This window comes from Ixodes scapularis, unplaced genomic scaffold, assembly GCF_016920785.2.
Source record: "Ixodes scapularis isolate PalLabHiFi unplaced genomic scaffold, ASM1692078v2 PGA_scaffold5__190_contigs__length_132052651, whole genome shotgun sequence".
NCBI classification, from domain to species: domain Eukaryota; kingdom Metazoa; phylum Arthropoda; class Arachnida; order Ixodida; family Ixodidae; genus Ixodes; species Ixodes scapularis.
This window is the reverse complement of record NW_024609880.1, coordinates 72446509-72517790: the sequence shown is the minus strand read 5'-3', so window position 1 is coordinate 72517790 and position 71282 is coordinate 72446509. Positions and strand designations below refer to the sequence as shown.

Here is a 71282-nt window from a genome sequence, read left to right as displayed (position 1 = left end):
TGATGACGTCATCAGTGACGTCACTAATGACGTCATCGCCATCTGCATCGTCATCGTCATCATCACTGACGACGTCGTCGTCACGTGACCCCCCCCCCCCCCTTCCCTAGGTCCTCCCGAAGGAACCCGAGGTCCTATAGGCAACCTGCGATGCAGTTTGGCGCTACACGTTGCGCCATCTAGCGGCTGCGAAATAATGAAACTGGGTAGGCCAGGGCTACGCGAGGCTGCGGGCGGGCGCATCCAGAAACCACGCGAGAACGTTGCATTTCGGATCGGCGTGAGCTTTTTTGGAATCGTTTTTCGTAAAGTAAGTCCCAACTTCACGTCTCTATAACCTCACAGGGTTCCTGTGACATCTCGCCTACTCCTAGAGTTCCCCCAAAAAATAAACGTTGCGACTGCTGCACGAAAGACGGCCACAGTCGCGAAGATGACTCAAGCGTCGAACATCACCGCTTCCCACCGGGATCTTGGGAAGCGACACGGCGACAGAAGTGGATTACTGCAGTGTGACGCAACAAGTAAGTAAATTTTACAGAAACTGTTGGGGGGAAGTAAACGAAAATCTATGTGCAGGCTTGGAAAGTGGTGGAACGAACACATTTTGCAGACTACTCGGCAAAATAACATTTATACAAGTTGTATTACGAGTCGCTTTGACAGCCACATTAGGGAAATAGGATAGGAACAATCGAGCCGATTGTTGCTTCGCTGTGATGTCGAGAATCGGACGATCTGGTCTTTAAGCGAAAGGTTCGTCGGCCCGTTCCGGCACTCCTATGCCGTTCGGCACGCGTGGTCGCAACCAACACCTTTCAAACCTCTGAGTTTTTAAAAAGTGGATTTTCGTAGTACAAAGGTTTTGTTTCAGCAACCAAATTTAATGCTGAGTCTCGTGCGAAGCGTAAATATCCTTCTTGCACGTAGTACGTGCACTTCGTTGCCTGTCGCCATTTTACATCAGGCTTTGCAATGTGCGTACGGTTCTGTAGCATGCAGAGTTTGGTTCTAATTACCCAAATTTTATTCTAGTGTGTGTGGGTGTCGGGAGGAGAGGACGGCCGAGCGAGGCGCGAGCGGGGTCAGCCGGCGAGGAAAGAGGAAGAGCGCGCTGCACGAGGCTGGGGCCGGGCAGGAACGATAGAGCCGTTCTGGCTTGTCCGGCCCATGGCGATTCCCGGGAGCATTCCACCAGCGAAGTTCGGATCAGGACCGGCGGAAGCGGCGAACCCTGACCATACTGGCCTAGTCCATGACGATCCCGGAGTGGTTCGGCAGCGAGACTCTGGCTGTGATAGCCCGGAACAGATAGCCTACGCAGCACTGGCGTGGGAAGGGCGATCCGCGAGCCTGGACATGGGCTCCGACTATAATCTCTGAACGAAGGGCGACAAATAGGGCCAGCGGGTCCGGACTGCCGGCTTTCGAAGCCGGGCAACCGGGATGTACAATAAACCCATGCGCTGCCTTCTCGTTGTGTTGTGTCACTTCCTGGGAGGCGAGCGAAGCACAGACCGATCGGGCGGCCACAAGTAGTGAAGACAACTCACACTGGTGTCCAAATGACGACTCTAGAGTATTCTCTCAGCACTTGGACCTATCAAGGCTCCCAATGGTCTTAAAGAAACGCATAAAAGAACCAGGGACATGGCACGCAGGTGCATGGGACTGCTGGAATCGGGGTCGCCGCCGCTCGCAACGGCCCGACGGGTAAACTGGCCGCCCCAGTAACAGAGACGCCTCCGCTTGTGGCGCTGAATGCAGTACTCTCGTGGCGCCGCCTGGCCATTGCCGGCTGCCTATCGAGGTCCTCCCGAAGGAGACCGAGGTCCTCCCACCCCGACGTCCTCCCGAGGTCCTCCCGAAGGAACCTGAGGTCCTCCCGAGGTCCTCCCGAAGGAACCCGAGGTCCTTCGGGAGGACCTCGGGTTCCTTCGGGAAAATTTACCCATAATGCACCGCGCGGTTACGCCGACGGCGACGGCGACGGCGATAGCGACGGCGACGCCGACGCCGCTCAAGCCGGAAACGGGCGCCTAAGAGCTGCGCTCTAAAAACTGAAGGTTGGTTATGGTGGCTCTTACGCACAGACGCACACCAGCCTGAAAGTGTCTATCCAGCTTGTCCGTAACGTCATTAGCGGCCATGCCGGTATTTTATGTGCCGTGAGTGTTCAGTGCAACGTGTTAGTTACACACCGCTGAAGTAGGAGCCCAAGGGAACCAGTAAATAGAAATAATTGTGTTTACACAGCAATGGCGACAACTGCAAGCTATGTATATAAAGTATTGACTGAGTGCTAAATTGGAGCACAGCGCATCCCGGGGGAGGGGGGAGGAGGGTGCTTGACCTGGCAGAGGATTCCGTATGCTCAGATCAAGCTCCTACCTAAGCCGAAACATATGTTTCGGCATCGTCATTCGCTGAGCTGCTTCCGTAAGTTGCGGTGATTGGCTCTCCAAGTGTTGTGTGGGAAAGTAGACGCACGGGAGTTTTTTTAGAGTGCTATCATCTGCTAAGAACGGTGGTTTTGGTGGTGTGCAATGCACGTTGCATAAGCACTGTGCATTTATTCGCAAAGTTTCGCACTTCCGTTCAAGTCAGAGTTGTCTATACATTTGCTCAATACTTACGTGAGTGGCGCTGGGGCAGGAGCGCGCTGTAGGAAGGCTCTTTAGGTGGAGAGACTCCGCTCTCCGCCGCGACCAGATAATGACACCCCGCGCGCTTGGCTTCATGGAGCCGGCCCTAGATGGCGCCGTAAGTTTCAGGCCATCCGGCAGCGCGCCGGGCCGCGTATAAGCAAACCATATCCCGTACAGCACCTGCCACGCCCCCTTGTCACGTGACATGACGTCACTTCCGCCAAGGCAATTTGTCATGTCACGTGACCTGACGTCACTTCCGCTCCAAACCGAAACCAGTTGTTTTATTGGTTAGCGAATTGTCACGTGACATGACGTCACTCGCGCCGCTGTGGCAAGGTAAACATGGCGCCCGCCGCCGCCTGAAGCACGAATCGTACGCGGTCGATCATCGGTGCAGTCGCGGCTGAAGCCAGAAACGCTTGAGACGGGAAGCCTACGTGATCGACGCAGTCGCGGCTGAGACGCTGTGAACGCGGTGACGCGAGGGACTCAACACTTGGTGACGCAACTACGCGACGCCCGCAGTATGCGACGTCTCGCATCGTGCTTCTGCACAGGAGTGCGTAAAAGCAGGGACGGCGCCAAGGGGATGCGAGGGGTGGCGGGCGCCTCCCCTAAAATTTCTTCTGCCACCCCAAGATGAAGCAGCTTTGTACACAAATAATTGCCTACGACGTCGGCTTGAAGACCCAGTGCAACGAGTGTCCAGACTTTAGAGCCGTTCATGCGTTTTATTTTTTTTTCTATTAACTTCCAGCCACTGGAAGTCGTACCGCGGGTAGCCTGCCTTCATGTCTCCCTAACCGCGGGCGAGTAAGCTATCAAGCGCTTTAGAAAAAGCAGCTTCCCTTTGTGACGCCTGCTGGCTTTTCTCCGTATTCCGCTCTGTGGTGCTTATCTTCAGCGGAGACCGGAGACGTGAACGAAGGGGAGCTTAGTTAAAGTCGAGGTCATGGGAATTCCGGACTGTCTCAGAAAGGGAAGCAAAACCAGGTTGTGATACTGAGCACAGGGGCAGAGGTCCCTGCTGTGATACCCCTCCCCCCCCCCCCCCCCCCCCCCCGTCTTCCTCCTCGTGTCTCCGCATTTCCCTTTTCAATGAGCTCACCGCATAAGCTATCTTGCATAAGCCCGTGGGCGACAGCACCTCAAAGCAACCGCCCCTCCCCCTCCCCCCCCCTTCCCCCCCAATTTGGTTCGCCTCCCCACTGCCCCCCCATTATGAAGATCCTGGCGCCGTCCCTGCGTAAAAGGCGCAAGTACTTCTCTTAGCGTTCTCAACTCGTCGCTTGATAAGAGCGAAGCAAGGTTACTACCAACGCCTACCGCTGGTTTCCGAAGTCGAGCCTTCGGTTTCCAACGTCGGGTCTCGATGTCGCCGCTATTCTTGCCGCGCAGGTTCGTCGCCGACGCGGCGGATGTGAACCATGTCATGCATGAACGCTTGCCTTTTTCGATACGAAAATATGCTCTGTCGTCACGAACGCTTACGCCGACCCACAAGCTGAATTTGAAGTATTGTCAGCATTTTTATTTCGCCTGTACGTTGTCATCGCATCACCGTTACTCGCGGCGACGCAGGTCTTCGTGCTTGCCTTCTAGCGGTGCCGCGGCTCTCCCGACCCAAAATAAAAAAAGCTGCTCTACGCTCGAACCGCAAATTGGGGAAGTGGTAAAGAAATTAGCTTAGTACCGTCAGAAACACTCGTATGACGATAGGCATGCCCAGTGGAACTATGAAGAGAAAAAACAAGAGTGCATACTTTGAACTCGAAAAGTTTTTATTTCACCACATTAAATATATTGTTGCAATGCAGTGCTGGTTTCAAAGAATGCTATTTCCTCAGTCCCTTGCAAAATGGCAAGTTCACACTGAAAAGCAACAGTTTACGTGTACAAAAAGAAGTTCACAAATGGTAATAATAGTTTCTCTCGAGACCTAGGGTAAAGCAAACGGGCATGTCGCCTCAAACGCACATGAAAGCTGTAACTTTGGAAGCTACTACAGCTTATTCATGTAAAAGCAGCTTCACACACTTGCAACAGCTTATGACCACTGGCTGACCAGCCAGTCACAAGAGGCTTAAATCGGTATGAAGTCATTCCCTTCGTAAGCAGTTTGCAGGTGAGTGAAATAGCCTTAAAGTGTGACACCTTTTGCTGTAAACACCAATTGTAAACAATGAATAAACCTCTTCTGTTCTTACTTAATTTGCACCATGTCGGAATTTTACATCACACTTGTGTGCCTGTGAAATTGTGTGTGCATGTGACAAAATGTGAAATTGAGCCCAAAACTGACACGGCTGCAAAATAATCAGTTTTAAGAACTCGTGTCGGATTCAAAATGGCACCCAAAAATCCTGGACACGGAGCAGACGTTTGATTGTATCTGTTCGGATGAGCAGCTGTGTTTTTCCTTTCATTAATCCAGACAGTTCGAATGGATGTAACCTCTGCTTTTGTACATTACATGTGGATATGAGCATAAACAACAGGGGAGGCACCCAGCATTAGCACCAGAAGAATGAAAACAGGTTAGAGAGCAGCTGGACTTAATTCTACTTGTTGGCTGATGAGTTCGTGGACGACATGAAGCGTGGAGTCTTCTGCCGCGCATGTCAACCCTCTGTGTACGCCCCTCTTTCAATCTCTTTTTTTTTTTTTTTTGTCTCCGCTTTTGAGGAGATTTGGGGCTAAGGACGTTGGCAACAGGTCACCGGTTCACACTCGACAAGTGCTTCCGGGGAGTCTGAGCCCAACTACATTGCCGTGCTGCGTCGTGTCGCTCAGCACTGCGAGTAGACATAATTTTCGTACAAGTTTTTTGACCGGTTAGTTTGTTGGGTGTGTGAGGAAGCCATTTAGCGACACCTTCTCGCCACACCAGATCTCGCTTTTGCTAGGGCTCAACAACTTGTGATTGCTGTGGAGTGTACCACAAACGGAAAACCCCACATTTCCGGACTCCAGAGATGGCAGAGGTTCGCCACATGGACAAACACCACCTACACAAGGCATGAAACGGTTCATCAATGCCAAGCCACAGCACTGGCGCACGGAAGACATCTCCGAGTACAGCTAGAAAATGTTGCGCACGGTGCAAGTAGCTATAATTCTGAACACGCCATTTCTGTGGTGGAAAGGGACACATCATACATGCATGCCGTCAGTAGTTGGCCGAATCCCAGCACCAAGCTCCGGAAGTGGAATCCAGTCATCATCTGGATCATTGAACCAAGGCAGAAATCTTCGAAGTTCAAGTAAATGAAATCTTCATCTGCATAGATGGTGAGGCTTGGTCAACAATTGTTCTAAAGAGATAGTGTCGGCTTGGAACGGCAGCACAGACTTAAACCTAAACAGCTCTCCGGACGTATTCACAATGTAAGTTGGTGGTTCTGGGAAATATCAATTTTTCCATGCGGTTCAAGGGAAAGGAGCGTGAGCCATTGTTGCTGACCGTGAAAAGATGTGGAGCAAGCCTGCTTGAAAGAAACCGGTTTGAAGTATTCGATAAGCTACGTGATGCGTGAGCAACAGACCTTTCCAGAAACATGTGGTACCCCCAGCGTCTACTTTATGCACTGCGACGTCCAGATGTATGGCACGAGGAATTGTCCCAGAAGCGAAGACGGAGTTGATGTCTGTTTAACAGTTTGTGATTTCAGAACACGGAGGGGGCAGAGGGAGAGCAAAACAGAGGGTGTGATAACTTTTTTTTTACCACTCACTCAATTTTTAGCATTTTCTGAGCTCCTAATGATAAGAAAGACTGAATCGTGCTACTTCTACGATATACAAAGTGTTCGAGCCGGCACGAGCGTACATCCGAAGAGCCCCACAATTCCCCCGGTTGCAAGGTCTCTTGGGATTTTCCGGAAAGGTCTATTGCGCATTCAGAAAGGGAGAGAGGGGAGGGGTCCAAGAAGATGACAAATTAAAACACTCTTTGTCGAGGCTTGAGAAAGGATGGTCTTGCTCTTGTCTACCGCCTAACACAACACAAAGCACTACTATTTAAGGTGTCCTTCAATTAGCCGAGCCACTCCCACAGACTCAAGGACTGCCAAAAGAATTTCCAAGGGTCTTCGAGTAAGGACTTGGCGGACCCACATACATTCACACTAAATCTAAACTTCAAACCCAAGTACCACAAGCCTCGACTTGTTCCTTTGGCCCATGAGTCAAAGGAGTAGTACACCATCACGCAACTCGTGCAACAAGGAATTTTGCCTTGGTGCGGAAATCTGCATGGGCTACGCCAGTTGTACCTGTGGGGAAGTCAAACGGCGTGATATGGCTATGTGAATGTTATAAACGCATCATTAATCCAGTCTTGAAACAGAAGTCGTACCCACTGCCAACAGCACAGCAAATGTTGACTCAACTAGTAGCATAGTCCTTTATTACGCTTTTGGTCACAAAACTTCTCTGCAACGCTATAGAAGGGCTTGGTATGCGACTACGTGTGACACTGGGGTTGACAAGGAGCCTGAAAGATGCAAATCTAGCCAGCACCACTGGGAACTGGGCTATTGTAGTTCCGAACCCACTCTGAATGAGCCACCTTTAGATCACGGTGATGCATCAATGCACTGAGAGCATTTCTGACAAGTCTAAGTGTCTTTGGCTCTGTACGCTGAGTCAACTGATCAAACTTTAAAACCTTGATTGCAGGTGCTATTTGTAAACAGTGTGATAGCCGCGTCCCACTAGAGCGACAAACAGCAACAAACGACAGCGACACACGACAACGAACGACAGACTACACCGACAGACAGCCTGTTTGTCGGAGTCCGCCGTCCCACCTGGGCGGACACGACGCAGAACACGGGGGCAAGGAAACTTGTTTCCTAGTGGGACTGGAGTTGTCAACAAAACACTTCAAAATACAAAGACAAACAAAGTCTGGTGATGCGGTTTTCGTGTTTTGCTCTTTGAGCATAAAACGCGCCGACAAACACGGTGCAAGGCGCGACGATTACTTTATTTCTTGATTAAATCTTCAGCTTCTCATCGTTTGCTGTTGGCGACTTTCCGTAAACAGTGCTGACAATCGACACCAAACTTTTTCCAAACTAGAAATACCTGAATCGTTCCTTTTGTGGGCCGTTCGAGGCATTCTAGGTGAGCGCCACGGAGTTTCACGCTGATTTTGAGGATGTTTATAACTTTATATTCGAATGATCGAGGGAAAGCGCTCCTTTGTGGACAATACGGCATCCCGATTATCACAGAACGTGATGACAAGTCTCTTGTCTGCCGGAGTGGCTTGCCGCGGAACGTCGTGTCCTACTTCGTGGTAAGCGGTCTTACTTTGGTCGGTCCTCGCACATGGGTGTATCCATCCTGATGCAAGGGCGTAGACTTCGGCGTCTTGAAGCACCACCTTGCACACCAAGTTTTCACGAGCAAAACCAGCCAGAGCAAATTCGCTTTTGCAACACGACCGCCCGGCACCAGCCAGCAAGCCTCGCCCGTGACTACTACATGCAACCGAGGGACCGGAACTGCGGGGCCGGGAACGAGGAGTGGCAGTGGCCACCAAGGGCTTCTCGTTCCGGGAGGAAGGGTAGAAGGGTGGGAAGGGAGAAAACAAAAGGCATAAACGGGCGAGGAGGATAGGTTTGTCTCCGAGAGATGTTCCTCAGTGGGACTGCTTGCTGCACTTCAAGTCCAACGACAGACAAGAACTCGTCCGTCGTCAATCGTTTGTCGGCGATTGTCGGCGACACAGAACTTTGTGGTGTCGTCGGACAAAAACCGGTGTTTGTCGCTCTAGTGGGACGAGGCTATGAATGTTATATTTGGCGGCAACACTTATAAGAACACCGTGCAGAGTCCAAGTAACGTCGCTCTCACGGTCCCCCTCGCTCGGATCAAGTATTGTCAGCGCCAGGAAGCCACGAACATAGATCAGACTCTCTCAACAAACGTCGCAGCATCCTGTTCATTGCACCGTCCTTTTAACAAAAATTCATCAATAAAACGCATTTGATCGCAGTATGCGTTCAATTAACGACGGGGAAGTTTCTGGACCCCCGAGGATGGACGACTCGGCTCATCACGGATGAATTATAAAGCTTTCTCCTGGTAAAAACTGAAGTTAGTAGTTGGAATGCCTCGAATCCTACTTCGAGGCTAAGAACATCACAAGCTCCGCAAAGTAGCAAGCCGTCTTCCTGGCGTTCTGCATGAATAAACCTATGACACCGTACAAGCCCTGCTTGCACCGAAAAAGCTTTCAGATCGAGGTTGAGTTTGAGATCATCAAGCGCCTCAATGAACACCACGACCCCAAGCCAGCGAAAGTGCAGAGTTGGTTCAAATTCCATCAACGGAACAAATCAAACTACGACGGGCTCCGTTCTCGAGTACGTGGCCGCACTTCCTCCGCGATTATCAACTTTTCAAGGTTAGCATCATCAAAGGTCGCGGCGAGCTGTCGACACAAAAGACGGTTTGCCACGGTGCTGACGGCGAGTGTAGCAGTGAAGGGGGACAGGTTTTGTTCACTTCCGCATATCACGCATCAGTTCCGTTAGCCACCACGGCAACTGCAGATTGGCAAATATTTTCTTTTCTTTGCGACTACGCACCGGAATAGCGGTTTTTCGAGGCAAAGTGATACGTTTTTGGTCACTTGAGCTTGGGTAAAAAATATAAAAAATACAAACTGCCAATTCTTTCAACACTAAAATCGTTGCACCACCCCTTTGACGTGCATCACGCAGTAGTGATACATGACTGCGTGCCACTATGATGTTCATCCACATTGAAGCAAGGAGGGAAGGCGATTGAACCTCGAATTCCTGGATTCTGCAGTCCAAGCTTCCTGCTTCATGTGCTCCGAGCTGTGGTGCACTAACACGCTCGGCCACCGATCCCCTCAGCAGTGCCATCGAAGGGTTATGCGCCTCGGTCCAGCCCCACGAGCTGACCGCTCGACCAATGTCAGCAACCTTAGTGTAGCTGCATCAGTGTTGGCAACCGTTCTTCGTAAAGCAGTCCTTGTTAAGGAGATGAACAGCTTCACTCTGGTTAGTCTAAAACGTTGAAACGTGCCACCTGTGAGAAGACTGTGGGTTTCCACGGTAAGGTTTTCCTAGTGTGCCACTGCGAAAAGCCCTCTTTGTGTCGCGACTTGGCTCAGGTTGCCTTTCCGGTTGAACCTTTTTGGTGTATGTTACTTGTACCCTAAGATTTCTTAGCTGACGCGGGAGTCTGCTAGCCTCCCATGCATTATGCACTTATTATAAAGTCGCATTCACTTAAGACCTGACTGCTTCTTCCAACACATTTCAAATCAGAGACTTGGGTTGCCAAAGGCATGGTAGCGCTTTTTTGGACGAGGACAAAAGAAAGAAAGACGAGACAGACACGAGCGCTGACTGCAACTATTTAATCAGCATGGAAATGAGGCATATATACATGCTTCGATCCTATCGATCAACCAACCCCAGGCCTAGCCGCCACTTGCATGAACTGCACCTCCTTATCGAAAAGGTCGATAGATGCAACGCTGACACACCCCAGCCCTGCCCTTTTTATTTTGTCTGCTTCGATAATCTCCCTAACAGTTCTATTTTTATGTTTAGCGAGTATGGAGCATGAGTCAAACAAAGGTTTGCACCCGCAGTCATGGCAATGCATTGAAAGGTGGCCATCCCGATAGTTTTTGATGTTTAGACTATGTTCTCGGAGCCTATCGTTCAGGCATCTCCCAGTCTGACCTACATATTTCTTACCGCATGTTAAGGGAATCTGATATACCACACCCTCAACACAAACGACAAACGACAAATCCGTTTGTCGTTTGTGTTGAGGGTGTGGTATATCAGATTTCCTTAACATGCGGTAAGAAATATGTAGGTCAGACTGGGAGATGCCTGAACGATAGGCTCCGAGAAGATAGTCTAAACATCAAAAACTATCGGGATGGCCACCTTTCAATGCATTGCCATGACTGCGAGTGCAAACCTTTGTTTGACTCACGCTCCGTACTCGCTAAACATAAAAATAGAACTGTTAGGGAGATTATCGAAGCAGACGAAATAAAAAGGGCAGGGCTGGGGTGTGTCAGCGTTGCATCTATCGACCTTTTCGATAAGGAGGTGCAGTTCATGCAAGTGGCGGCTAGGCCTGGGGTTGGTTGATCAATAGGATCGAAGCATGTATATATGCCTCATTTCCATGTTGATTAAATAGTTGCAGTCAGCGCTCGTGTCTATCTTGTCTTTCTTTCTTTTGTCCTCATCCAAAAAAGCGCTACCATGCCTTTGGCAACCCAAGACCAATACCAACTAGCGCAACATACAGCTTTGACAAATCAGAGACATGTGAAAGAGGGTTGTCCACTTACGCACACTAAGGTTAAATGAGTTTCGCTTGAAAGGACGGTGAAGCGAACTGGAATCTGCGACGTTCGTTGAGAAAGTCTGATCTATTTCCAAAGGTCATCCATCCACCAGGAGCGTGACAATAATCCACGACGGGTCCCCTTCACCGACGCTGCTCATTGCAGAGGTCTCCATGCTTCTCGCCTTTACCGTCAACCGACGGGTACGACTTGACGAGCATTCCTTTGACTTTTCGTTGAACTCTTTGCTTGAAACACGCTCTTCCAAGTGTCCCTTGTGGAAAAATTTGCATGCATCTTTAGCGAGCTTGCATTTATCAGGTGAACGCATACCTGCGCAAAGGATACAGGATTTCTTTGATGATCTCGCCCCCTTACTTGTGGTTGCAGTGGAACTGGGCACATTACCTTGTTTCCGCATCTGGAATTGCTGGCTGGCGGCCGACTCTGTTTTCAATGCGAGAGTGTTGGCGCAGTCTAAAGTGATGTTCCGTTCCACTAGCAAACGTTGAAGGTGGGAATCCTTGATGCCACAAATTAATCGGTCCCTCATCATCACTTCGAGCGGTAGCACAGCGGAGAATTCTCTCGCTGGGGCTTGCGGGACCTGTCGAGTCTTTTGTGGTGAACTGGCATTTGACACAAGCATGGCTGTGGTGGCCGTTGCCAGAGAGGGTGTGGTCGTTGTGGCCGTCACTGTACCGAAGTTGCAGTCGGCAGTGATTTTTTGCAGTGCGACCACATCCTCGGAGACGGAGCCCATCGTAGTTTGATTCGTACCGTTGATGGAATTCGAACCGACTGAGCACTTTCGCTGGCTTGGGGTCGTGGTGCTCATTGAGGCGCTTGATGATCTCAAGCTCGACCTCCGAAGCTTTTTGTGCGCGGGCAGGGCTCGTACGGTGTCGTAGGATTATTCATGCAGAACGCCAGGAAGACGGCTTGCATCTTTGCGGAGCTTGTGATGTTCTTAGCCTTGAAGTAGGATTCGAGGCATTCCAACTACAAACTTCAGTTTTCACCAGGAGAAAGCTTTATAATTCATCCGTGATGAGCGGAGCCGTCCATCCTCAGGGGTCCAGAAACTTCCTCGTCGTTAATTGAACGCAAACTGGGGTTAAATGCGTTTCATTGATGAATTTTGGTTAAAAGGACGGTACTATCAGAGCACTGATGCATCACTGTGATCTAAAGGTGGCTCATTCAGAGTGGGTTCGGAACTACAATAGCACGTCCTGGATGCCCAGTTCCCAGTGGTGCTGGCTAGATTGACAGCTTTCAGGCTCCTTGTCAATTCCAGTGCCACACGTAGTCGCACACCAAGCCCTCCTATAGCGTTACGGAGAAGGTTTGTGACCAGAAGCGTAATAAAGGACTATGCTACAAGTTAACATTTGCTGTGCTGTTGGCAGTGGGTACGACTTCTGTTTCAAGACTGGATTAATGATGCGTTTATGACATGCACATAGCCATATCACGCCGTGTGACTTCCCCACGGGTACAACCGGAGTAGTCCATGTAGATTTCCGCACCGGGGGCAAAATTCCTTGTTGCACGAGTTGCGTGATGGTGTACTACACCTTTGGCTCATGGGCCAAAGGAACAAGTCGACGCTTGTGGTACTTGGGTTTAAGTTTAGATTTAGTGTGAAAGTATGTGGGTCTGCCAAGTCCTTACTCGAAGACCCTTGGAAATTATTTTGGCAGTCCTTGAGTCTGTGGGAGTGGCTCGGCTAATTGAAGGACACCTTAAATAGTAGTGCTTTGTGTTGTGTTAGGCGGTAGACAAGAGCAAGACCGTCCTTTCTCAAGCCTCGACAAAGAGTGTTTCAATTTGTCATCTTCTTGGACCCCCCCTCTCTCTCTCTCTCTCCCCTTCTGAATGCGCAATAGACCTTTCCGCAAAAGACCTTGCAAAGAAGGGAATTGTGGGGCTCTTCGGATGTATGCTCGTGCCGGCTCGAATGCTTTGTATATCGTAGTAGTAGCACGATTCTCTCTTTCTTATCATTAGGAGCTCAGAACATGCTAAAAATTGAGTGAGTGGTAAAAAAAGTGGTCATAACACCCTCTGTTTTGCTCTCCCTCTGCCACGTCTTCGCTTCTTGGACAATTCCTCGTACCATACATCTGGACGTCGCAGTGCATAAAGTAGACGCTGGGGGCATCACATATTTCCAGAAAGGTCTGTTGCCCACGCATCACGTAGCTTATCGAATACTTCAAACCGGTTTCCTTCAAGCAGGCTTGCTCCACGTCTTTTCATGGTCAGCAATGGTGGCTCACGCTCCTCTCCCTTGAACCGCGTGGAAAAATTGACACTTCCCAGAACCACCAACTTACATTGTGGATACGTTCGGAGAGCAGTTTAGGTTTAAGTCTCTGCTGCCGTTCCAAGCCGACACTATCTCTTTAGAACAATTGTTGACCAAGCCTCACCATCTATGCAGATAAAAATTTCATTTACTTGAACTTCGACGATTTCTACCTTGGTTCAAAGATCCCAGATGATGAATGGATTCCACTACCGGAGCGTGGTGCTTGGATTTGGCCAACTACTGACGGCACGCATGTATGATGAGTCTCTTTCCACCACAGAAATGGCGTGTTTAAAATTATAGCTACTTGCATTGTGCGCAACATTTTCTAGCTATACTCAAAGATGTCTTCCCTCCGCCAGGGCTGCGGCTTGGCATTGATGAACCGTTTCATGCCTTGTGTAGGTGGTGTTTGTCCATGTGGCGAACCTCTGCCGTCTCTGGAGCCCGGAAATGTGGGGTTTTCCGTTTGTCGCACACTCCGCAGCAATCGCAAGTTGTTGAGCTCAACAACTTGCGATTGCTGCGGAGTGTGCGACAAACGGAAAACCCCACATTTCCCTAGCGAAAGCGAGATCTGGTGTAGCGAGAAGGTGTCGCTAAATCGCTTCTTCACACACCCAACAAACTAACCGGTCAAAAAACTTGTACGAAAACTATGTCTACTCACAGTGCTGAGCGACACGACGCAGCACAGCAATGTAGTTGGGCACAGACTCGCCAGAAGCACTTGTCGAGTGTGAACCGGTGACCTGTTGCCAACGTCCTTAGCCCCAAATCTCCTCAAAAGCGGAGACAAAAAAAAAAAAAAAAGAGATTGAAAGAGGGGCGTACACAGAGGGTTGACATGCGCGGCAGAAGACTCCACGCTTCATGTCGTCCACGAGCTCATCAGCCAACAAGTAGAATTAAGTCCAGCTGCTCTCTAACCTGTTTTCATTCTTCTGATGCTAATGCTGGGTGCCTCCCCTGTTGTTTATGCTCATATCCACATGTAATGTACAAAAGCAGAGGTTACATCCATTCGAACTGTCTGGATTAATGAAAGGAAAAACACAGCTGCTCATCCGAACAGATACAATCAAACGTCTGCTCCGTGTCCAGGATTTTTGGGTGCAATTTTGAATCCGACACGAGTTCTTAAAACTGATTATTTTGCAGCCGTGTCAGTTTCGGGCTCAATTTCACATTTTGTCACATGCACACACAATTTCACAGGCACACAAGTGTGATGTAAAATTCCGACATGGTACAACTTAAGTAAGAACAGAAGAGGTTTATTTATTGTTTACAATTGGTGTTTACAGCGAAAGGTGTCACACTTTAAGGCTGTTTCACTCACCTGCAAACTGCTTACGAAGGGAATGACATCAAACCGATTTTAGCCTCTTGTGACTGACTGGTCAGCCACAGGTCATAAGCTGTTGCAAGTGTGTGAAGCTGCTTTTACATGAAAAAGCTGTAGTAGCTTCCAAAGTTACAGCTTTCATGTGCGTTTGAGGCGACATGCCCGTTTGCTTTACCCTAGGTCTCGAGAGAAACTATTATTACCATTTGTGAACTTCTTTTTGTACACGTAAACTGTTGCTTTTCAGTGTGAACTTGCCATTTTGCAAGGGACTGAGGAAATAGCATTCTTTGAAACCAGCACTGCATTGCAACAATATATTTAATGTGGTGAAATAAAAACTTTTCGAGTTCAAAGTATGCACTCTTGTTTTTTCTCTTCATAGTTCCACTGGGCATGCCTATCGTCATACGAGTGTTTCTGACGGTACTAAGCTAATTTCTTTACCACTTCCCCAATTTGCGGTTCGAGCGTAGAGCAGCTTTTTTTATTTTGGGTCGGGAGAGCCGCGGCACCGCTAGAAGGCAAGCACGAAGACCTGCGTCGCCGCGAGTAACGGTGATGCGATGACAACGTACAGGCGAAATAAAAATGCTGACAATACTTCAAATTCAGCTTGTGGGTCGGCGTAAGCGTTCGTGACGACAGAGCATATTTTCGTATCGAAAAAGGCAAGCGTTCATGCATGACATGGTTCACATCCGCCGCGTCGGCGACGAACCTGCGCGGCAAGAATAGCGGCGACATCGAGACCCGACGTTGGAAACCGAAGGCTCGACTTCGGAAACCAGCGGTAGGCGTTGGTAGTAACCTTGCTTCGCTCTTATCAAGCGACGAGTTGAGAACGCTAAGAGAAGTACTTGCGCCTTTTACGCACTCCTGTGCAGAAGCACGATGCGAGACGTCGCATACTGCGGGCGTCGCGTAGTTGCGTCACCAAGTGTTGAGTCCCTCGCGTCACCGCGTTCACAGCGTCTCAGCCGCGACTGCGTCGATCACGTAGGCTTCCCGTCTCAAGCGTTTCTGGCTTCAGCCGCGACTGCACCGATGATCGACCGCGTACGATTCGTGCTTCAGGCGGCGGCGGGCGCCATGTTTACCTTGCCACAGCGGCGCGAGTGACGTCATGTCACGTGACAATTCGCTAACCAATAAAACAACTGGTTTCGGTTTGGAGCGGAAGTGACGTCAGGTCACGTGACATGACAAATTGCCTTGGCGGAAGTGACGTCATGTCACGTGACAAGGGGGCGTGGCCAGGTGCTGTACGGGATATGGTTTGCTTATACGCCGCCGGGCCGCCTGTGCTAGCTGCCTGCTCGGCGTGCAGCTTGCTTTCCGGTGGCTACGGGTTCGCGTACGATGTGGTATGTAAGTGGGGCCATTCAACTATCATCTCTCTCAGCACACTGAAGTTTTCAGAACCCATAAAATGGCAGACGGACAAACAAGAGTAACTCCCTAATACCAGCCGACGCGGCGGTCTACGAGTGAACAAAAAATATATATCCCTCTGCTGTAGATAATTTCTAACCTAGCTTACATTTCGTCGTTTGTTTTCTCCGTAGCGCAGTACTAACGTCGGTCAGCGTCTGTAAAATGAATAAATTCTGATTGTAGCGCAGGTAAACAATAACTTGAGTGCGACCGAAAAAAAAAAAAAAGAATGCAAAAAAAATAAAGAATGATTAACACAAACCTTGTTAACGGATAATAAGGAACTGAATTGTTTTGAGCTCCGTTCACATGACTTTTCTAAAATATATATATATATTGGGTTCGCAAATTACCGTTGATTCGTCTGGACTAATACATTTTTTTTTCAACAAGTGGGGCAGCTAACGTGATTATTCTTTTACATATTAAGGCAGCCTTTGAGTCCTGCTAAATTGAACTGCTGGCCGAATTGGCACGAAGTTACACATTTTGCACGGAGAGGTTAATGAAAGCAGCATTCTTTGAAAGGTTCACTTTGTTAGTACACTTACATTTGCATGTAGCAGATTGCAGCCAAAGTTTACAGTAAACACACTCGTCAAGGAAAGCAAATCGGTTTTATTAATGGCACTTCTGATATAAGTATAATAATATTATCATCACAAACTTCAAAAGAAACAAAAAAAATATCGCTGTAACAAAAAGACGCTGTTCAAACATTGTTTAGTGTATGACACACTCTATAGCTGCTTTTGGAGTTACACATTACGAGTCGCGCAGTCGGGACTCTTTCTTCTTTTCTCGAGACTGCTTTTTGAATCTCGCTTGTTTCCTTTGCAGTCCTGTCGCATTCTTATGCGATTCGAACCCTTTTGCACGTTCGACCGAAACCGGAGAAGCGTCTGCCTTCCACGGAGGCGTCTGCATTCCACGAGAACGCCAGACAAAATTCGACCCTGAACAGATGGGCAGTCTGTTGTGTCTGCGTCTACCGCATGCAAGACAATCCTCTACGGGGCTCCTTCAATTCGGAGAAGTACAACGACCGAGCATGTGACTGATGCATTCGGCAGACGTCTTTATCCTGATCGTCTCTTTTACTAATATTTTCATGTCGTTGTTTTCCCTTTCTAAAATGTTTACGTTTCCCCAGGCTGGAGAGCAGTCGGCGCGTTCATTCAAATGTTTGGCTATTTCCGAATTCGGGTCTTTGGTTTTTACATTTTTAGAGAATGGGTGACTTAGCCCTCGTTCGGCGGAGGGCCGGCGACCGGACGGCCTGAACGTTTTGGCGCCCTCTAGGGCCAGGCGGAGAAAACATAGGAAAGGAGGGGACGTGATGTGTTCGCCGTTCCGACGGGGCGAGGAGAGGAGTCTCCACACCTAAAGAGCCTTCCTACACCGTAGGCAGGAGGCATTCAACGTTAGAATTACGTGTACCTCCCAACTACCAGATGATGCATTATAGACGACAAGAGCGCAAAAGACACGGACAACTAGAAGAACAGGACAGGACAGGACAAAGCGCTTCCTGTCCTGTCCTGTTTCTCTACTTGTCCGTGTCTTTTGCGCTCTTGCCCTCTATAATGCATTACCAACAAGCCCAGCAGTCAATTCTGATACCGGGTGAAATTGAAAAATCGTTTTATTCGGTTTAAAATTAGTTTTCGTGCGTTTACGAGCGGAAAACTGATGTTTCTAAGATGCGGATTCAACGTTGTTTCTGGCTAAACAAAGAAATAATAACTAAGGTCTTGTTTCCGTTCCCCTTTTAGATCGAGTCCCACTGCTTATACATCGTACAAAATGCAATCTGCAAGTAGGTTCCAACGCGAGTCACCGCGAGATCCGTGCTTCGAATGCTCTACGGCAACAAGTCACTTGGCACGTGGCATTCAAACCACATATATTGCGATGACTCGTGTTTTCAGACTGTTTTTTCTATGATGTATGAGCAGTGTGACCTCGGCATTAGGGAGAACAGGGTGAAGCTTCCCTGCACTTCAAGACCACAAACAGCCCTTTCGCCGTCCACGTGTCAGCTAACAAGAAGTCACCTTAGAATGTCGGAGTTACCGACTGCTAGAAGCATGCCGCGTCTGCTTTATTTCTTGCGAATGAAGTCAATGACGAGGCATGCATAGCCAGACCGCAACGTTAATCTATATACAAAACCCGAAGCGGGACGCGAGTACGGACACAGGTCTTTTTTTTCCCAGGAATTTTAAGCGGGTCGAAGGACATCATTAGAAACCTTTACTACAAACCGCGACACCTTGTGTTTCCGCACGTGTACTGCCGCTGCCAAATCGGTAAAAACCTAATTCAGGCACGTGCGTCAGTAACCCACTCATACTTTTATGGGTAAAACGAGTGATCGCTAATCGACTTATATTTGCGCCAGCACTGTTGTATTCTTGTTTAAACTTATTGATGTGACACCAGAATAATATTATTGAACACAGTTGCGGGTTACTACAAATAAGATTTCCGTGCGTAATGTTTTGTTTGCTCTTTAGGTTGTTATACCTTATACAACTGGAAACCCGGCGCCACAAAAGTATTGTCAATATTAATTTTCTCTCTTTGCAAAAAAGATACTTAGTATCGAATTTCACCTATAAATTTTGCGTTATTTGCTTTAGTAAGGTGTTCGGTTCGGGTCTTCTTAATGTCACTTTCCTTTTATACGTCTAAAGTTACCAGTACGCTCTAATTGGTTTTACACAGGAATGTTCTAGTGTCTCATTTTTAGAGTTCCTTGGAAAGTACTTATACCTGTTGTTAGCTAACCACATCCCTGTAATAATATTGAGAAAAATTAGAGAACAGCCGTCAATTTCTTTTCAATTACGCTTTCAAGTCAGTGCGCAATTGGGCATTCGATTGTTTGCCTCATTTTAGTTCGCGTCTTTTGCCGCTTGCTCGCTTTCTCTTGTAAGCATCGGTGAACAAAATTGGCCGGTAAGCAAAGTGAGCTTGCCTCTCAAATTTAGTTGTTTAAAAAAAATAAACCTCATATTCAAGTTTTTTTTTTTTTTTTTTTTTTTTTGTCGGCAGTTAGGGAAAAAAATTGTAGCTACTAGATTAGAGACTTATCGTAGAACGTTAGCTGCGGATTGCGGGTCGTGTGGGCGCGAACTCAGTCCGCCCTCAACGTGACGGCTCCACCAAGCAACGCAAAACACTTGCGTGTGATCTACAAAAATTTCCTATTAACGTGACAAGTACATTCTAAAAAACTCCGCTCTTAAAACGTTCTTTGACGATCCAAGAACTCTTTCAGCTCGTGAAGAACGGTTTCGCCTAAAGCACTATGCCCCCTGCGCGCTAGAACGGCATGGGATCTTCGGCTTGTACATGTTTTTGCACCCTACAAAGGTCCTTCTAAGCACCCCTTAAAGCGTTCCTCTTGAAACCTTAAAGAGGTTATCTTTAAGCTCCTTCTTTGATGCGAAAGAGTTCTTCGGCGCCCAGTTGCGCGCTAGGGGTCGATAGTGATTGGCGCGAAACCGTTTTTCATGAGCTGATAGAGTTCATAGGGCGTCAAAGAACGTTTCAAGAACGGATTTTTTTTCTGAGAGTGTAAACGTAGCTGCACTACTGATTCATGCAACACGATAGAAAAAAACAATAATTGATCCTGTCCTCCACACAGTGCGCGATACGTGCTTCTGGCGACCTTTCTAGAACTACCTCCCAGGAACCGAATATTACTCTTCGGGAGACACCTCTACCTTTCTGTGTGATACGATGCTGTGGCATTTGACTACACAACAATAACTAGTGGCTTGCCCTTTCGAGTTTGGTACGTTTCTTTACGAAGCGGGAGGCCAGCCCGACAAGCGCACCAGCCTCCCGCGTCGTCCGCTCCTCGTACTGCTATCTGCTATAGCAAGTATGGGCGCGCCTCACCAAGGGGACGAGTGGCGCTGCGTATGTGCGACGAAACTTCAGCCCCACAGCCCTGGGGCCCTAAATTCGTCAAACACAAAGTTTGAGCCGAAAGTTCGCGGCGCGCCGATCGGACGTCGGCGAAAAAAGCGCTAAGTCATCGTTGTGGTAGCCCAATCGGTGCGCTCCATGAAATTGGGCCTCGACTATTGCGTTTGATGAGTTTGCTCCGTCCTCCGCTAAGGCGCGCTACGAACCGCAGGAGCCAGCGCTAAAAGTGCATCGTCATGGTGCTCCTGATTTTTTTTTGTTGCGTTTCATATCACCAACAAAAACATCACGAAAAAAAAATTTAAAAAAAACTGGTCGGTGCATAGGTGTACGATGCGGTATAAATTTCCGTAGAACTACGCGTGGGTGGCACAAGTAATGAATGCCCGTGGCGCAGAGGACGCGAGCTCGGCCGCTCGGTCGCTGTCCAGAGCGGCGAGCGAAGATTCTGGAATCACGGCTGCCACAAAGCCGTTTATTGAGAGAGTTTGTCCATACATTGGTTTGAATAGGCGAGCATCTCGGGGCCAACCACAGGCCGCGAAACAGCCCCTAGCGGTGGTCGTGTGCTCTAAATATGTGACACGACTAATTTGAGCCGTTTTAGCGTCGCTAGAGTGAAAAGGTTTAGCTCTCGGTGACTGAAAACTTCGTGCATGTGAGGTTTTAGTCATGCCAATATTCAAGTGCAGAATAAACGAACGTGCGCTCCAATTGAGGGCCGACTAGCTAAAAACAGCGCCTCTCAGCTGAGACGGGGAAAGAAAGCACTGCAAAAGCCAGCGCGCACGAGCCGAGCGGGACTCCGTGTCTCAAGACGCTCGCGCCCCACCCTTTGCACTGTTTTCTTTCAGCCAGTCTCAGGACGCTGCTCTAGCAGTGCAGACAAAGGCATGGGCACGAGCGCGTGGCTTTGGGAAGTGCCTCATATGCACGAGTTCCCGTACAAACAAAAGCGTTTTGCTGAGCTAGGCTCACGCGCCTGTACCTTTGTCTTCACTGCAGACATTTGTGAGATGGAGTCGAGAGGCCGAGATTGAACGCTTCTATTTCACGCTTTAAACGTCGTTTGCAATATTGTGACGTCGCGCTCTCCTGATTGGTCGACGCTGTGTCACAAATTTAGTTTACGCTCTAAGCGTGGGGGGAATATTCGGCGCTGGCGGCTGCCTTTGCTCCGCCTATTGGCCAAACTCTCCCAATACACGGCTCTGGGCTGCCGGAGACAGGAGCGCGTGGCGTTGAAGCGGGCAAACGAGAAACCCAGCAGATAAGAAATTGCTTCAGATACCACTATTGGCCTCAAGATCGATCTAGAGGTAGCGCTACTTTCGCGCTCTCATCATCATCATCAAAGCGGGAATAGAAGCATTGTCGCCCCGTGGGCTCTCCACGTTCGCGCGCGAGACGGTGTTGAATCTCGCGTTTATTTTGTCGCACAGTATCGCTGGGAAAGCAATTTGAGCGGAAAGAATGTTGTACCATTCGGTGCGTCAGTAAAGATTGAATTATTTTACCAACGTGCGGCCTAAGTTTAAATACCCACTCGTGTAGATGCGTCGTCTGTCCAAGGCAGACGTTGGGAAGCATGGATCACCATGACGGATGCCTGACTCCGGGTTAACTGGACTATTTATATCAAATATTTCTTTCTTTTAAAAACGTTCTATCGGTTCACCAGCGTGGGGATTCAACAAATAGTGAATTGCAACCCTGATAACATAATACGGGTACGGTGGGCTGTGAAATCGCAGGTTCTATGCATCTTTATTTTTCCGACATTTAACTTTTTCAGTAATATACATATTTAGCATGAAGAGAAGCTAGTGCTGTATTAGAAATTACCGTGCTATTGAGTTCCGCGGCAGCCACTGTTTCCCTTTACTGTGGCATGGTGTGGGTAAGTTTTTCGGAATCGGAACAATTTTACTATGTTGCGATGAGGAGAGTTACGATCCGGAAACTGATAGTTGGCAGGACAACTGAAACAAGTGAAACAAATTATTTTAATATATCTGTTGTGTGTGAGCTAGTGTGAGGGCTAGCGACTCTCACAAAACTTTGCGATCACGTCCTCCGCCCTCACCTAACGCATATCGAGACTGGGCGGTTCATCGATTAACCTTGATATTATTCGAGTGATGCTTTAATTGCGATTTTGTTTTTACCGTTTAATTGGAATCTTGTGCTGAAGAAAGTCATGAAAAAGTAAAAAAAAATGCCTACTTTATATTTTTTCACGTTTTTATATTTTTTATGACACAGGCTTGCACGGTAAACCCCTTCAGCATGCTTGTGATTGTCATCGAAAGTGATTATACTGTTTAAATAATAACTTAAAAATTATTTCACTTTAAAAGGCAAGCTTCCCGTGTTTATATTTCTGTAGGCGTCACAATGTGAAGATTAAAATGAGAATTACATACTAAAATTAATAAAAAAAAGTGGAGTTTTATCATCGTCCATGCAATATGACTGATGAATTATCAATTAACGAATTTATCAATTGATTAGTCAATTGAAGAATAGCGATCAGTCCGATTATTTTGTTAATCAAACCACACCTCAAACCAACATTCAATGTTTTATGAAAGCTATGGTTTGTGCGAGATAACAAACATATATTGGACCAGCGGTTGTATACAAACCACAACACTAAGATCAGGGATGGGCAAAATACATGCAAATATGTATCAAAATACAAATACAAAATACTTCGTCAAAAATGTATTTAATTACAAATCTAAATACAATTCCAAAAAAAGCATTTAAGTACAACAAACAAATACAACCAAATGTATTTGGTCTCCTCCAAATACTTTTCCAAATACATTCCTCAAAATTTGCGTCAGCGACTTCAGGGCACCTGCAACGGGTTTCTGGGTATCTCATTTGAATTTTGCATCGCACACTCGGGAGTTAGTGTGCGAGGCTCTAGTGACGTAATAGATATATATTCACAAAAAAAATGTAATCAGCTTGGACGTAATAGGTGAAAAAAGTACAGAGATTCAGCAGCTTTTTTTTTTTTTGTCGATTACATTTTGGTATAGACCAACGAAGAACCGAGACGACCAAGACGCGCAGCAATAGCCAGAGAATTTTTTATTGTTGCAGCTCGCACCAGTTACGAAAATATGGACGACCCGCACATTTGGAATGTTCCAGGCAAAAATATGGATGGAAATCAGGCTGGAAAGCATCACAAGTTGCCACAGGCACTTATTTAGCCAGTCCTGTGAACGTTTTAGTATTTAAATACACACGTCAAATACATTACCCAATTTGTAATTAAATACAAATGCAAAATACAAAAAGTATTTAAAATACGTATTTCAAATACTTGTATTTGAAATACTACTCATCCCTGACTAAGATTTTGGAAGCATCCGACTTAATAATAATCGCTTTGCTGAATTTTCGCGTATGTGAAACGATACGCTATAACTAGAATTCTGCGTTTTCGGTGTTTTTTTTTTTTTCCCCTCGAAATGGGGGGTATTTTTTCTTTTCGGGGTTTAGTTTCCTCCTGCAGATTCAGTGTTTTTTGTGAAAATGTGTGAAGTCATAACCAATTTACACAAAAACACAGAATCTGCAGGAAAACATTTAACTCTGAAAATAAAAATATCCTCAATTTAGAGGGAAAAAAATAAACGCCGAAAACGCGGAACCCAACCATGACCGTTAGTAGGAAGAAACGGCAGCAAAAACAACAAGCGTTTAATGAGGAGGGATCAGCTCAGCCGGAAACGGACTTGCGTCGTCAAGGTTCATGCTTCAGAACGTGAGCCTGTAGCAGACGACGCACGGCGGTATCCCCGCTTTCGCATGCTTCCGATTTCGGCCGCACGGAGGCGACACGGTTCAATCTCGAGGCGCATTGTTCGTTGTCTATAAATTGCGATAGCATTCGTATAGGACAACCTCAAGGACGACGTCTAAGACGACGTTGAGGAGGACGTCTAGAGCGATTTCTAGTGCGATCTTAAGGACGACCTTTAGAACGACCTTAAGGACGATATCGAGGATGGCGTCCTAGGACGACGTCAGACGACGTCCTCAAAGACAATGTTTAGGACGACCTTTAGGACGAACTCAAGGGTGGCGTCGAGGATTGACGTCAAGGTCGTCAGGTCATTCGAGGAGGGTGAGAATATGACGGAGTGTGAGAATGTGAGCTGAAATATTGTACTCCGGATACCTACTGCGTATTAGGAGGCCAGAATGTCCAAGGAATCCAGGGGAAGGGTAGTTAAACAGTGCTCACGCATTAAAAGGACGCGCCTGCGCACTGCGAGGTTCTCGGCGGCAGGCGCGGCGCGCCGTCAGGGAGCGCGGCGATGCAAATCGGTCGGCGCACCGGTGTTATCTCCGTGACGTCACTTCCGTGACAAAGTTTTTGTGACATCGATCTCCCAGCTTTGCACCCTCTTCCAAGCACGGAGAAATACGTAGTTCTTGGTAAAAAAGAGCAGGATCACGCCACATTTACAGCGCACGACGGGTTTAGCCGGTCACAGCAAGCGCACAAGTACAACGAGCGTCATCACGATGCACTTTTTGCGTTACTTGATTGGCACCTTAGGATCGTAGCATGCACTTGCAAGGAATATAAACATTCTCACAGCTGAATAATAAAACTATATAAATATTTAAAAAAAGCATATTGAAGCTTTCTTTTTTAGAGCGCAGCTCTTAAGGCTGAACTCAATAATAATAATAATTGGGTTGTGGGGATATTTATACAGCGTGTAGTTGGTCAGCCATTAAAGGGGTACTCCGCCGATTTCTTCATGGTCCCCGATTTGCTTGAAATTTTGCTAAACTCGCCAAACAACATCGCCAAAATAGTATCCCAAATATTAGGTCAAAATAATTTTTTTTCACAAAGTTATTGAATTTACAATTTTGGTCCTCACCGTGTTTTTCAAACTGAAAGTCTCTACTGGCAACAATGAAAAAGTGACGTCATTGGAAGTGCAGGGGTTCACTCTTTGGACTGTAGAATTTGTTCCCAACTGATTTGAAGCAGTTTCATGGTGTCAAATGAATGCCTTGGAAGCTCGCTCCAGTCCCCGCGCTCCAGCACGGAACAAATAATTGGCATATTCTATTTTTTAGACTGCTCGCCCGACTGGCGAGCTGAACTTCCACTGACGTCACGGCCCTGAAAAGGGCGGGTATATTTGAATGTCTGTTTTTGCATCATTTTCATTTGCCGATTTCACAATAACTATTATGAATTTCACGATATTAAATAGCATTCCAGAAAGGGTAAAGGCCTGGGAGTCAGAGAATATAGTTAGTTGAGGTAGCTCAAAAATCGGCGGAGTACCCCTTTAAAGTTGCGACGAGTCACATGCTGTAGATGAGCAATTTAGCCAGTGCAGTACAACCGCTAGGCTGGGGTCTTTAACGTGCACCACGCAGTAGTGATACACGACCGCACGCCGGTACGATGCTCATCCAGATCGAAACGGGCAGGGGTGGGGCTCGAACCCAGGATCCCTGGGTTCTGCAGCGCGAGCTTTCGCTCCACGCGCGTCGAGCTGGGTGTGCGCTTCAGCCCACTCGGCCACCGATCCTTTTTTTTTTTTTTCTTTATTGCATGGAAGCACAGACGGGTGGGCACATGGGTCATAGTTGCAGTTATGAAACGAGAATGCACTGAGATTATACAAGCTTATTCAGATACATTTTCACCAACACTTTTACAATTCAGACAAATTTGCACAGCTCTTCGGGTGCGCAGGACTGACTCGGCTGTATCAGATATCAGGAAACAAAAGGCACTTTTCAAGTCGCCAGTCCCATCTTGGCTTTTCCCCGAGTTCATCAAGGACACTTATTACGTGATTGCATGTTTCGATAAAATTTGATTTGGTAGTCCTTGGTGGTTCAGCGTTTCTGTCTATCATGCGAGTCTTCCAGAGACTATGCATACCTAGCAAAATAAAAAAATCTGCGGGAAATGTGTCTGGATCTTCCACAGGAAGAAAACGAATAGAGTATGCGTTGATATACAAGTCCTTTTTGATAGTCCTTTGAAGCACATCCCAGAAAAGGTATGCATCTGTGCAAAAAATAAAGCAATGCTCAATAGTCTCTGGCGTGTTGCATAAACGACAGTTGACCGACCACGGTACAAAAATTCCTTTGTCACGTAGCCATGGTTTTACGGGTAGTGTGTTAGTATGAAGCTTAAAGACAAATGTTTTTGCAGTCGGGGGAACGCGCATCCTGCGAACTCGTTTTAAAACATCTTGATCTGTACTGTTTGGATAGTGGCTGCGATATAAAGGGTCTGGAAATAGCGAATCTATTAGGTTATGGTAGAGCTCTTTTCTGGAAACGGTGAATAAATAATCCAAAGAAAAACGCACTTTCAAAAACTCAAAAGCTTCGACGACTTCTTTGAGAAAGCCAAAAGGTCGCGGCATTGCCACATGGTCGGATGAAACAACGAGGTCAGGGAGGAGATCCATCAAGTGAGTTTTGAGAAAGGTCCTAATGAACGGGTGGGAAGACGTTCTGAGGAACATGAAACGTGAAACAATTTTCCGTACAAATAAGTGGGTTAAGCCTAGTCCTCCCGCTTCGATAGACCGAAACAGATTGTCGCGCCGCATTGGCTCCCATGAAGAGTCCCATATAAAGGTCGCAAATATCCTATGGAAACGCTGAAGGTGTCCTCGGACACAGTGAATAACCTGAAGCACGTACCACAGTTTTGCGACTAGGAAGATGTTACATGCAGTAGCGCGGCCAAACACCGAAAGATGATTAGGCTTCAGCATGTCCGCTCTGCGCTTAAGATTTTTGACACTTTCTGTCCAGTAGCGTGAGCTATTTCGAACACATTCTAGTGGCGCGCCAAGGTAAGTAGTTGGCACGCCAGACCACGCCATTCCTGCATAATCCGAGGGCATTGTCCCCCAAGTCCCATACCAAAGTCCACGGCACTTGGAGGTGTTAACCAGCGCTCCAGCTGCCTTACAAAATTGCTGGGTTAATTGTTATGCAGCGTCGATACTTTGCTTATCAACACAGAAAAAAGCTACATCATCGGCATAAGCCAGAACTTTCACTTCACGAGATAACAATTTATAACCTTTTACGTCTGTACTTTTCAGTATACTTAAACACAGGGGCTCCAAATATAATGCAAACAGAAGGGGAGACAAGGGACATCCTTGCTTTACAGATGAATGAAGGTGAATTGGTTTGGAAAGAGCTCCGTTAACTATTAATCGAGTTGTTGCTTCGGAATAACATATTTTTATACCGTTAAGGAGGACCTTTCCTACGTTTATGTGTTCTAAAAGAGCAAACAAAAAGAAATGGCTTACGCGATCGAAAGCTTTTGCTAGGTCAATTTGAAGCATGGCTACTTGATCTTGTAAACTGTCACAGCAATGAAGAACTGATCGCGCTACGTGAATGTTTGTCTGGATTGTGCGGCCTTTAATCCCGCATGTTTGATGAGCTCCAACCACTCTTGAAATGGCACATTGTAAACGTTTAGTAAGAATTTTGGCAAATATTTTGTAATCGACATTGCAGAGCGCTATTGGGCGATACCCTTCAACAGTCCTTAACTTGTCGGAGTCGGAGCTTTTTGGTATTAACACGGTGTGACTTTGATAAAACGATGGAGGTAACCTGCCATACTGAAGTGAAGCTGTGAAAAGTTCAAGGAGGAATGGGCATATCATGTCTATGTGTTGCTTACAAAATTCTGCTGAGAGGCCATCTGGTCCAGGTGCCTTCGAGCTAGGAAGAGACCCCACGGCCTGGCATATCTCTTTGAGAAAAAACGGTCTAGTAAATAGTTCGGAGTCCTCGTCACTCAAGCTGGGCAGCAGTGAAACGAGAGGCGCATACTCTTCATTTGATGAGGGGGAGACCTGACCAAATAAGTTTTGATAATGTTGTGTGAATGTGTTCATAATGTTTTCGGTATTTCTTGAGTAAGCGCCGTTACATAGCAACTCCGGAATTTCTTTAGCTAAGGCGTGCCTGTGCTCGTCATCTAAAGTCTTTTTAGTAGGTTGTTCGGCCGACACAAGGCGTTGACATCTTGATCGCACAGCCGCTCCTCGGTAACGCTGAAGCTCGTGGCGTTGGAGCTCAGATTTGAGAAAGCAAATTTCCTCATGAAAACTACCTGGTTTTTCGCATTCCAGCTCATACAGTTCGTGAAGGCTATGTGTAAGTGCACGCCTGTCAGCTTTCTCATGATATGCCTGAATACACGCACACTCAATTGCGATGTTTTTAGCTTCCTGCTTAAAACTATCCCACTGTGCAAAAATGGAAAGATCGGTATTACTACGAATAGCCATAAAACAGGTAATTAGTCTATCATTAAAGTCATTGTTTTTAAGTATATTGCTGTTTAACTTCCACAGCGCCCATTTTGGCTTAGATATTTGTTGGCGTTTCTCGCCTAGCCTCACAGTTACAACACAATGGTCAGAGAAGGATACCGGCGTTACCAAATATTCAAACGTGTGTTCCAAAAGACAACTAGACACGTATATTCTATCAAGGCGTGCGTGGCGAGAACTTTGCAGGTGCGTGAAGCGATTGATGGGCGTTCGAGAAGCACCGACGTCACTTAGGCAGTGTTGGCGCACAAGATTCTCGAGAGCGATACTGCTGTTGTCGCGTCTCAGACTGATCGTCGAGCGGTCGTGGGCTTCGCATACACAGTTAAAGTCGCCAAATAGGACAATACATTTGTCGGTGTCAAGAAAAGCATCTAAATTTTGGAAAAGTGAAAGTCGACTAGAAGAGTCATTATAGGCATAAACGCAAATCAGCCGCCAGTGAATTCCCTCTAAGTAAATGTCACAACAGATAAAACGACCTTCAGTGTCAACCGTGTACGAGAGCGAGGTGTAGTTCAAGTCTTTGCGGAGAAACAAGAAACAACCAGCCGATAGCCCCACAGCGTGACTCACACAAACTTCATACCTGTGTAGAAAAGGCTGGAGCGCACTTGTTGTGGCCTCCTCTGACTCTATCTTTGTCTCCTGAATCGCAACAATGTCCAGCCGCTCACGTTGCAAGAGCCGACAAAGTTGCACCTGCCTCGCACGAGATCTTAGACCTCGGACGTTTAGTGTTGTGAAATTTAGGGGAATATTCTTAGCTTCTATCCGTTCTCATAGAGGCCGCATTTCAGCGTTGAACGACACTCGCCACACTTTAGGCAGCTCCTGGCTTCGCGTTCGGCTTGGCACGGGACCCCGATGCCTTCTTTTTGGCGACGTCTCCGTCGCCAACACGGTTGAGTAGTGTTGAGGACCCGCTTGAACACGAAGGTGCCTCTGTGTCAACCGGTGCCGGTCGCTTGAGTGGTTGGCTGCTGCTCGAGGAGGGGCCGTCCTCGCTAACTGCGTGCTGAGGTGTAGTCGGAGCCTTGCAGACAGTCGGTACGGGAGTCGCATCAGGTTCCACGTGCGCATTCTGTGTGGTGCTGGTGTTTGGGGATGCTGCAGGTTGCAACACTGGAAATTCTTCATTCTTGTCGATGTTTTGTGATGGCTGGGTGTCTGTACTGTCCCCGGGCCGTGCGTCTCGTGAAGGATGGGTCGATTCAACGGGTGGCAATTCCCCGGTGACGTCAGCTACCTCACTGACGTCCATTAGGAGCTCCGCCGCTGTGTCATCTTCGTGTGTTTGACGTTGTCGTAACATGTCCGCATAGGTGGCGCCGTTGACACACTCCTCGGTTTGGTGACCATACCGCCGGCAGTTGGAGCACCTCGGTGTTCTACAGTAGCGTCGAATATGTCCCACTTTGTTGCAGCGTAAGCACAGCGGAGGTCGGCCAGGAATAAGGACGAGGCTCTGGCATCCGTAGACTTGAAGGAGATGTGGTATCTGACTGGCATTGACACCATCCCCTAATACCAGTACTACCTCTCGATTTAGAGTCTCCATGTGCTCAAGCTCGCTGCACCTCCATTTTTCTCTCTTGATCGATCGCACTTTGCCAAACGGGGCGAGAGCTTCGATAACTCGTCGATCCTCTAGATGCTGTGGAAGCCAAAGAAGCTTTAGGTTTACTTCTTGCTTGTCCAGGTCAATGATGAGGCACTTTCGGCCTTTCACGCGGAGCTCTCGTTGAGCGACGAGCTTTGCCTTGGTAACAGCGTTGACGCACGTCAGCATCCAGACGTGAGACATCTGGAACTGTCCGAGGCTCACAACGTCCTTCAATTCGACGATGCCACGTAGGGCGTCTCGAAAATCAGGAGCTCGATACGGGCGCGCCGAGAGGTCCCCATGCAAGAAAACAGAATTCAGGCTCAGGTTACCTGATGTCAGACGTGGCAGGATTATCCGGTAGTCTTCTGTGACGTTATCAGACGTCATAACGTTTCCTCGGCCAGCGGCCGATAAATTTTCCCCGGAGAACATGGAAAACGTGGCCGTTCGAAACGGCGTCTTCTTCTTTCTCCGGCCACCGATCCCCCCGGCTAAACTCAATGGGGCAAATATGTAAACATAGAAATAAAACAGCGCAAACAAACACAAGGACAAGTAGAAGGAGGGACACAGACACAGCGCTGTATATGTTGCGAATAGCCGACGAATTTTGCCCGGCAGCTTTTGCACTGCGCGTGGAATCAACACAGTGGCTGCCACGTCGCGCGCAAACCGAGCGTGCCGTCGGGCGGCGTTCGCCAGCTATTCGTCCCATAATTCGTTCCATGGAGTTCAGCCTTTAGGCGCCGGTTACCGGACTGACCGGCATTGCCGTCGGCGTCGCCGTAACCGCGCACGTTGCATTACGGGAATAATGCAACCGGGCGTAACCGCGCGTGGCATTATGGAAAAATTTTCTCGCCAAATTTAGCGGAAAAATTTCCACGCTAAACTTAGCGGAAGGGGACAGGAGTCATCTCTGTGTTCGACACAGCAAGTGTCCGCGCCACGCGCTCAGAGCGGGCTCACGCCAACACAAGCGGCCACAGATTCCCGAGTCCGTACCTCGAGTCTCCTATTATAAGCGGATCCCCTTTACCTAAAATTTGATTCGTAATTATCTCGTGCTAATTAAGTAAAACGCTGTTCGACACAAGAAAGTCTTAAAAAGATGTGCCTGTACGCGCATGCGCAGTGCGATGCCCCAAGCTGCATGGGGGACCCTAAGTGATGGGTCCCCCTATTCTAAACTCTCTAATCTTACCGCTCATTCACAATAAAAGCGGATCCGCGTTCGCAAAGCGGTTGCGAACGCGGTTGTATAATGATCCAGTACAATTGCACGCGCACTCGATGGCATCAAGTGCGCGTGCAATTGTACTGAATCTTTATACAACCGCGTTTGCAACCGCTTTGCGAACGCGGATCCGCTTCCAGTGTGAATGAGCGGTTAAACCGGGGTCACACTGCTTATACATCATACAAAAGACAGTCTGCAAACTCGAGTCGCCGCAGTATACGCGGTTCGAATGCCGCGTGCCAGTTTCTTCTAGAACTGATTGTCATGTGGCATTCGAAGCACGGATCTCGCGGTGACTCGCGTTCGAACCTGAATGCAAACTGTCTTTTGTATGATAGATAAGCTGTGTGACCCCGGATTTATGGTGCGTGATGGCTGAAGCTCGTTGCCTCGTACGAGGGGAGAGGGGTGCATGGTATTCGAGATTCGCGGTGCGCGAAGAGATCTCTGAGGTCAAGAGGATGTTGAAAAGATACGTTTTTTGTTATATGGGGATCGTCGAGACGAGAGCGCTTCCAATACCGATGGGTAGTCCCTAACATCGCGAACAATGATTACTATTTGCTGTGAACGAATCTGGGAAGGGCTGCCGCGGACTTGAGATCACATGGAGTCCTGACAGTCTGCATTTCATAAATCCTTAGCGTGCCATCACCTTGAAAGGAACACGCTGGTGACCGACATGTAAAAAAATCAAGGCCTGACTACACAAAAGCTGGTTGGTGTACCGCGTAGATTGGCTTTCGTCGGTATAACGAAAGAACTGAGGAATGTTTGTCATGTATAATGCGAGAAATGCACATTTGATCGCTTGCATGGTGTCTCCAAGTCGCTTAAGTTCATGAATGTTCCTGATCGATCCCAATGCCGAGAAATAAGCGACTACTTGTCGGTCGGCAGCAGGGCGAGAAATTTTGTCGTTAAGAACGCCACCAGAAAAACGCTTCCTTTTGGTTGGCAATCCTCCATCGTTTTCATAACTGCCGGTTCGAAAGCTCTTGCTTTCTAACCGGCAGTTACGTTGCGCAAGCGCTCGTTCGATGTGGCAATTCCTCTAAGTCAGGTGTTGCCCTCGCTCGTGCCAAGTTGAAGTTGACCTTAATCTAGTACCCTCTGATCCAACAATTGTTGAAAATTAAGTTGGCTCAGCACAAAAATTTAAAATATAACTAAAAAAACTTTTGCGGTTTTGAAAAAAAAAATAGAAATCTAAACTGCACTTTTTCAACATTCACTTGTAAGTGATGACACAGTCGTATTATTTTGGTACGGTGTTCTCCGGCGGCAGGCATCGCGAATCAACACGTGATGAAACCACTAATAAAGGCTTTCAGAAAGTCTAAAGGGCCCGTCCAAACCTTTTGAAAGGTGTAAGGGGGACTACACAGATTTCTTAAAAGGTTTGAGGGACCCTTTAAGATTCCCTATTGCGTTCTGAGTCACATCACAATTTTTCTTAAAGGGGTTCAAATGCCCTTTGGAAAGTTCTAAGAGGTTTCTCTAAATGCCTGTGGGGCCTTCAAACACACCAGTCAAACAATTACAAGCAACTCACAGAAGTTTGTTAAAGTGAGACAAACTGTAGCCTGCCAGTTGTATTTGTATGCAATTTTGAATCCAACATCTTTAGTGCCTAAAATACTAAGCAAAAATTATGACTTTGCGTGTCTATATTAAAGTAACAAAAACTAATCCAGTCAGGTAACAATGTATGTAATCAATTATTGTTTACAACCAAGAATTGTAACAATTTAATTTTAATGTAAATTTGTAATTCACTACATAGTTGAAGTAGTAGGCACAAGTCTGATTCAATGTGTGTGCATATGTCAGTCAGTTTTATTTAACGAGTTTAACAAAATCAAAATACATAAAATGCATCGATACATTCACTGAAAAACTTCAAGGAAACTCAATAACCGTAGCAATATAAGCACAGGCTGGTTGTCATCCTATAAGCTATTGAAGAAGTAGAGGTGGAAGAAGAGCGGATAGGCTCGGGCTGGGAAGAGCTCGCGGCAAGGACTATTCGGCTGCAATCCGAAGAAGCGACCGGCTGTGCTCGGCGATGCTCCGAGCAGGCACCGGCGGGCTGAACCACAGTTTCGACGGTGAGCCGACTGATTCTCGAAGCGACGGACTTCGACGGTGAGCTGACCAACTCCCGAAGCGACGAACTTCGAGGATGAGCTGACCAGTTCCCGAGGCGACGGACTTCGACGGTGAGCTGGCCAATTCCCGAAGCGACGGACTTCGAGGGTGAGCTGACCAATTTCCGAGGCAACGAACTTCGACGGTGAGCTGACCAATTCCCGAAGCGACGGACTTCGAGGGTGAGCTGACCAATTTCCGAGGCAACGAACTTCGACGGTGAGCTGACCAATTCCGGAAGCGACGGACTTCGAAGTTGAGCTGACCGATTCCCGAGTCGACGAACTTCGACGGTGAGCTAACCAATTCCCGAAGCGACGGACTTCGATGGTGAACTGACCAGGTGCGGAAGTGACGATCTTTGACTATCGACCAAGAACCCGAAGGCTGAGGTGAACTTCAAGCCTACCGTCAACGTCAACGTGACTGATTGTGAGATCAACCTGTTTATTGCAACTGTACATTTGTACACTTCAAGCCTACCGTCAACGTCAACGTGACTGATTGTGAGATCAACCTCTTTATTGCAACTGTACATTTGTACACTTCAAGCCTACCGTCAACGTCAACGTGACTGATTGTGAGATCAACCTCTTTATTGCAACTGTACATTTGTAAAGCCGAATAGTCGTGTTTTCTGATAAAGAGCGGCAATACTTAAAGCGAGGAGGGAAAATCAGTGACAATCCTGTATTGAACACATGATATGTATTTATTTTTTTCCTTCAATTATTTGGTATGGCATGTATGCTGTTTATATTGGATGCTAACATAAATCTTTAGGTGAGAGTCAGTGTTGGTGCCCTGTCGGTGACTTTTCACTTTGTCCTTGTCTTTGCTCGCTTCTGTTTTTAATTATGCCTCTATACCAAATAGCCCAAACTTCTGTGATAATCACTTCAGTGTCCCTTTAACGGTAATTAATTTATGTAATAAAGCAGTCATTAATTGTTTAACAAAGCTTGGTAACCAATGTGCAGGTCGTGAATATTGATTGAAGATCATTTTGTGTTTTGTACTTTGCATGTGAACTTGTTTTTTAGCGAGATTCCAGAATGACAAACTAGGTTTCTATGTTTGTTCTGTGTATAACATTCAAATGAAATTTTGCTTTCATCCTACGTTGAAATCTTGTCTTGGTCAATTGTCTGCATCCATGCGGGCCTGCCTTGCAGCTTTTTTAAAGCTGTATTCCTGGCTCGAGAGGTTTGTGAACACCTATACTCCTTTTCATCCTTGGTACGCAATGCTGTCAAGGCTACGGGCACGAGCATGTGACTATATGATGAGGTTTGTGCACGCCTTTGCACTTCATGAAGACACATGCGCGTGTTAGTAGCCTTGACAGTGTTCACGAAAGAGCACTCTCTCGTGAGACGGTTCTTCCGCGTTCACACAAGGATGGTTAACGGTACTTGTAAAAAACGCAAAGCGTAAATATTATCAGGGGGCTTTAGTGCCTGATACTCCTTAGGAATCCCTTTTTCGCCTCTACGGGTGTTTTCGACCGTTATTCGAGGGTAAACACAATCGTTTAAGTAAGACAATAAGCTGAGTGCAACGAAAAGTTTCACAAAGTTGCCTTTAGGTGGTGTATTTACCATACTCGAATTGCGTAAGTCTCGGTTTCTCCGGAAAAATGCAAGAAAAGAAAAACATTTGTTTGTTCAATGCGTGGGAGTAAAAGAGAACCAAACAGCCGGGTTGACGCTGATATTCACATATCCTCTACGACACACGCTGGGATCTTCAAGATCTCCTTTAGGCTAATCAATCATCTCTCCGAAGGTTTTAAGTTTATGTGTCATGTGGTGCCATATGGGAATCGCAGCACCGAACCGACTGTTTGCTTTTGTTCTCCTCCCGTACCTCCACGCCCCCCCCCCCCCCCCCCCCCAAAAAAAAAGAAAAAGAAAAAAAGAAATCTTTTTTTGCGGGTTTTTTTAAAGTACGAAATTTTTGTGTGACACGTAAAAGACTTAAAGACATCTTTTCCGAAACGTTTTATTTCATTAAGCTGATAAGAATTTTTATACAATATATTTGGTTACACCCGAATACAGGTCGTGTTCCCTGAACTAAAACATGCCGCCGCGTTAGTTTTTATGAAGTTTCAATTCTTTTAAAGGGAGGGAAGGGTGTTTCCACATTGATTGCATATTTATTTTGCCCGTTTTAAATTCTGGAGCTGTGGGACTGTCCTCGGAGGCATAGCGTTACCAGCGCAGCTCTGGGAAGATACCAGCAATATCCCTTTTCATCGTCCCCTGCAAGCTCGTTGGGCTTGCCAACGTCCCTCAAGGAGTAAACTTAGTGCCAGTCTTGTACACGTTACTAAAAAAAGTAATCGATTACAATTACTATTACTCTTGGCTAGAAAGTATTAAGATTAGATTACTTGATTACTCGACGGCAAAAGTAATTGGACATTACCTAAAGAAGTAATCGTTACTTTTCCGATTACTTTATTGTGTGAAGACACATCTTTAGCGCTCATAACAATGAACCACTTCCAACCTATATTTCACATTTGCACAAGTATTGAAGAACAAAAACTGGCTCCCTCTTCATGGTCGTTGCACCTTCACAATGCGGACACAAGCATAGAATTCGTTTGAAGACGTTTAATGATTTGGGCGTTCGCCAGTGTGTGTGTGTGTGTGGGGGGGGGGGGGGGGATCTTGTTAAGCTTGAGCAAGGGTTGTCGCTCAAAGTTTGCGTCGCTCATTTTATTATTCATATGTGGATGAGCTCGCATGTTATACAAAAGAGCAGCAGCTCCAGGATTTGAAACGGATCATGTGTAGTATCCATTAGCGGAATAGATCGCCCCGACCACTTCTCAACTCGAAACATTGCTTGTCACGAAGGCCACGTAGAAGAAATAGGGCACTATTTCGACTGTCCTTGTTATATTTTGCATCCGCTTTTGGCATTCTTCGGTTCTGGTTCTCCTACGGGCTGCGATAGGTACCCTCAGCAGGATTTTTTAATTTTTTTTATTTCTGTTTGTGTGTGCGTGAGGGGGCTAGTTTGAACGAAGGACTCACAAAGCTACATTCTGCTTCCTCAAACTTCGCCCTGAACGGCCTTTGTCACGTACTGTGGCTTCCCTGGGGCATCCCACTCCCAGTCCCAGCTCGAAAACAAAACAAAAGACGGACATTCCACAAAAATTGTACATAGAAAGAGATTGACTTCGTTTCCTACAGCTCTGTAAAAAATCTTTATTTTTTCCGTTTGGAAAAAAAAAGAAGCAAATTTTATTTTTGTCATCTCATAAAAAAAAAAAAAAAGGCGTGTGCCCGGGGGGGGGGGGGGGGGGGGTCCCTTGGACAAATAGTAATGGTTACAAGTAATTTTATTACTTGTAATGCGTACGGTGCAAGTCTGCTTAGAGCCTTCGTGCTGCCGACCTGGCTATGACGTAATCGCACCGGACGACAAAACGCTTCCATCTAGCCGTCCTTCTGTCAACCACTACGCAATGCCGGGGAAGGGGCAAGTTGCGTGGGAGTTGATACCTCCCCTGGGCGCGTGACGTTGACATCGTGTCCGTCACATGGGAAACCCAGGCTCAGCTATTGGCAGCGTTCCGCTTAACTTCCGACACAGCCACGGGTATAAAAGCGCACTAACGCTTGGAGCGCCTAGAAAGCTTTTCCGCCTCTGCGCACAGCAAAGGTAAGACAACCTTTGTGAGCTTTACTGCTGGACGAGCGATTTGCCTCTTCTATGCGACAGAAAAATGCGTTGTATTTCATATAATATTAGGGTTATGAATGCCTTCTATTTGATCTCGTTTATATAAAAAAATTGCAAATGCCTTTTATTAGGTTTTTGGGTATCAACGTCCCATTTATCAAAAATTATCTCGGTACGCTCTTTTTATAAAAGCAATAAGCAACGTATCGCAGCTGGTGTATGTTTTAGACCAGGGGTGGCCAGGCTGACCCGGCCTAAGAGCCGCAAGCAGAACCACGAAACTTCCAAGAGCCGCGGGGGAGTGGGGGGACAAACTTTTGTCATATGGGCTAAAAACAAACCTCGACCTACTTTCAATCAATCCGAGTCAAAAGAACTCAAAGTGTACGTAAGATAGCAGTAGCATAAGACTACCAAACCGCAACCTGTCTTTTGATGTAAAACGCGTTCCATTTCTTCATTTGGGGAAGTGCTTGTGTGACCGGGAGGGAGGCGCGGAAGTGGAAGGGGGAGGGGGGGGGGGGGAGGGAGGGAGCCGCGAGCCGCACTTTAACACGCGAAAAGCCGCATGTGGCTCGCGAGCCGCAGCTTGCACCACCCTTGTTTTAGACAAATGTTCTTTTGCCAAGATGGGGTCAAATACTTCAGGTTAAATCATTCGAGACGTGCCCCTCTGTTAAGCACCATAAAAGTGCTTCGATAAGCTCACACCAAAACTTTATATGTACCTTTTTAACATATTACTTGCCGTAATACCTCCTGGAGGATGATCTTCAGGAAATCTTGGGAATTCTGAGATGTAATTTGTTTCTTTTAAATGCCAGTATCAAATGAAAGGACGTAAACGTTAAATATAATAGTTCGATCGCTTCTTTGATGAATCCGCCTCTCGCGTCTTCATTATAAAAGTTGTCAGCGGTTGGTTAAAGAATTTGCTAAAAAAAAGGAAGCCTAATCAAAAAAGGGATCCGGTCAAAGAGCACATTTAAGAAGAAGGTGGAAAACCTGAAAGAATAAAATTATGTTTATTCTATGGTTTTATTTTACGTAGGAGCAAAACCATCCAATGAAAGTTTTCGTCTATCCGTTCCTTCCAGGTGTTTATTACTTCGTGTTCCATTTCTTCATCAAAGCAAACGTTTTCCCTTTTTTTGTTTGATACAACATTAGTCCAGTGCCTGAACACTTCGACATTCTTTTCTATTCTCTGTTTTTATGTCATCATGAGTTCGACTGTTCTGCTTGTTGCAGTGCATCTCGCTTCAACTGAACCTCCGGTAGCTACTTGGAACCATGAAGGTCCTTGCCATCTCGCTTGCCTTTTTGCTGATCACTGGTAAGCCTTGGCTTTAAAAAAGACGCATAATAATAAAAAGAGAAGTGCAACAAAACGTGGGGGGATGAAGGAGATTACTTTGTCATCCTTTTGTCTTCTCGAAGGTCTGATCAGTGCATCGCTGGCTGAAAATGACGAAGGAGGAGAAAAAGAGCTTGTTCGAGTTCGTAAGTATAGTTATAAATATATATATATATATATATATATATATATATATATAGTTACATATAAAACAACTTAACTTTGCGTGCAAATGAGATGATGTCTGTGTATGCTGTTTTTTAATATTATTCTGTTGAAATAACGAAGTGCTTACCTCGTAACTTAAACGCAATTTTCAGCTTGTCAAGGTATTCACTCCCGGCACGGTATATCGATGCAATAAATGTAGGAATTATTTAAATTATGAATGAAACTAGTAATTAAATCTATTTATTTATTTATTTATTGACTTGATTTATGAGCATTACGTAAGGGTGATGCATCTTACAGTTACAAAAAATATAAACAACAGAACCAACAGGTGTTCATGGCCAACAGTGCTGGTGATATGTTATTAATATTTTTTTCGTGAGAACTGTAACATTTGGAGAGAAAAAAGTTTCTAAGAGGTGATGCCGAGATTTTCTGCGCCGAATTTTTGCAACAGACGGGGGAATCATAACCCATTCTTGAAACAATTGATTTTCTTTCATCTACAGGCCGCACTGGTCACCACTGCCCACACCGGCAAGGTAAATGCCACCGTTACTGCAGGAGCAGTGGGTACAAAAGAGGCTACTGCGGCGGTTTTCGGAGAACGACCTGCATCTGCGTCGAGAAATAGGTTCCAAATCAAAGAATATCACGTCAATTCATATAGCAGAAGAAAATTTACTTCCGCAGTATTTTTACTACAATTCATGCGCTGGACTCGACGAAGAAAGCTTCCATTCGACGCACGTGGAGAAGATAGCTGAATTCACGTTTGACAGCGCTGAAAAGAGAACTGTTATTTCGCGAGCTATGTGAGAGTTATAAATAAAGCAAAGAAATAATATGTGTAGTTCTTTTTACCACATATGCGGCTCGAATCGGTAAACAAACGTGTACACGTCTTGAACATGATGGTAAACCTGAGACTGGAGTAGGAAAAGGAAAAAATCAAAGGGAGACAAAAAAAAAAAAAGAAAAACAGGCAACGTCTCAAATTCAGCTAAAACGTTTATATCGTGCACGCCTTATATACCAAGTGTCCAACTTTAAAACCAAGTCTCCAACTCCAGCCCCAGTCTCAGGTTTACCATCATGTTCAACTTACACCAGCTCGCATGTGCTAGGACTAATTTTTCGTTGCACGCCTTCTTCGCCTTGGCATGAGCACATGAAGACCGATACCTTGATGTGACTGCAATATACAGCCGGATCTCGTTAATTCAAAATCAAGGGGAACCGAAAATTTGTTTGAATAAAGCAAAGTTTGACTTACCGGGAGTTTTCTTACGTAGACATGCATAGGATGGGACCTGCATGTTACTTTGAATTATCCGCAAGTTTGAAATAAAAGAGTTTGAATTAACGAGATTGGACTGTACTATAATCACCGACAAGGTTATAATGGCAAGGCCTCCCCAAACAGCACGCTCATTTCAGTCCGTTGTCTTCCGCCGTGCTTCGTCAGCGGGTGAATGCTCAAGGCTTACGGATGCCGAAGCACTATTGAAAGCGTGCGTTGGAGGCGGGACAACTGACGCTCCTCCCTACACTGCTCATTATGTATGTTGCTCAAAACCAGTTTTAAGAGGTAACCTAAACTAGTAGATGTGAAGTGATAACACACGATGGGATACATTAAAAGGGATACTGAACCGAAATTCGGATTTCGCAAAGTGAGGCTGCAAAAGTATTGAACCGGACGCTACAAACTCCAAAACATCACTCGTGCATCAATATTTCAAACGGATGGCCGTACTTTTTGGAAAAGAAGGGCGCGATCAAGCGATTTCTTTGACGTAACTGTGCTCCAGGAGAATTTGAGAATGAGGAGGAGCGGCCTCGCTTCTCTCCTCCTCGCTTCGGTTCACATGCTCCACGGGACGTGGCGAGGAGGAAAGGGAATGGGAATCGTGACGTGCCTTTTCTCGTCGGCCTTGTCGGCCGGGCTCAGTCGCGCACTTCTTTCCCGAAAAATACGGCGATCCGTTAGATATATCGCCGTATGAGTGATATTTTTGGTTTTGCAGCTTCCCGTCTATCCACCCGGCCTTGTTTAGTGAGCTCGAAATTTCGGTCCAGTATCCCATTAATTAAAAAAAAAAAGAAATCGGTCTGTTTTTAGGTGCTACACTGCAGACTATAGTACTCCGAAACGCGACAGCATATCGACGTTTCTTTGATGAAGGCAATATTGCGTCGATTATATTGGAACGAAGATCGTTCGCCCACTCAGCTCTTGGTCGCTATGGCACAAAACCACCTTGATTCTTTTCTTATAGCTAAATGTTGCTCTCTTTTTTCCGACGTCTGATAGGCTAACGTCTGTTCAGCGATGTCTCTCTTCAGTTCATTCCTTTTTTTTTTTTTTTGAGAGTCGTCGTGAAGACTTTCAGAAAGCGTATGTCTTCTATCATAGGATGGATGAATGAATGAATGAAAGCCCTTTGTATTGAGCGGTAGTTTGCGGCACCTAGCCTAGAACCATTCACACTCTTCCGCTTTATTAAAGTTGCGTACATATTTTGTCTCGTTGTTTAATTATCTACCCCTAGCACTTACTCGCGTATTATCAGGCTTCTTTACCAAACTTTAGACTTTCCGTTTGCGCTTGTAATCATTATATTCCTCCGTTCTTCCATACTCGCCAGCAAGATCAAGTTCTCTGTCCCAGATCGGCTAATCGGCTACCTTTTTAGGAAGGGCAGAGGTTCCAAGCCCCCCTGCCAATCAACACCGCAAACAGTTTTGTTGTCCGTGTGTCCGCGCTTTGTCGTCTACGTGTCCGCGCGCTATATTCTGGAGCTGCGCCCCTCACTGATTTTTCTTTCCTTTTTTTGTTGTTGTTTAGCTTCCTTTTTTATTTATGGACAAAAATATACCCAAATGATCACTTACATCAGTGATTATTATACCAGATTTAGAATCTCACTTATTGTAGGTTGTAATAAAAAGATACAGTAGTGTTGATGATTTATTTATTTATTCATGGTACCTTAAAGGCCCAATTAAGGGAATTACATGAAGGGGGGGGGGGGGGGGGTACATTCAGGGTAAGTATCAATCAGAACAAAAAAATAGGAACAAAGTCAATAAAAAAAATAACACACACACACACACACACACACACACACGCACACACATACGAGAATTACCACATTCAGTGGTAATTCTCGTTGGAGCCGTTATCATATTCACAGATCCGCCTGTTTGGATCAGTGCGTCGAATAGCATTGATTTGTTGTCTCAAGTAGCATGTTAATATTAAAGTCACCTCCCAGAATTATGTTTTATTTTTATCGCAAACTCTAAAACATAATCTAAATAAGCAGAAAAAGACATACACTTCCACTTGGTGGACGTTAACACACTGCTATATTACTCTGCCTTATCAATAACGACGACATCTCGTAGTCTTTATCAATGTAACAGTAATCTGTAATCATTTCACAGGAACTTTCTGCCTTAATCATGCTTGCTACGCCCCAGCCTCGGCTTTCTGTGCGGTTTAAAAAGTAAAAGTCATATATTGGTTATTTTACAACGTAGTGTCGATGATTCTAAGAACGCGAACCACTTCTTAAAGGACACATGCAAAGGAAGAAAACATTTTTTTAAACGGCTTAGATGGAAAAAGCACGCCATAAAACGATTTTACAACGAAGAAAAAAAATTTTTAGAGCTATATTTACGGCGCAAAACGAATTTGTAGTTGGCGCCCGCGGGCACCGCGGAAAAGCGGTTCGTATTTATCACGTGATTGGTCTTTATTTATCACGTGGTGCTTGCGCTCTTTCGGAAGCTTCCTCTGGCCTCTAAAAGTAACTTATTCATCTTTGTTTGAAATATAAGAAAAAACCAAGACGAATAAGGAACTTTTAGAGCCCAAAGGAAACTCCTGAAAAAGCGCAAGCAAACGTGATAGACCTCTGCGCCTGTCAGACGACGGCGGCGGCGCCCCGAAGCAGACGAACTTGTGCGGCGGCGGCGACGGCGGCGTGGAGAAACGCGTTGAAGCGGCGTTCGCACAACGCTCAGCGTGCGGCGGCGACGCAGCGCGGCGGCGCGCGGGCCTACCACGTGACCAGCGGCGGCTCCCGCGAGCGCCAACTACAAATTCGTATGGCGCCGTAAATATAGCTCTAAAAATTTTGTTTCTTCGTTGTAAAATCGTTTTATGACATCCTTTTTCCATCCAAGCTGTCTAAAAAAAAATGTTTTTTTCCTTTGCATGTGTCCTTTAACGGCAGCCACGAGCGAGAGTTTGATGTTTTGTACAGCCCGCCGGTACAGTCCAAAGATGGAGAGCGGCCACCTCCCAGTTTGTCATCTGCTATACTCTGTTTCACCTTATGATGTACCGCAGGAAAGGCTGCAAGCGCGACCTCCTTGCTCTAGGGCACATCTCGGCAGCACAAGCTCTCGTCTCTTAAGAGTAGCTCCCAACGCTATCAGCTCGCTCTTATAGCCATGTCTGCGGTACAACCAGACTTGTATGTAATCCGTTACAAGTAACGAAATTACTTGTAATCGCTTACATTTATCAGTAATTTAGTAACGGAATAATTCCATATTTTCTAGAGTAATTTTAAAGTAATTCCCTTACATTTTTCACTTAACGGATTCCTTGTAAAACGTTACATTTTTTAGGACCCCCCCTATAAAGAAGGGTTGTTGTTATTTTGGGAAAGTCGAGCGCAGTGACACTGTCACGCGAATTGAGCAGCACAAAGGGAGGCTTGGGACTCCTCAGTTCCGCAAAGCCTTTTTTTTTTTTTTTTTTTTTTGCAAAGCCAAGTTTTTGACTCCATTTATTTAGACCCGCACAACAGCGTCAAAAAATCCGAATACGGATTTCTACAAAAAAAAAAAAAAGCGGGGGGGGGGGGGGGGGGGGGGAGGGCAAGTTGCACCACTTTTTTTAGTCCCTTTGTTTTTTTCTTTGCGATCGAAGACGGGAGAGGAGGACACCAAGTGATTGTGTGCTTCTTCGAGAAGCTCGGGGTGGTAAGCGCACAGACAAGAGTCAACAATGTCCTTCTCGGACAACGCTCCGACTACCCAAAAATCCGCTAAGAGAGATGTGATAATACGTGAAGGTGTTATTACCACAAGCATCCTCGTTCGTTGTTGCACACTTATCATTTTCTCTTAGAAAACTGGATGTATATTTTCTGTCTTTTTCACCTCATTTGACCCTATTTTAAAAGCTACTTACTTTTTTCTAGTCCAACTTCTAGGGTTGGCCCACTTCATTTACGAATTTCAGTCAGATTATCTGCGCCTCAGTCATCCTTCTTGTGAGTCAGCTTTTTGCGAGAACTTGCGAAAATGGTAATAGTCTTCCTTTTTTGTTCTTCTTGTTTTTATCCCAGCAGGACGCTATCAAGCAGATAGTTTTACAAATAAAACATAATGGTGGCTGACGTAGACTTGCTATTCTGGGCTAGAGGAGAGCGTGAAACTCGTCAGTGGGGTGATGCTTGGGTGATGGTGCGGCTTAGCTCCCTGCCGTTCGCTGCCCGTGGCATCAGCGGAGGTCTATCTGGAAAACACCGGAGTAAACTGCAGTCGGTTCGTGCTCCGTGCGTTTTTGAACGGCACCAAGAAAGGTCCACACGGCAAACGTGCGTGTACATTTCCTTGTTTTAACCGATGTTCTAATAATTGTTTTTATGAGTGTCTTGTTTCTTTTTAGACTTATATGTATACACTGGAAACTTTTCTTTTATGCACCAACGTCTCACCCGAAACTCGACCTGTTCAGAACGAAAGGAAGAACAATATCGAGCCAAACCTTATTTATTATTTAATTATCACTTTACTGCTACAACTATATTTTGCTAATGTCTGGCAATATATGCCGGTATGTTAAGATGGACATAAATCAATAATTATTCTAGTTTTGGCTAGATGTAGGATGACATCTACAGCTTCGCGATTTCGACAATGGTATCTTCGAGGTAAATAGTACCTCCATTGCTTCGCTGAAGAAGCTCGAAGCAGAGCATAGAACATTCGTGATGCACAATATGCCACTCCCATCCAGTGCCTCAGTCTAAAGGGTGTTCAGCGTAGCGTTCGACACCTTTAGTAAAAAATAACGCAAAATGTCTGACGAGACTATCGAGAGTCAGCTGTTGCTAAAAATACTCAAGGTTATTAAATGAAACAGGTTGTAACAATAAGAATTTGAATAACCCTCTTCCCTTTGTTTCTTACTTCAAGACGATATTGTTGAAAGTAACGCCACGAAAGTAACGGATTACTTTTTGGGGTAACGGTCACTTACTTTTATGGCAGGGTAATTGTAATTGTTATAAATTACAATTTAGCCTTGAGTAATTGTAAGTGTAATTCCTTACTATTTTTCAGTAACGTGTACAAGTCTGGGTACAACATAAGGTGAAACGGAGTTAGCGAAATCGGGCGCTTGCCCTCTCTCTCGTTTTTACCCCTCCGAACCTGCTGAACTTCCCGGATGTGTGGAGAAGGCCGAACAAAATGGCACCACCCTGAGAGCGCTAAATGAAATGGTCTATACACCAACTCATGTTTACAAATAAACCCGAGCGCCCCTAGCGGACACCACCGGCGCCGCGCATGCACGATGGGGGTTCGGGCAAGAAGCTCGCCGTCGCCCATAAGCAAACCATTGAAATGCAATGTTGTCGTCGTCGGTGTGAGTCCCCCTGCCCTTTTTCGCGTTCGAATTGTAGGTTCTACGTCTTCCTGGCGATGTCTGACTACTTGAGCTGCCTCTGCGAAATTACCGAGGCTTGTTGCACCGCAAAACTTCGCGTGAATAATGTGACATGCGGCGATTCATTCCGCGTGGACGGCGCAGAATGTACGCTAAAGCCTGATTCGTATGATGAGATTTCGCTCGCAATTTTCAGTCGGGACGTCGATCGGGCTGCAAAAGCGTGAACCGATGCTGAAAATTTCAAGCAGAATCGAACCAAGTGAATCAGGCATAACAAGTCGGTGATGGCCACTGGTATCAATACATCCTTTTATCTACGGTTTATATCGAGCCTGCTTATCAACCTACAAACTTGAGTATTTTAATGCCTGCACTTACTTCTTATCGCAAGTACCGGGCCCACGTTTGGTCTACGGGCCGGTGTCGTCTAAAAGAGCAGACGACAAGCAGAAACGTTTGAAAGAGCAGACGACAGTTCGAACAGTCAAGCGGCCCTTCTGGACTTGAAGACGCACTGAACGTAGTCCGCAGGTGGTCCGTACAACTTCGCGGTTTTTCACCGTTCATGTTAGAACAAAAAAAAAAAATCTGATAACCAGAAGTATTCGTGAATTCAATCTGAAGTGCTTCCCGCTCAAAACAATCGTGGTCCGACGGCGTCTAGTTTTCCCTTTTCACGGCACATATCCACCATCTCGGACGAACCGAGCACATGAAATTTGACCTTCAAACCTTTCTCGACTCTTTTAGTACAGCCCCAGTCGCGGCGTTTTGACGAGAAGGCAGGTTTTTGTCAGGTTCCCTTCAAAGCAACTCAGGAATACACGTCTGGCATGGGGACTTCTGCCCACAGCCCCAGACCGGAAGTGTGACCGACGCGCCAGAACCGCGCCGTGACGTAACAGAGATGAGTTCGTGTATACGGGCGCTTGCCGCTGGCTCAACTGTATCTTGAGCTCCATTTTGGTCGTCGCGCGAAATATAGTTTCATTTAGCTCAGAATTGTACGTGTCAAGGGTTAGTTGTCCATCCAAAATCGTGAAAGCAGGGATTGTGAAGTCCTCGGTCAGAAATGCTTTGAATTGGTCCTGCATGCATTTTATCGGGATGGCGGTTGAAAGACAGCGGAAAAGATTGAACAATGCACAGTACGCTGAAAGTTTCATCAAAAAGCGATTAGAAATGATTCTTAAAGGCAAAAAAGAAATATAGGAAACAAACGTCAAGAAACCGGTTAGCGGTGAGCCCTCAATTGCTTTCATGAACTCTCTCGTAACCCGTGCAGTTTGGGGCATCGCACTGCGCATGCGCGTTCATGCACCTTAAACTAACACTCTATTATCTGGAAAAACGTTTCACTTAGCACGACGGTGTCACAAATCAAACTTTAGGTAAGGAGGCTCCGGTTGTACGTAATAGGAGGCCCGAGATATACGAACTGACAGGGACGCGAATCTGTGGCCTCTTGTGCTCGCGTATCTCAAATTCATTTCGCAATCTTGGAAAAACATTTTTGCAGGAACAATCTACGTAACTAGAGATCGTCAAACTCCAGGGCAAAGCTGAACCGATTACAAAATTGGAGCCAAGTGAACAAACACAAAACAGGAAACAAGGCGCGAGCAAAACGCAGTCGCCAAATGCCAACTGAAGACGAAATAGATAGCCCCAAGTACGCCCGCCTCTATGTGTCCTCTTATTTTCCTGTCGACTTTTCCTCCTTCTTTTTTTTTTTTTTCAAGCTCTTTTTGAATTGCACGTTACCCTTAAAGGTAGCAAAGTGCTGGTGACGTGATCCGGATTTGACACTCAGACCCCACTTTCTGTCGGGAGCTAAAGTGGTTCAGTCAGCGGAGGATTGTGACGCCAACGCTTGGTGCAATCACGTTGAACCATTTTCGGAAATCGCCGGTTCAGTGGGTTCCAGTATGAAAACGCGCACACTTCCATGCGAGCACAGGCACTCACTTGGCCAAAGATTCCTGGCTTTACTGAGCTGCAGTGACCTATACTCGTCTTCTCAAAGCTCCTTATGTGCCTATTGTGGCTTGACGTTTGCTTTGAAGCTCATTCAAAAAGTGTTTGTTTCTTCTCCTTCCTAATGCGCGCATTGTTTTTGATTCTGAACCTGGAATCTTGACCATCTCCACCTCAGTGCGTCAAGAATCGTTTGAACTGCTAGAAAATGGGGCAGGGCAAAGGGGTTTATGAGCATTTTTGTGGACATTCTCTTCTGTTTCCCTCTTCACCTCTGTAATATTAATTTGTTTAGAGTTTGAAGGTACAGGTGCTCTTTGTTCCTTTTGTCTGGGGGGACGACGTACTCGCTCTTGGTTGTTAATCAGCGACAGGGTATCCTGTCATTCAGTCAATATTTCTCCTGAGCGTGCACGTGTGTCCTTCACTCGTGTACTCACCAACAAGTATGGCTGCCTGATCAGCATCGAATTCGGCTCATATGGATGCGCAATGCCGGATTGCATGTCAAGTCCACCGAATCGCGGGGGTCATCTACGTACTTAAGGCGAAATGTGTGATGACTCGAGCTGAGCCTACCGCCAAACTAAAGCGTGACCGGTGCCATTTCTGCAATACATGAGTCTCGTTTGTTCCTAAAATATTTTGGCACGTATTATATTACATATCCCGAATTATTTCCTAGTAAAATTCAATTGCAGTAGCCAAGGCGCTCTTGAACTTCATAAAGAGGACTGTAAAATGTGGTTCTCAGAGAAGTAATCACAAATAAAGCACCCCTTTCTGAGTTCTTAGCTTGCAAAACTTGCCAAGTATCTTTAAATGCTATTCAATTACTTTTTCAGAGTAATTGTACTTTACTCAAGGTAGTTCGTGCTAGATGTAGCTTAAATACTACTCTGAATACATTTTGAAATGGATATTTAGTATCTTATCTTAAATACTTTTGTTGAGTATTTGTCACAACACTGAATAAAGCCGCGGAATGGCTAGTGCGTAATGTGAACATTGCAGGCTATGCGCCATAGTGTCCCCTAGCGTTCCGTCAGTATCGCCATATTGCCACGCGCCTCACCGAACGATCGCGTGCCTGGCAAATGGTCACGAATGAAAAATGTCCTCCGTGACATTTTTCATTCGTGACAAAAAATGTCATTCGTGAGATTTTTGATTCGTGGCGAAAAAGGTCATTGGTGACATTTGTCATTCCCGGAATCGCTATTCCGTAATGTAAACATTACAGGCTATACGTCATACTGTCCCCCCAGCGTTTCATCAGTGTCGCCGTATTGCCACGTGCGCGTCGCCGAGCGATCGCGTGCGTGGCAAATAGTCACGAATGACAAATGTCCTTCGTGATATTTGTCAATCGTGACAAAAAATGTCATTCGTGAAATATTTCATTCGTGACAAATAAGGTCATTCGTGAGATTTGGCATTTCCGGAATCACTACTACGTAGTGCAAACATTACAGTGTATACGTCATACTCTCCACCCAGCGTTCTATCAGTGTCGCCACATTGCCACGCGCGTCATCGAGCCAGCGCGTGCGGGGCAAAATGTCATGAGTGACAAATGTCATTCGGGACAAAAAATGTCATTCGTGATTAAAATTCGTTCATTAACTTTTTAATCAGTGAAAATAGACATATTGTTGCAACAAGAAACCTGCTGAGCGTCATGAAAAATCACTAAATCAGTACTTAAAAAAAAAAAAAGACTTTGAAAACGTGAGACGCGTAGTAGTGAACTAAAGGTACAACTCGTGGAGCACATACAAAACTTGCCGCTGCCTAACGCGGTTGATTATATCATGACAAATATCACAAATGACAAATGGTTTTGTCATTCGTGACGACTGACAAATGTCAGGAATGACAAGTTTCTAATTGCAACAATATGATTTTTTCAGTGTCTAAAAAGTTAATCAGCGAATTTTGATTAATCAGCCGAATTATCTCAAAGATTAGCAACCCACATAATGCCATCCTTGGCCGTACACACGAGGAATAAGTTTTAACGTTTGCGGTTTTTTTTAAACAATTCTTTTAAGCTTTAAAAAACGCCCTATATCTTTTCGTCGTCCAACGGAACAGTATTTTTTCTATCTATCTATGTTTATATATACATTCAGGAAACGCAGGCCAAATCGCTCTTGCGAAAACTACTCGTCGCAGTGAAAAAAGGCTTGTGGCGTTTTGGTCCCGGGCTAGGGGCCCATTTAGTAAAATTATTAAAGTGCGGGATAATAAATTTGTTAATTATTTTTGCCTAATTAACCTTTTAATATTGTGTTTAAGGGCATGGTTTCAATTAGAAAATTGCTCAGTATCATCGAAAAACACTAAATCAACAAATTGCAGAACGATGGAAGGCACGCGAAGTGTTTTACGGCTTTCTGAAAAACCGCACAAAATCGACGGGTTTTTAAGTTTTAAAGGAATACTACAACGAAATTTCGGCGCTCATTTTTTGGTCCATATGTGTTCAAAAAAGCACCATCAAATCGAACATACCAATATCTTGTTAAAAAAGTCACAAAAAGGAATTTTAAAGCGAATTATATTATTCGCAAAGAGCACCTGGTGGATGTCTTTAACGCCTCGCTTTTAATGCCCGTCTAGCAACCTTGGCAGCTAGTGACGGAGGTTGTCTCGCCTCCGGCCACGACGAGAGAAGAGGGGCAGGAGGAACTCCCCTCTTCCCGAGAATCCCTTTTGTGTGTGGCAGAAGTCGCTATTGTCCCCCTAGAAGATTATGGAAGATTAACCCGTCACTCAAAATTTGTACAAAAGCAGCCGCTTCGGCGGCTGGACCGACTAGGCCATCCTCTCGACGTCAGCCTCGTCGTAGCTTTGCTCGTCTTGAGACGACCTACGTCACGGTTGCGTTGGATATCACGTGCTCTAAGCTGGGCCTTCTCCGAGCACTTGGCAGAGTGGGCCGTTTATAACGAAAAATACAGCCACCAGGCTCAAGATACAAACGTGCGATTGTCATTCACGGATATTGTGGATCATATTCAACCTATTTTTGAACACGACGGGAATATTTCAAATTTCGTTGAAGTATCCCTTTAATGGCAAGGTGGAGTTAAGAAACGAAACTGACGAGGCGAATATTGGACGAACTTTACGGACGTTATCAAAACTAATGCTAACAAAATGTAGATAAGAAAGCAAAGGAATTTTAACAGAGTTACAGAAACATGAAGGCCGGGGACTAAGAATGGTGATTCTGGTGATGGCAGTGTTCACTCATGGCGAGAGATCCCCGTTACGATTCAGTTCCTCGTTCTTTCTGGTATATTCTTTCGCGTAGTCGGAGCGCGTCGCGGTGCCGTTTTTTATAGCCGCGTGTGTTTCTGGCCGGTAGCAGCGGGCAAGCTGGACGCAGGCCGCGGGCAGGGCTTTAGGGTAACTAAAAATAAATAAATGAATGAATAAATAAATAAATAAATAAAATAAAGTAGCTGCATGGCATGGAGTTAAATTTCTCTTGGGCATCTCACATTTTCGATGGATCGAATGGTTAGTGCTGCGAAAACGTTTTCGAGGCATCTCTCACGTGAAAACAGGTATGCGGTTGTTCAGTTTTCGCTTTGCGTATAAACAGACCGTCCCTTCTACTAACGCCAGCTGCGATCTTGACTCAAAGGGCTCTTAGTGGATCCGCAGAAAATCCACAACGACAGGTGGAAACACACGCGATTAGAAGACAGCGTGAAGTGCCCGACATATGCACTACAAAAGGTCGGTCACGTCGCGCAAACCTTTGGAAACCCTAGACCGCTGTTACGCAAACTGCCGTTCCAGTGTCAGCGCTTAAATGAGACCCCGGAAAACGCGTCTTCCGTGTAAAGACACATATCTCTCAGTCTGTCCTTCTTCTCCATCCGCCTATCCTCATATATTCTGTTCTTCCGCTTCTACTCTTCCTCGCTCTCCCTCTAGCCATATCTATCCTACTCCCACCCGCGTCGCCATACTGTTTCAATTCCTTTTTGTTTATTTTTTTAATTTCACGGATGTCAATTCGTCTTTAGTCGAGTTACTATAAAGTTAAGATAACGATAATTATAATAATTGTATGTGTCCTTGGTATCCTATACTGCGTCTCATCCTATGATGGACTAAAGGCCAAAGCTACGGGCAGCCATGTCCAATCACGTTCCACGATAAACTATGACATGCTTAACATAGATTAAGGATGAACGAATAATGCTCCTCATGAAAATGCGCTGCATCATTTCTATAGCTTCGACACTGCAAAGAGCCTGTATGTCGTGGCTTGCTTTGCAATATAAAATTGATGAGTCACTCAGTAACGTTCATTGAAGCGAAATACCAGGTAATTTCTAAGTGGCTCGTGATTGGATGTGGTGGTTCGTAGCTTTTGCCTTTAGTCCATCGTAGGGTGAGACGAAGCATAGCCAGCCTCCGTTTCATGTCGGGCCCTAGCCAATGTTATGAGCCGATAGAGTCAATCAAAGAGCGCCAAAATTGCATCGTCACGTCGTTCCTCGTTTTTGTGAGCCTACTACCGCTTAAACCCCTCACACATAAAAATAAAACGTAGGATCACTCCGCATTCACTGTGCGCGGCTTCTTCAGCTAGCCTACCATAGGAAACGCTCAAAAACAACGAGCGTCATGACGATGCACTTTTTGCTCTGCTTGGTTCACTCCTTCGTAAAGTAGCTTAGGTTGCGGTCGGATTTAATGTGAAACGGAGTGTGGATATCCTCACGGCAGAACAGTAAAAGCATATAATGGACTTTTTCCAAATACCGACGGCACCAGGCGGTGGCTGCACGAACTAAAAATCGAGGAAGTGATCTTCCTGCGCTACCAATCGAGAATGGGAGCTACGCTACCAGTCGCTTCGCTCTCTGAGCTGCGTCGCGTGCTCAACGCGACTTTAAAGAGGGAAATCCGTAGCGTCCACCCAAACGTCGCGTTTTTCTTTCCGTCAACTTTATTTTTTTGTGTAACACAATTATATATACGCTGCAATTACGTGTTCTACTCGTCGATCTACAGCCTCAATCCGAATTTCCTCGATATTTCGTGCCGACTTCCACCGCTTGGCATCGGGCGCTCGCGCGTGCGCAGAACGCTTCTCGGAAAAGGTCCATTATGCAGGTTGTGCGCGCCACTTCCGGCCGCCATGACAGGCGGAAAAAAATACTTCCGGTTCTACTATGTTTGCCTCGTGCAACCTCGCGTTTCGTTGGGTGGGCGACGAGTCTTAGTTCACTGGCGAAACATTCGGTGAGAACAATACGCTCTAGAAATGCCCCAGTGTCGTGCCGATGCGTTCCAGCACGTGTGACATCACACGTGCCTGCGCGCGCTGCGTTATGGGATTTTTTGGTCCCACCGACTCCGACGCCGGATATTTTGCGACACCAGCTCCTAAATGCTATGGCGTTAAAACTTCCTTTGTATTCGTGTAACACCTCATATTCCTTGCCGTAATACATCCAGGAGAATGGACTTTGGGGACTTATGGAACCTCAAAGATGAACTTTGTTTCTTTTAAATGCCAGCAGCAAGTGAAAGGACGTAAGCGTTCAATATAATAGTTCGATCGCTTTTCTAATGGATCCGCATTTTCCATTTTTATGATAAAAGATGTCAGCGGTTGTTAAACGAGCAACTAGAAATAGGAGGCCTAATAATAGAAAAAATGGGTGATCGAATATGCGTGAAATGAACATAGAGCGCGTTTCATAAAGAGGCGGTAAACGAGAAATAACGAGTAATGTTTATTCTACAATTTTATTTAATTTTACGTAGGAGCCAAACCACCCAATGAACGTTTCCTTCCATCCATACACTGTAGGGGTTTATTACTTCGTATTTCTTCTCTTCATCAATACGCACGTTTTCGCCTGTTCTGTTTGAGTAGTAGTAGTAGTTAGTGGTGAGGGTAGCGGAAAGTCGGAACATGTTGGTCACTCCTTTAGTGGGGGCGAGTTAGTTCCGGCGAAGGGAAGGGGATGAAAGGGGAGATCAGAAAAAGTTAAAGAAAGAAGAGAGGAAAGAAAAAGAACGGATTGAAAAGAGAACAGAGGAAAAATGGCATGAGAAGGGATCAAAAAAAAAAAAAAAAAGGAACGATTGGTCAGCAGTTTTTGTGACTCGGTCGTTGATGTGTTGCCATCGCCCAGTGTATGTCAGACACCGGGGTTAGAGGCGGTCAAATAAACTGGTGTCCTCCAAGAACTTGAGAAGTGCGGCGAATGTTCTCGAAACATCGCGTGCAGAGCCTGGGGGGAAAAGAATGTCCTGTGTTGTAGCACTTGCTACGCCTGCTTGCCGCAGGCCGTCGAGAAACGATTTTCTTTTGTCCGCTAGAGTAGGGCAGGTCCAGAGGAGATGGTCCTGGTTCTCGGGAACATCACAGGATGGACCGTTTGGGTTTATTGTTGGGTCCATACGGTGAAGGGCTTTCGCAGTAAAGGCACAACCAGTGGGAAGTCTGTGCAGTAGAGAAGCGGAGGCTCGGGACAGCTTCGGAGGCACGCGTGCGGGTGGCTTCCCGGTATATAGAGACGCGCGTGTCCGGATGTAGTTTCTCTATTTCTTTGTGAATAATAATTCTGGCCTCATACATCTTTGGTATAACAAGTGTTGGTACATGAATGTGGTGAGCTGCATTAGCGAGACGATCGGCTGTCTCATTGCCCGAGATACCGACGTGTGATGGGAGCCATTGGTATGCTATATGCCATCCTTTAGACTCTAACCCCCGAATTCATAGATGTGACTTGAACTGAAGCCAAACTTCGACTTGCTCAAGTCCGCCTTAACACCAAGTTCGACTTGAAAACGCCCAAGCTGCGTTTTACGTTTCACAGACGTTCCCGCGAACTTCCTTCGTCAAGTCCCGTTCAAGTCGCGAGCGGTCGCGGCCCTCCTCGCCTGGGAGCGAGAGTAGGCTGCAGTTTTTCTCGTAAAAGTTCTTTCAGACTTTAAAATAAGGTACTTCTCTAAATTTTTTTTATAGCATATGTTTACGAAACATAAATCGCGAGAGATGGTAATGGGAAGTTTAATTATTTTAGCGATTGTACGCGTTTTCTGGACATAATGATGATTTCGTCTAGCAACATACCAAATAGCCGCCAAGCACGCTCTTCGCTGCTCTTCGCTCGTCCGGACGCTCCAGCCTTCCCTTCTGTGCAAGTTTTCTTCTGTTAAACGGTAAAACTTTTGAGATTCCCCCAACCCTTGAGCAGCAGTGGAATGGCCACTAAAAAAAAACAATCGCCGCGCTTCACCGCTGATGAAATCTCTATTCTATCGGGGCTTGTCGGCAAGCATAAAACGATCATTGAATGCAAAAAGACAGACTCCGTATCTTCGAACCTCAAAAACGAGACCTGGGAGAAACTCTGCAATGAGTATAACTGCTTACCGGGCGTTAGTCCACGGGACTCTAATCAGCTCAAGAAGTGTTGGGGGAACCTCAAACAAAAGTGGAAGAACGAGCGCTCGGACGAGAAGCGCAAGACCCACAAGACAGGTGAGTGTTCTGTCCCTGCTCGTTCATGTTACTCGGAGTGATCGATCTAACCTAGCATTTGCGATTGGCGAAAGATCATATTGGGAAACCTCTCCGCGCTTCCTTTTTGTCAGCGTGTGTCATTCCGCATTTTCTTCAGTTCAGTATATAGAAAGATCGTGATATGCGCAATGTTCCGAGTGCCGTGGATTATCCCGCTCCCGTTTAGATCCACTTTAGCTATGTTGTACTGAGGCACACAGCAGATGTCGACATATCTTCCATAGGGGAAATAGTTGTTTTGTATGCGAAAGGGCATAATATGGCATTGTTGCAGTTTACTCTTACGGCGTTATTGCCTTATTGATCAACCTACCTTTCTATTTTTTACCCGTGTCACAAAAGTATCGTGCTAAAACGTCCCAGCCTCGTCTATGTACAGGAGTGTTTCTTTAGAATATTCAGTATGTGCCTATATCTCGACTGCTTTAATCAAGTGACTTGACATACACGATTGTTCCTTAGGAGGGGGGCCGCCCCCCACACCCATGAGCGCAATTTCTGTGCTTGTGGGGGCAGTAGCGGGGCACATGGCCACCCGCCTTGACAACGATAACGACTCCGACGGAGCCGCCTATCTGCCCCCTGTCCAGAACGAGCCAGTGGTGCGGCTGCTGGAGGGCATGGTCGACTGCGACCCAGTGTACGAGTATGCAGGTACAGTGTTGAGACACATCGATCTGCACTTTAGGCCACTTGTAGGTTGCGTGTGATGGAAAAATATAAATAAAGGGACTCAGAATTCCAGAACGGTGAAGATAAGACGGAAGATATTTACAGTCGTAAGAAAAAAAAGTAAGAAATAAAGCGGTGTAGATATATAAGCAAAGTTCAGTTCGGCAAATCCGCTTACGGCACGGTGTTGCACGTCGGCATTGGCATGGAGTTGGCAGGCTCGCTTGGCACAAGCGGATGTTTCCCAGCAAGCTTGGTTAACAGCCCCACGGGCCTGGATTTGTCTGTCCGGGCTCTTCCTTGGCTGCCAGGACCACTGCTGTCTAGCCGGGTTCCCTGTCGTGCCCGCCCTTTTTTCACGTATCACAAGCCTGTGTCATCTTCCTCTCATCACGTCTTCCTTTTTCATTATATCCATCTCTTGCTTTGGCCTTGCTGCCTTCGTCTTCTAGTTACTCACACCTTCACCACGTTCACTGCGTCTTCTTTCTCGTTTTTTGCTCAGTCCAACTCACAGTTTTCATGTATGTCGTTCTTATCATCCTTGGTTCCCCCCCCCCCGTCACAGTGTGCACCTCACAAGGGATTGGTAACACAGAATCCATTCTATAGCTTTGTTTTAATGTTGCACAAATTAACCGGCGACAATGGCGCCCAAGCGTGGTATGCTACTCACTCGCAGAAATTTCACGAGGCTTGGTTTCTTCTTTTGGTAAGCCTTTTTCCACTCCCCGTGTTTCCTACCGTCCCGTGCTTCGGTCACGTCCGCGTTTGTTGTATTGGTTTGTTTTTGACCGTTCGTTTTGTGACTGCGGCAATGGTTTCGCACGCTTGTGTTGGTTTCTGGGCGGCGTTTCTTTTTCTGTGCTTGCAGCCATGCTCACACGGGAGCAGGAAGCTGCAGTGGCCGCAGCGGCACAAATGAACCTGCTCAAAAGGTCGCGGTGATATGCAACTTCGTGATGCAGCGCATGGCCCTCACGCCTGGCCAGCAGGAGACCCCGCCGCAAGAGCCCCGACCACACTTGACTGTACCAGTCTACGTGGGGTACGACGACGTTAAGTCCGTGGCAGACTTCTTGGGGGAGTTGCAGACGTACCACCTTGCCTACGGTGCCTCGTAAGCCTTCATCATGGACCGCATTGTCCCGCTGGTGTTGCAAGCCAGTGCTAGAAGCTGGTTGGGGTTGCAGGCCCCGTTCACGAGCCAGACAAGGCTTCGAGAAGAGTTCCTGCCTGTGGACTACGCAACGCAGATTCTCCGAGAGCTCGAGGCAAGGCCGCAGCACTTGGACGAAAGTCAGGACCGGTACGTTCAGGTCATGCAAGAGCTCTTCAAGAGGGCGGACCCGAATACACCGGAGTCGGACAGAGTAGCTCGGGTCAGAAGACTGTGCCACCCAAGATACCACGCCTGCCTCATCGAGGAAGCTCTTCATGCTGAGCGGAACTACGTGCTGCCGCCACCAGCCAAGTACGCACTCAAACCAGCATGCCCCGAGGCCTCCACGGAAGTGGACTGTTCGAATGAGACCTCTCCTCCCCACCACATCAACCGGGAGAGTTGGCGTGACATGTATGGCGTTCGACTAACTCTCATCGAGAGGTCCCTGGAGGTCACAGCAGTGCCTGTGAGGATCTCGGGCGGGGGTCGCCACGACAGGTGGGAGGTCGTTGGCCGTGCCCTATCGCAAGTTGGGGCCCAACGGAGATCACTACCCAAGCGAACCATTTGTATCAGTGTGCTCCTGCAAGTGCTGGGGAAAACTGGCACGCTGCGGTCGAAATCCCGCAGCAAAGCAGCATTGACCCCCGCCGCAACGGAACAAGCCCTCCCCACAACAGCTAATCACAAGCCTGGTAGAGGCCTTCCCATAGTGGTTCTTTACCAGATCACTGGAGGCGGACACCTCGGTGTGGGTGACCTAAGCAGGCAACTGTTGTCGGACTGCTGCTACAGGTGCGAGCAGCCCGACCACCAACGAAACTAGTGTCCAAGACTTCTGGACACTACAAACAAGAGGTGGCACGAGACGGCGGGAAAGGGGCTGGAACCAGAACAAGCAGGGAAACTACCACGGCCGCCAACGCTGAAACCAGACAGCCACTGGCTGAAAGCCGTTACAGTCCCGGTGCTGCGGCAGTGAGGCCGCAGCACAGATTCCATTGGAATGTCGAATCCAGCCTGAGCCTATCATCATTGAACCGTGCATGACGATCACTTTGCTCAGTTTTCCTTTTGCTGCACTTTTGGATTCTGGGGCCGCTATCTCACTTAGAGGGGATTTCGTTTTCGAACTCCGCAAAGCAAGAAAGATAAGTCTCCGGGAATGCGAAATTCGACTACAGCTAGCTTCTCTGACCTTCGAGAGGCTTGAGAAAATCTAGACGTCGCCCGAGTGCAGCAGTCGTAACGGTACAACTAGGGGCAACGTGACCTGCAGTTCGAGTTGTCGCAGTTTAATTTGGATACAGCTGACGGCAGCAAAGGGCTGGAACCAGAACATCCAGGGAAACTACCACGGCCGCTAACGTTGAAACCAAACAGCCACTGGCTGAAAGCCGTTACAGTCCCGGTGCTGCGGCAGTGAGGCCGCAGCACAGATTCCATCGGAATGTCGAATCCAGCCCGAGCCTATCATCATTGAACCGTGCATGACGATGACTTTGCTCGGTTTTCCTTTTGCTGCACTTTTGGATTCTGGGGCCGCTATCTCACTTAGAGGGGATTTCGTTTTCGAACTCTGCAAAGCAAAAAAGATAAGTCTCCGGGAATGCGAAATGCGACTACAGCTAGCTTCTCTGACAACCTTCGAGAGGCCTGAGGAGATCTAGACGTCGCCCGAGTGCAGCAGTCGTAACGGTACAACCAGGGGCAATGTGACCTGCAGTGCATTTCATGCCGTGCAATTTATAAACATTGTACCTCGTGCTAACGGCTTGTAATCCAGATATCGGTTTACCCATCTTGTGACAGGGGACAACTACCTACCTGGCAGCCCTTCTATGGACGTCGCCGATCCAGAGGCAAGTGCCAGTGTCACAGCAGCTACAGGAGCAGACCCGGGTCCCCCCACCGAGCAGACCGTACCTGCTCCTGCAGCTGCTTCAAGCTGCAGCAGCGACAGGGTGGCGGCGACTCAGGATGAAGGCAGGCCGGCCAGAGGGAGAATGGTGCTCCTAGAGCAGGCTCTCTCAGCAGAGAACGACGTACGAAGTTCTCTGCTGAGGGCAGAATCTGCCATTCGAATCAAGCTCCTTGAAGAGGAGCAGCAGATGAAGGTGGCAGAGCACCAGATGAAGGTGGCAGAGCACCGCGTGCGGCTCCAGGTGGAGCAGACGAACTTAAAAATTGCGGAGTGGAAGCTCAGGGAGCTTCAGCAGGGAGGCGAAAAATAAAAAAAAAGTGCCAATGCCTCGACTTTTGAAGGGATCTAATTTATTTCACAGAATTTGAAAGCTGGGGCTATATCCAGAAAAGGATAGGGTGCGATTTCAGCTTGTTTCACATTAGGCATGCTTTGAGAAAATGCATAATTCCATAATGGCTCCTGCCCTTCATCTATTATCATTTGGACTAGTAAAAAGCCACTGCACAGTCACTACAACAAAGGGTTTGGCAATATTTTCACATTTTTATTGGTGAATAAACAGCAATAGAAAAAACAGTAAAGGCATTTGCGAAATACACACGCAAAAAAAAAACTTATTAACATATGAACATACCTCCAGACGATGCTTATAGGACAGTTTCATTGGACGCGTGCTATTTACTCCAGTACAATGAAAAAAAGCCGCTTTCACGACAAAAGCTTTAAAGGGGCGATGGAACAATTTTTCGTACTTCGTGCAGATACTGCGTAAAACAAATCCCCAAAGTTTATGAGCTATGAAACACGCTTGTGTTTTTAAACCCGTGCAATAAAAAACGCCGAAGAAAAAAATGAAATAAATGGCAGAGTTTCCCCCTTTAACTTGCAGCCAGAAAAAGTGGCCAAGTGATTTGGAGACGATTATATGGCACCAATGTTAATCATAGTACAGGACACGCGCCGAATCGCAAACATTGTTGGTTTGGCTATTGTCATCGTTGCAGCACTACCTGAATGATTGCCAAGCTGTTATCACATGCCCAAATCGAGTGCTCACGCAATACTATAAGGTCCAATCTGTGAGCCGCATTCAAATATTGTCACTCTGAGGCGGGACTACACCGACAATGCGACCCCTGAGCGTTTGTGTAGGAGTGATTGAAAGAAAATGGTTGCTTTTATCTGAAATTACACTGCAACAAAAAATGTTTCTTGGTCAGCGGCATTGCATTTAAGTATACTAGGGTTCCTCTAGTGCCAGTAAGCTTGTGTAAAGTGAAAAACATTATAACTGAATATTGTTCCACCGCCCCTTTAAGGCAAAGCTCGATCAGTCATTGCAGAAGGGAGCTTCCACTTCGAAAGAAGTTTCTACTTGAAGCTTCTTTCGATGATTTGCTCCCGTTTCTGTATGCCCGTGAGGGAGTCCTCCACGGTGTCCACGGCGGGTGGCAGGTGGACTGGCCGTGTGGCCCTCCTCCTGGGTCTCCGTGCCCTAGGCACAACTGGCGGAGCTGGGGGAGGTGGAGGCTGTGGGTCCTTTCTCAGGCAGGCCAGGTTGTGGAGTGCAGCGCAGGCTGTGATGATCTGCACGGCCCGACGTGGCTTGTGCTGCAGCCTCATGTCGAGGCAGGGGAAGCGCCGCGTCCAGACGCCAAAGGCCCTTTCGACAGAGTTTCTCGTCTTGATGTGGGCCTTCTGGTACCTGATCATGTGAGGGAATATCATGAGTGGCTAATTAAACTATAATATTGCCTGTAGATCCCTTTCATATCTTTCTCCCGAGTAGCTCGATTTCAAAATGCTCCAGCACAACGCACTAGCCGCAGACAATGACAAGCAGGAGAAGCTTCACTTGTCCCGCCTCCAGCATCAGCATCATACATTCGGTAACACATTGTCATCTTGTGCACTTCGTGCATGCATGTGCAGCCAAAGCATGCGAGAAGGCATTGAGCGTGCTCTGGAGGCAGGGCAGAAAGACTCCCTGCAGTTCTCATTGTGTCAGTGACTATAATCCTCAATAAGGGCAGATATTTTCGGGGCTAACGTTGTCACACCCAGTATCTTACTTATTTTGTTCATACATTATTTAACCATCGCAACTAGCGCACAAGTTCAGTAGTCTTACTACTGTTCCACGTTTGTATATAATGGTTTCCTTGTCTTTAATAAAGTAGAAAGTTGGGCTAGTTGATTCTGGTTATACATAATGACAAATACACAGCGCAAAAGGACAAAAAGGGAAGAGACACACCGGATAGAACAGAGCGCTGTTCTATCCGGTGTGTCTCTTCCCTTTTTGTCCTTTTGCGCTGTGTATTTGTCATTATGTATTTTCCTTGTCTCCACACATAGCCCTACATTTGCTCAGGCACTTGTAGAATTTACTTGCCTGCCTCGTGGTGTGTTAGCTGGACCGGGATCTGCCAGGGGGGTCATCAGGAAGAAGAAGGAGGCGTAGCCCATGTCCTTAAGCAGCACCCCTGGTACCCGGCGTTCCTCGTACAGCACCCGCACACGGGAGTTGTCAAATATCCGGCTGTCGTGTACCGACCCGGGCCAGCTCACAACCACATCGTAAAATTGCAGCTGGGGGCCGGTGACAGCCTGCAAGTAGATTGCGTTGAAATGAAACATGGAGACATGAGTAAGAAAAATTAGTGGCAATGGTCCCATCGAATGAAGCTGTCGTAATACTCGACAAATATTTTCATTACAAAAACTGCTCAAGTGATGTGTTCTGACAATGTCAATATGAACATTGTAAGCTTCGAAAAGTATGAATATTGCAGTTCATTTGGAAGCGAATATCAAATAACGTATTATTTGAACTACTATTAGAAAATTAGAATATTCGCGCAGCCCTACTTTTTGCACATAGAATTCGTGCAGCCCTACTTTTGCACATAGCATCAAGGGGAAAAAAAATCTGTACTTTCTTAATTTTCAGTGGCATCGCCAACCATGTCATGTGCCAGACGCTTTAGAGCAACATGTAGCAGGTTATTCATTCTGGCTCAGTTTGGCGCAGCAGTTCAACCACTGCATATAGCGAAGCAAAGACGAGAGGGCTTTGACTACAATGCTTGGGGCAGAATTTCCAAATTTCATGCAGTCAAACATGAGCGCATACTCCAATGAATAACATCTCGCGATCGCGCAAACGTTGCTCTTTAAACTCTAAATTCGGTAAACCGCGAACTCTGCACTCGTTACCTGGACGTTGATTGAGAACACTCCCTTGCGGTTGCGGAACACCTCCGCGTCGTCGCCGCCGGGGCTCTTGATTCGCACGTGGGTGCAGTCGATGCACCCGGTGACGCTGGGGAATTTCGCAAGTGCGAAGAAATCGAGCATCACCGTGTTGAATTGGGCGGCGCTGGGAAAGTGAACGAGGTCCCGGAACAAGTGCCTCGTAACTACTCCGACCGCGCGGCACACTGTCGGTTGGGACACGTTCACGAGGTCCCCAGTCACAACCTGGAAGGTCCCGGCACCATAAAACCGCAGCGTGACCAGCAGTTGCAGCATGGGGGTCAGCGGAAGGCCTCTGCAGTCGGTGCTCGTTTGTAGCGGCAGCATCCCGAGCAGCTCTCGCACGGTTCCCTTCGTAAAGCGGTACCGCGCCAGGAACTGCCCGTCGTTGTAGCGCTCCATTGGGTTCTCCCTATCCCGAATTGATGGTCGCGGGACTCGTGGCAAAGGGAACGCGTCCCCGAAGACGACATCGCACGCGCGAGTTGCGAATTCGAAGGCGGAGATCCTCTCGGCGACGTCGCTTCGCCAAGCCGCCATGTTGAAACGACTACGAAGTCGCGTTCAAGATAGGTCCAACCCAGTCTTGAAATTTGGGCACTTCAAGTTCGCTTCAAGCTCCGTTCAAGATCGGTTCAAGTTAAGATGCGTTTATGAAGCGCGCTTGCTCGTCGCAAGACGGACTTGAGCAAGTTGAAGCTCGACTTCACAACAAGTCACATCTATGAATTGTGTCATAAGTTTCTTGTCATGTGTCCAATGTATCTGGCATATTGTGGGGCGTCTTCAAGGCTGCCAAGGAGTTGTAAAGCTATTCTGGAATCTGTGAGGAACACTGCCTTTTTACTGTGAGGGATACTGTCGAGGATGTCAAGTCCTAGCCAAAGCGCGGTAAGTTCGGCAGTGGTAGATGTAGTGTGAAAGCTCAGTTTCCTTGATTTGGCCATTTTTAGTTCCCGTATATAAACTGCTGCAGTGGATGATTTGCGGCTATGAAGTACCGAGCCGTCGGTATATACACGCATCCATCCTAGAAAATCCACCTCAATTCGGTATTCTGCGAGGGTCCGAGCGACAACTTGGGCTGTGAAGCGTTTGCTTCTGAGTTCCGGAATAGATTCACTGATGTTCAGCGGCGAGGCGTAAGGTGGTGGTGCCGGGTAGATAGTATTTAAGGTACCCACAATTTCTTCAAAGTCTCTAGCGAGAGATTCAAGGCGAGATTGAGGGCAACTTCGAATATGGTTTAAGAGGGGCCCTGTTGACCGGCAGGAGGTTTGCCTTGCGATGTGGCGAAGTGTCAGCTCTCTGCCGTGGTTCTCGACAAGGTTGACCCTTGCTTCAACCAGCGTTGGAATGTTCGCGGAGTATCTCGGTAAACCCAGACAGAAGCGAAGTGCAATCCTTTGCAGGGTCTCAATGGTTGCAGACTGTGCATTGCTCACGTGAATCAGCGGCAAGGCGTATAATAATCTCGAAAGAATGAGGCCTCTGTATAGCTGTAGCATCATGACCTGAGACGTTCCCCACCTGCTGCCCATCATCATTCGAACGGCGTTGAGGTGGCGACGACATCTGATCAGTGTTGCCTTGACTGCAGGCTTCCAGGAGATGCGGTCATCCAGAAGAAACCCGAGGTAGGAGTACGTCCGGACACGTGCTACGTCTGTTCCGTTAATTGTGTAGATTCTGTTGATCGATGCTCTAGCCGTTCGATGATATTGAAGGGCAGCGGTTTTGGAGGCGGAAAGCGTAAGGCCTAGTCTAGAGATCTCGTCTACAACTATAGTCAATCCGTCCTGCAGGGTTTGTTGCATCTTGCTATATATCTTAGTCGGGGCGGTAGTCCGAAGGGCCACGTCGTCAGCGTATATAGTGATGTTAATGACTGGTCCCGATGACTTCATACGCCGGAGAGCCTCAGGCAGTGCCGCCATAGCAGCGTTAAATAAGAGAGGGCTTATAACACTGCCCTGGGGAACGCCTTGGGTTATCGTACGTTGAGAACTTCAAATTCCACCTAGGCGTACGTGCATAGACCTTCCTGTAAGAAATGGCGCGTACGAATGCCAGAGCTCGGCCTGCAACCCCGAGCCTTGTAATTAAGCTGAGCAATAATGGTTTCATGTGGAATTGCATCGAATGCTTTCTTAATATCGAGAAATATTGCTGTTGTTGCTTGCCTTGTTGCCTTCGATTGTTCCATCTCTGATACGAGGCTGCCGATCGCGTCTGTCGTACAACGTTGTTTGCGGAAGCCAGACAGCTGCTTAGGCAGGGCGCCCGATGTCTCGAGCTGCCAGTCAAGGCGCCGCAGGACCATTCGCTCCATCACCTTCCCTAGACAACACGTAAGAGATATCGGTCTGTAGGAGCTGGTGGCACCTATCGGTTTTCCTGGTTTACGAATGGGAACAACCTCAGATCGGAGCCAGGCAGGAGGAATATCGGACGAGCGCCAAATATGATTTAAGTAGTCCAGAAGGCCAGGAAGCGTCGTATCGTCAAGGTTACGAAGCGCTTGAAAAGTTATCCCATCTGGGCCTGGTGCGGTGCGTTTCCGAGAAGAACGCTGAAGAGCATGCTGTAATTCACTCAGCGTGAAATCGGAGTTGCCGGCAACCTGCGCTGGCGTGCTGGTAGCAGCGCACCTGCGACAAATCCCGGTGGCGGAGCGGGAGCAGAGGTGAATTCATCAGCAAGGAGTTCCGCGGCTTGAGGCAACGTGATGTTCTGCGCGATAACAAGGCCAAGGACCGGTGAGCGGGGAACAGCATGACCCGCCAGGATGCGAGCCATTCGCCATGCTTGCCTTCCGCCACCGGGAGAGTGAAGGGTCTCACATCGCTGTCGCCATGGTTTCCGTTGTAAGCGCTTGGTATGCCTACAAAATGCTGCATCAATCCTTCGATACCGTTGTATATCCTCTTGTCTTGATGTTTTCAAGGCACGTCGTTGTGCTTTGCGGCGCGAGGCGTGGAACCTTAAGTATATTAGGTCTGGGTTCGGTCTATATATAGGAACCGTAACTCTCCGTGTCGCTTTGCAGAGCGCCTGAGAGATGGCGGTCGTGTGATCAGTGGTACCAGTAGATATTATATCTTCGAAGTACACTCGCAAGGCATCCCAGTTTGTTACAGAACAAGTCTTGTGTCTTCCAACATTGGAAGATGGGGGTGCTGGCTCATACGTCTGAACTTGGATTGTGCCCAGCTTCTTCAGTTGAAGAAGAGACTTCGTTGATTCTATATTTCTTGCATCTATCGCCAATAGATTAAGGCGATAATTTGGTCGAATTTGGATTACTCTGTCTGGTGCCAGGTTTTCCAGCATCTGTTTCAAAGCCAGAGGATTCATGTTAGTGATGATTGTGGTCGGATTAGTAGGTTTGAATATGATTACAAGGTTGTGAGTCGGCTGACTAATGATCGTCGCCTCACTCGAATTGGATCCGTGGCGTCGTTTCTTTGCCACTTTGGTGATCCATCCGCCTTCGTCATCAGACTCCTTCATGACGTTATCAAGGGAGCACTCAGAGATGTTGGATGATTCGGCTGATTGGTCTGCGCTGCATGCTTGTGGCGGTGCGTTTAGATGGCTCATTTTCCTTAATCCCCGTTGGTCGGAGAAGGGGGAACTGCTTCAAGACCGAGGACAGCTGCCCCTCGTTGAAGAACGAGGGGTTGCGGCAGAATCGGTGGCAGATATATATATACAATTGTTATTTACCTCTACAGAAATGTAGACAATGGTCCTACCGGACTCGTCGTCGTCGTCGTTTTTTTATTTTCCTGTTCTGTTTGACGCAACATTAGTCCAGTGCCTGAACCCTTTCCCATCCTTTTCTATTATTGTTTTTATGGCAACATCAGTTCTACTGTTCTAATTGTTACAGTGAATAATGCTGGCACTGAAGCTCCGGTATCTGCCTGGAATCATGAAGGCCATTGCCGTCTCGCTTGCGTTTTTGCTGATCGCTGGTAGGTAATGGCGTCTCAAATATTATTGATAGTAAAAAAAAAAAAAAAGAAGTGAAGAAAATGTGGTTGTTTATGAAGATAACTTTGTCATCCGCACATTTTCTTCTTGAAGGTCTGAACGGAACATCTCTGGCTGAAACTGACGAAGGAGGAGAAAAAGAGCACGTTCGAGTTCGTAGATATAGCTATAAAAATAAAAAAAAAGGAAATAACTTTGCGAATGAGATTATGTGGGCTGTGTCTTTAATATGAGTCTGTTGAAAGAGCGAAATTCTTTCGTCGTAATTTATTCAAGAGTCATTATTCAGCTTGTAACGATATTTACCCCCGCCCGGTATTTTGGTACAACAAATCAAGGAAATATTGAAATTGCTAGTTAAATTATAAGTTATATATTTAATTAACTAAATAATATTTTTAATTCCTTTAGGATAATTACACGAGGGACATACATGTTATAGTTACAACAACAACAACAAAAACAAAACCAATGAGTGTTTATAGCTAAAAGTGCTGGTGGTATATTATTAATATTCTTCAAAAAAAAACTCTAATATTTGTAGAGAACAAACGTTCTAGTAGAGTTGATGTAAAACATTTCTTCCCCGACTTTTCAAACAACACAAGAGAATCATAACCCATTCATGAAACAATTCCTCTTCTTTGATTGACACGTCGCAGTGGCTACTACTGCCCCTTCCGGCAAGATGTCTGCCACCGTCACTGTAGGGGCTTCGGGCGAAGGCAGGCTACTGCGGCAATTTTGTGAAAAAGACTTGCATCTGTGTCAAAAAATAGAGTCTAAATCAAGGAAGATTAAGTCAACTGATGTAGCAGGACAAACAAATGACTTCTGTAGTATCTTTAATACAAAACGTGCGTTGAACTCGACGGAGCGAACATCCATTTGATTCACACGAAGAAGTAGCTAAATTCACGTTGGACAACGCGGGAAAGAAATTTGTTATTTTGTGGATCATGTATGTGTGATAAATGAAGTATGGAGTTAATATTCATCGCTCTTTTTATTACTTATGAGGCTCAAACGTTTATGCAAGCGCGCATGCAGGTCTTCTTCGATCTGGTATGAACGCATGGAAACCGAGACCTTGACTTGAATATACTATTATACTATTCACGGCTGGATGGATGGATGGATGAATACGGCTGAGCCCTTTGGATCGGGCGGTAGCTTACGCCACCTAGCCATTTTGTTTTACCATTTAAGCTTAGAATATTTAAATGTGAAATCTATATTCACTCCGCAGTGCAAAGAAAGTGAGGCTATGAAACCCCCTAGCCATCAGTGAATAAGAAAATACCTAGTTTTCTCTCGATTTCTGCCACCAGTCACTTAATCTTTGCTTGGTAATCTCTACAGTCTTGAAATACACTCTCCCTTCGCTGTCTCTAAAACCCAATGACTTTATTAAATCTATGTTGTCTTTGGTAGGCATAGGGTGAAGCCCTTTACAGTAGAGTATCAAGTGCTCAGCCGTCTCGTCCTCCTCTCCACAAGCAGTGCACACTGTATCAATTTCCTGGTACTTCACTCTGTATGTTCTGGTTCGCAGAACACCCGTTCTTGCCTCAAACAGCAATGAGCTTCCCCTAGAATTGTCATAAATGCTTTCTTTGGCAATAACTCTTGTTTAATCTATAGCTTTCCAGAGCCGTCTTTGTCTGCATTCCCTCTAGCCACCGATCTCTTTCTGTGGCCTTAACTTTCTTCTTAACTGAGACTTGCTCTTCCGTACCTTCGCTACAGCCCAAAAACTTTCCTCTTAATTTCCTAGTGCGCTGTCTCCACTTTGTGTCTACACTCCTCATGTATAAATAGCTGAAAACCTTTCGTGCCCATTGTTCCCCGTCCATTTGCCTCAACCTATCCTCAAATTCTACCTTGCTCACCGCTTTCCTGCTCTCAAATGATGCCCATCCCATGTCTCCTTGTACTCCCTGGTTTGGCGTTTTGCAATGTGCCCCCAAAGCCAGTCTACCTACTCCGCGCTGTTTTATTTCTAGTCTCGCATGCACTTCGGATTTCATGCATAGCACTGCGTTTCCAAAAGTCAAGCCAGGCACCATGACCTCTTTCCAGATCTCTCTCACCACCTCGTACCTGTTGTAATTCCAAAGTGCTCTATTTTTCATTACAGCTGCATTTCTGTTTCCCTTACCTATTATATACTTTTCATGGTCTCTGAGATATTCTGCACCATCACATATCCATACTCCTAGATACTTGTATTTACTAGCTCTCTCAACTGTAATATTGTGTATCTTCAGCCTCTCAACTTCATCCTCGTTAAAAATCATGACTGCTGATTTTTCGCTACTGAATTCTAAACCTAATTCCTCTCCTTCCCTACCACAGATGCTCATTATTTCCTGCAACTCTGTCCTGTTGTCAGCCATTAGTACAATATCATCCGCATACATCAATCCCGGTAAGGATTGCTGAATTTTTTGGCCTAGCTTACTGTAAGAAAGGTTGAACCCAAGCCCACTCTTCTCTAGTCTATCCTCCAATCCTCTCAGATACAATATAAACAGCAAAGGCGATAACGGGCACCCCTGCCTAAGGCCTCGTCTTATCTCTATTTTCCCTGTCGCCTTTCCTTCCCATGTTATAATCACCTTGTTATCTTTGTAAATGTTCCATAATAGTGCTGTTAGTCCTTCATCTAGGTTTAAAATCTCCATTATGTCCCACAGGTTTCTTTGGTTCACATTGTCATAGGCACCCTTGATATCCAGAAATGCCAGCCAGAGCTGTCTGTTTTCTTTTTGCGCTATTTCTATACACTGTGTTAGAGAAAATAAATTGTCCTCCAACCTTCTTTGTTTTCGAAACCCGTTCTGTAACTCGCCCAGTATGCCCTCGCAATCTACCCATTCCTCCAGTCTGTTCTTTATAATCTGCATTACCAACCTGTAAATAACCGGTGTCACGGTTATAAGACGATAATTCCTAATATCAGACTTATCTCCCTTTCCCTTATATATCATACTCATCCTACTAAGCCTCCATTCATCTGGAATATTTCCTTTTGTTATCATGGTACTCATTACCTCCCTTAGTTTTGCCTTAGATTTAGGACCCAAATTCTTCACCAGCTTGATAGGGATACCATCTGTGCCTGTCGAAGTGCCACTAGGGACTCTTCGTTCCGCCTTTTCCCATACTCTTTGTCCAAAATCCGCGATGTCACAAACTGGACTGCTACTTCCTTCGGTTCTCCTATCTTACACATGTACCCGTTCCCGAAATTTCTCCTCCATCACTGCTCCTCTATATTGTATCGCATCATCTCCCTCTAATTGATCTCCCTGATGCGAGAGTATGAACCTCTGTCTAGCTTGCGTTGTTTCACCGAGTGAGTTCAAGTGCTCCCAAAACTTCTTGGCAGCGTTTCTATCTTTCTTACTTACATTACTCATCCATTCCTCACCCTTTCTCTGAATTTTCGCATTGATCAAACTGGATGTCTCTCGGCGACATGTTATAAAATTGTCCCATTTTCTTTTTACTTCCGTTTCGGACTCCCCACTACGCTTGGAATACCTGTGTTCTCTAGAGGCTTCCTGACGTTTTTGTATCGCCTGCTTCACTTCTTTGTCCCACCAACTTTTTGGTCTATGTCCTTGCTTCCCGTTTCGTTTACTCTTAACTTTGTCTAGTTCTAGAGCAAAAAGCTTAGTTAGGCTCTCATAGGTCCAATCTGTATGCCGTTGCCCTGAAACTGCTGCCTCTATTCTTTCAACAACTATTTCCAACTCTTTGTCGCTGCAGAAAGTTTGCTTTGAATTATGTTGTCTAGTTTCAGCATTTACTTCTCTGGCAAAATTCAGCTTAATACGTTTGTGATCACTACCAAGACTTTTGGAACCTTCTTCATCTATTTTCAGTACTTGTAACTTACCATATATTTTGTGTGACATGAGTACGTAATCTATAGTTCAATGCAGATTGCCAGTTTCCCAAGTTATGCGCCCGTCACACTTCTGACTGGTATTACATAAAACTAAGTCATGTTTTTCCACCAGTTCTAGTAATATGCTTCCAGTTGAGTCCGTATACCCATCCAGACCCTCAATATGGGCATTCATGTCTCCCATAATAATTATTTCGGAGCCTTCCCCTAGTTCACTAATGTCTCTTGATCTGCAATTAATCATTTTTCTGTTTTCCTCTTTAGCACCCGTCCCTGTCCATAAGTAAACCACTCCAAGGACTGTTGATTCCCCAGCGACTTTTCCTTTCAGCCACAAATGTTCGGCGCACTCCTTTCTGATTCTTTGAAAGTTCATATTCTTCTTAATAAATGCTCCAATTCCACCTCCCTTCCTCGTTCCCTCCATTCTGTTGCATTCTTCCCACACATAGTCAGGGTTGCAAGGTGGCTGCTCCATGTCTCTGAGATGTGTTTCCACAAACCCATACACCATTAAATCCTCCTTTCTTAGTTGCTCCTCTACCTCTTCCCAGTTTAACCTATTTCTAGCACCCTGCATGTTAATATATCCAATGTCTGATTGTGCTGTTTTTTTATACCTGTTCTTACGTTTTCTCCTCTTTTTAACCCTGGGTGCCTCTCCTGACTTCGTTGGGTTTTCAATTACTTCAGTGCCCCCAGGGCCCTCGGTCCCCCCCAAAAAGCAGTCACCGTGCGGCCCATCCTATCCCCCACCCTGTAACCCGTGGCCTCACTGTGGTGAATGCCATCTGCAAAAGGGCGGGAGCCAGCCTCGTACACTTCTCTGTTTACTTCCATTACGTCGTACCGAAGCTGTCAACTCATACCCTTAATTACTCCGTTGGCTTCGACAACCCTCCTCTCCGTTAACCCGGACTGCCCCCGAACTTCTGGAATGGTGCACACAACCACATGCACATTCTCAGACACGTCCCTCAGCTTACGTATTCCCACGTTTAGCTGCTTTCCGAGGTTCTGGCTCCTACCCTTCAGCACATCATTAAGCCCCGCGTGAACTATTACTAGGTTCCTTCCCTCCCGGTTATCCCACATCCCCTCATGTGCTGCGGTCATAGCATCCACCATACACTTCCCTGGCTGGACCTCTACAGTTACCCTCTGGTCTCCCTTCACCCTGTTATGTACACCCCTCCTAACCCGTGCTACGTTAGAGCTCCCCACTACCAGTACCCTAGATCCCCCTGGTGCCTGCGCGCCTTTGTCCTGCGACTTATCTCCTGTCACCTGACTGCCCGACGCCTGCTGCTCGAAGGCGCCATGGAGCTGAGGTTCAATCAGTTCTCTAGCGTCGTCGAGCCCGCCTGCCAACAGGCCGGACTCCCGACCACCAGGGA

At 46.6% G+C, this 71282-nt stretch overlaps 5 protein-coding genes across 5 annotated transcripts; 3 read left to right on the top strand and 2 right to left on the bottom strand.

The window, feature by feature from the left end:
- Positions 1 to 29276: 29276 nt before the first annotated feature.
- Positions 29277 to 30422, bottom strand: LOC115316411 (the record flags this gene model as incomplete). The annotated part of the gene is made up of 1 exon (XM_029975789.2): positions 29277 to 30422. A coding segment is annotated over one exon (1146 nt), but the record flags the coding sequence as incomplete, so codon positions are not given.
- An 8029-nt stretch (positions 30423 to 38451) lies between these two features.
- On the top strand, positions 38452 to 39320 carry LOC120836827 (defensin-like). The gene is made up of 3 exons (XM_040499293.2): positions 38452 to 38494; positions 38599 to 38661; positions 39196 to 39320. Exons 1-3 carry the CDS (start codon positions 38452 to 38454, stop codon positions 39318 to 39320), a joined length of 231 nt encoding a protein of 76 aa, XP_040355227.1.
- Positions 39321 to 54408: 15088 nt separating this feature from the next.
- On the top strand, positions 54409 to 59038 carry LOC115316667. Its single transcript, XM_040205903.2, has 3 exons — positions 54409 to 54903; positions 55408 to 55599; positions 58595 to 59038. Exons 1-3 carry the CDS (start codon positions 54624 to 54626, stop codon positions 59014 to 59016), a joined length of 894 nt encoding a protein of 297 aa, XP_040061837.1. The 5' UTR covers positions 54409 to 54623; the 3' UTR covers positions 59017 to 59038.
- On the top strand, positions 55521 to 58625 carry LOC120836829. The gene has a single exon (XM_040205904.2). The coding sequence runs from the start codon at positions 56751 to 56753 to the stop codon at positions 57606 to 57608; it is 858 nt and encodes a 285-aa protein (XP_040061838.1). The 5' UTR covers positions 55521 to 56750; the 3' UTR covers positions 57609 to 58625.
- Positions 59039 to 59828: 790 nt separating the features above from the next.
- LOC120836825 (putative nuclease HARBI1) lies at positions 59829 to 62024 on the bottom strand (the record flags this gene model as incomplete). Its single annotated transcript, XM_040205899.3, has 3 exons — positions 59829 to 60414; positions 61105 to 61319; positions 61929 to 62024. Coding segments are annotated over 3 exons (645 nt in total), but the record flags the coding sequence as incomplete, so codon positions are not given.
- Between the last annotated feature and the right edge of the window lie 9258 nt (positions 62025 to 71282).

Coding starts and splice junctions, on each gene's coding strand:
- LOC120836827 (XM_040499293.2), top strand. CDS start 38,452: ATGAAGGTCCTTGCCATCTCGCTTGCCTTTTTGCTGATCACTG. Junction 38,495..38,598: donor TGCCTTTTTGCTGATCACTG/GTAAGCCTTGGC, acceptor GTCTTCTCGAAG/GTCTGATCAGTGCATCGCTG. Junction 38,662..39,195: donor AAAAGAGCTTGTTCGAGTTC/GTAAGTATAGTT, acceptor TTTCATCTACAG/GCCGCACTGGTCACCACTGC.
- LOC115316667 (XM_040205903.2), top strand. CDS start 54,624: ATGGCCACTAAAAAAAAACAATCGCCGCGCTTCACCGCTGATGAAATC. Junction 54,904..55,407: donor GCGCAAGACCCACAAGACAG/GTGAGTGTTCTG, acceptor ATTGTTCCTTAG/GAGGGGGGCCGCCCCCCACA. Junction 55,600..58,594: donor CCCAGTGTACGAGTATGCAG/GTACAGTGTTGA, acceptor ATCTTGTGACAG/GGGACAACTACCTACCTGGC.
- LOC120836829 (XM_040205904.2), top strand. CDS start 56,751: ATGGACCGCATTGTCCCGCTGGTGTTGCAAGCCAGTGCTAGAAGCTGG.